The sequence below is a fragment of the Lepidochelys kempii genome, chromosome 23 (genome assembly GCF_965140285.1).
Source record: "Lepidochelys kempii isolate rLepKem1 chromosome 23, rLepKem1.hap1, whole genome shotgun sequence".
NCBI lineage: Eukaryota > Metazoa > Chordata > Testudines > Cheloniidae > Lepidochelys > Lepidochelys kempii.
In genome coordinates, this window is record NC_136402.1 from 1947292 (window position 1) to 2015258 (window position 67967).

Genomic DNA, 67967 nt, shown 5'->3' on the forward strand with positions numbered 1-67967 from the left:
CCCAACTGAAACTCCCTCCAGCCCCTCCTCCTCTGGGCTTTGTCCCTTTCCCGGGCCAGGAGGGCACCGGATTCCTTTGTTCTCCAACCCTTCAGCTCTCACCTTGCAGGGGACAGAGTGTAACCACCAGTGGCAGCCTCCAGGGGGCGCTAGCATTGGGGTGAGGCTGACGCAGCCAGGGCGCGAGGGGAAGGTTTGCCCTGTGCCCAAGCGCCGGGCTGGGGCCCCGTGAGATTAGTTCACACCAGGGCCAGCAGCCAGACCTGCCCCTGCAGCACAGGTTCCACCCTCCCCGCCTCCTCCGGACCCACAGCCCCCGCCAGCCCAGCTCTGGGCCCCCCCCGGCTCTGCCGATGCCCCTTGCTCCCGACCCGCAGCCCCCCGCCAGCCCAGCCCTGCCCCCCCCCGGCTCTGCCGGTGCCCCCCGCTCCCGACCCGCAGCCCCCGCCAGCCCAGCTCTGGGCCCCCCCGGCTCTGCCGGTGCCCCCCGCTCCCGACCCGCAGCCCCCGCCAGCCCAGCTCTGGGCCCCCCCCGGCTCTGCCGGTGCCCCCCGCTCCCGACCTGCAGCCCCCGCCAGCCCAGCCGTGCCCCCCCCCGGCTCTGCCGGTGCCCCCCGCTCCCGACCTGCAGCCCCCGCCAGCCCAGCCCTGCCCCCCCCCCCGGCTCTGCCGGTGCCCCCCCGCTCCCGACCTGCAGCCCTGGGTTCCTCCACACCCAGGTCCGCTGCACTCAGAAGACGGAATTGCACAGAGCGGGCTGGGTCGGGGAAGCGCCACTCGATTCGCACCCATGCCGAGCCACGGTCCTGCCAGACACTGTTTAATGGCCCATCGGGAACGACAGCCAGCTGCCCAGAGCAGTGCCCCCTGCCCCCAGGCGCGCCCAGGTCCATGGCCCAGCTCGCAGCTGGGGGGCCAGTTAAAGGCAGCGGGAGGAATTTGCCGGTCTGGCGGCAGAGAGCCGGGACCACGTTTCCGCTTGACCCGTTCTCTTGTCCTGGCCCCAGCACGGGCAGCCCCCCTCCAGCCCTGCCGGAGCCCCTGCCGCCCCAGGGCCCGCTCCGCCCGAGGCTGGGGCCCCTGCAGCCAGCGCTCAGCCCCCCATCAGCATTTGAGCTGGGGGTCGCCGAAGCTGCAGCCACAGCTGCATGGTCTGTGGCGGCTGCGCCGATGCACCAGGAGCAGCTGCCGGTGCGCGCAGGGGTCGGCCCGGTCTTTCTCGGCGATGTCGAAGGTCTGAATTCGGGGTGGGCCTCGGCCCGCACCCCCAGCGCCTGGAAGCAGAGCCCGGTGTAGACGTCGTCGATGGGGTAGAAGGCCACGTGCTGAGCCAGCAGGAAGAGGGCCGGGGCCAGGCGGCCCGAGAAGATGTAGCCGCCCCCGCCGGCGTAGGCCGGGTACGGCCCCGCGTAGAAGGACTCGGGGATGAAGTACTTGCTGGAGGCCTGGCGGAAGGGGGAGGCGTTGGCCATGACCTGCCCGGTGTACAGCGTCCGGCCGGTGTGTGTCCAGCGCCCCCAGGTAGGCCAGCACCCGCGGCGTGTTGATGAAAACGTCGTCGTCGCCCTTGAGCACGAAGCGGGCATCGGGGCAGTGCGCCAACGCCCAGCCCAGGAAGAGGAAGTCCTTGAGGGTCAGGTTGAAGAACGTGTCCTCGAAGTCCCACACCAGGACGTCGCCGTAGGCCTGGCTCTCGGCGGCGATGAGGCGCCGCAGGTCGGGCTGGTGCGGGCCGTGGGCCGCGCCCATCAGGAAGATGGTGCGCACCGGCTGCCCCCCGTGCGCCCCCTCCCGGCCCCAGGTCTCCCGCACGGCCTGGCGGGCGGCGAAGTTGCCCGGCACCGACTTGATGGCCAGCAGCAGGAAGGTCCCGTTGCCGGCGCACTTGTGGGGCTGGTTCACCAGCAGCGGGAAGCTGCGGCACCCGGCATGCAGCACGAAACGCCGGTGCTGGTCCGGGTACGAGGCGAAGTCCCTGATGGCGGCCGCCGCGGCCGGCCCGTCCCCGCAGCCCCACGTGCCGTTGGCCGGCCCCCCCTCCAGCGCCCGGAAGAGCCCGCGCAGCTGGCGGTTCCAGTAGGCGTCTGCCTCGGGGACGCTGCGGCGGAGCCGCTGGAGAGAGGCATTGAGACGGAGCAGCAGCCCCGCCGGGTCGTCCCCCAGCGGCTGGGTGAGCGGGAGGGGGCTGGGGTGCCAGGCGGGCTCAGGGGCGGGCAGGTGCTCGGGCTGCTCCAAGCTCCAGTCCATATAGGCCTTGAGGGCCAGCAGCGTCAGCAGGGCCAAGGTCACCGTCAGCAGCTTGGTCCCCTTCATGGTCCTCTGCCATCACGGAGCCTGCGACACAGAGGGGGGTGGTTAATGGATTGTTCTTTATAATAACGGACCATATTGTCAGACACAGAGGTGAACATAATTGGTTGAGGAAGAGTCAACATGGTTTTAGTAACGGGAAATCATGCCTCACCCATCTACTAGAATTCTTTGGGGGATCAACAAGCATGTGGACCAAGGGGATCCAGTGGAGATAATGTACTTAGATTTCCAGAAAGCCTTTGACAAGGTCCCTCACCAAAGGCTCTTAGGCAAAGTGAGCTGCCATGGGATAAGAGGGAAGGTGCTCTCATGGATCGGTAACTGGTTAAAAGAAAGAAAGGGTCAGTTTTCAGAACGGAGAGAGGTAAATAGCGGTGTCCCCCAGGGGTCCATACTGGGACCAGCCCTACGCAACTTATTCATAAACGAAAAAGGGGTAACAGTGAGGTGGCAAAATTTGCAGACGATACTAAATTACTTAAGCTAGTTAAGTCCCAGGCAGGCTGCGAAGAGCTCCAAAAGGAGCTCTCAAAACTGGGGGACTGGGCAACAACATGGCAGATGAAATTCAGCGTTGATAAGTGCAAAGTAATGCACATTGGAAAGCATAATCCCAACTGTACATATACAAGGATGGGGTCTGAATTAGCTGTTACCACTCCAGAGAGATCTTGGAGTCACTGTGGAGAGTTCTCTGAAAACATCCACTCAACAGGCAGCGGCAGCCAAAAAAGCCAACAGGATGCTGGGAATAGTCGAAGAAAGGGACAGATAATGGGACAGAAAATATCACATTGCCTCTGTATCAATCCATGGGACACCCACAGCTTGAATCCTGCGTGCGGATGTGGTCGTCCCATCTCAAAAAAGATCAATTGGAATTGGAAAAGGTTCAGAAAAGGGCAACAAGAATGACTGGGGGTCTGGAACAGCTGCAGACTAAGGAGCAATTAAGAAGACGGGGACTTGTCAGCCTGGAAAAGAGACGACTCCGGGGGGGGATATGCTCAAGGTCTATAAAATCATGATGGGTGGGGAGAAAGTAGATAAGGATGTTTTGTTTACTCGTCCTCATAACACAAGAACTAGGGGACACTCAGTGAAATTAATAGGCAGCAGGTTTAAAACAAACCAAAGGAAGTATTTCTTCACACAATGCACAGTCGACCTGTGGAACTCCTTGCCAGAGGAAGTTGTGAAGGCCAAGACTATGGGCAGGGATGGTGTCCGTAGCCTCTGTTTGCCAGAAGCTGGGAATGGACAACACGGGATGGATCACTGGATGATTCCCTGTTCTGTTCATTCCCTCTGGGGCACCTGGCCCTGGCCACTGTCGGAGGACAGGACACTGGGCTAGACGGACCTTTGGTCTGATCCAGCAGGGCCAGTCTTATGTTCTTATGGTATATTAAGGGCCTCAGTTTTCCCATCTGTACAATGGGACCAATGCTGCTGAGCAGTGCTGGAGACGAGCCGGGATTGCTCACCCCGGCGAGAGCCCAGGGAAGGGTTCCAGGCTGGGCTGAGGGCAAGACTCCCACCCCACTAAGGTTCCTGAGGGGGGCTTTCACCGAGCGTCACCCCAGCTCACCTGCACGGCTGGTGGCGGAGAGGCCAAGCGCTCTTAGCCACAGAGACGCACAAGAATGACAAATACACCCAGGCCGAGAGCGAACTGACGAACCCGGGGCTGAGCCCATGCAAAGCTGCCGGGGAAGCGGGACCCCAGGAATAGCCGACGTGGGCACCAGAGAGGAACAAGCCCCAGGGCCCGAATGACACACGATCAGGGGCCTAAGAGTGTAACCGGCCCAGACCCCCGGGAAGGTCAGAGCAGCTGCAGGGTGGCCCAGCCCTGTGGGGACGGGCACCTGGTGGCACCCGGGGCTGAGCCGGGCCACTTGCCGCTGACTCGACCACGGTTTAGTGCCAGAGCATCACCGGGAACATTGTCACCCATTGACTTCAGATTAATTGGTTATCAGCAAACTCGTTACCAGTGATTAGTTAGCCACAGGTTGTTATTACCACAGACCTAATGTGCTGGCCCCACGGGCAGATGCTGCCACCTGGCCACACCCGGCGCACTCAGCAACCCACGGGCAGCGCCCACGGGCGGCTTCCAGCATCCTCCAGATCCTGCTTAGAGGACAGGAGCAAGTCCCCGGGCAGCAGTTTGAGTGAGTGGCCATCAGCCCCCCACCCTTCCCATGGAGCCACGAGCTTCCCCGGCCGGAGCCCTGCTCACCTTCTCCTCCCTGGGCTTTTCCTGCCTTCTCAGCGGGCCGGGCAGCCAGCCCCCAGCCTGCCTGGGAGCCGACAGCAGGGCTTCTCGGGGGGAGCGCGCGCGGGCCTGCGGGGGGGTCTGTCTACACAACCGGTGCCACTGACTCTGGCTGGCGGGGGGGCCCAGAGCCTGGACTCCAGCTGCACGGCCCTGGCCCCAGCCGTGCCGTCCCTGTGTGACCAGAGCGCCGGCCGGCTGCCAGCCTGCAGGCCCCTGGCCCAGCACCTGCGTCTCCGCCGGGAGGGGAGGTTTGCGCCACATTGGCCACCCCTTTGCTTTCCCCACGGTGGGCACCTCGGGGCAATTAGCAGCTTCGTCAAGGCGGCCCCGGCCCCTCTCCTCCTGCACCCTCTACCCTGGCTCGTTTCCCCGGCTCTGGTGAGCGATTTGCCTCATGCGAGCGTTTCTTCCGGCTACTCCTGGGACCGACAGAACCACCCCAGAGCTTCCTGGATGATGCGTAACCCCTGGAGGGCTGGCGCATTGCAATGCGACGGTGGCTGGGCTAGGCTGAGATGTGGGGGAGGGCAGAGGGATTCCTCCTGCTATCAGCCCTACGGACCCCCCCCCTGGAGCGACTGGCAGCTCTGATTCCCACTGGAGTCTCCAGGGACCGGGGATGGGTGGGTGTGAACCAGGCTCTGGGCTTTGTTCTGATCCAGCAAACGACTGGACGGGGGCAGACCTTAGGGAAGGACACTGACCAGAGCCTTTGTGGAGGTGGGGGCGGGGGGTCTCTGTTTGGTTTTCTCTCTTGTGTTTTTACCTTACGGATAAAATACGCTTGCTTAGGAGGAACCGGGTGGTCACCAGTGGCTCTGGGGGAGCCGGGAATAATGGCACGGGAAGGGGCCGGGCAGCCCGGGACAGACAGAGACGGGTCTCCATCCCAGCCAGGACCGGCAGCCTGCGGGTGGGAGCCATCGCGGAGAGGAGATGCAGGTGCAATGGCCCTGAACCGGGACAATTCGTTGGCTCCACGGTACCTTGCACGACTCAACACAGGGTTTCCCCCACGCCTGGAGCAGCCATTCCCCTCGCTGGGCTAGCGACGGCCCGAGTCTGGTCTCTGCGAAGAGACGATCCGAGATCGGCAGCCGGCCGCAGCGGCCTGTCTGGGAGCTCCCGGTCAGCGTCACAGCCCCTGGGGGGCTGGGGGTCCCTTGGCCTCATCCCCAGCGAGCCAGGGCCACATCATTGCCCACGTCACAAATCCGGGTGGCTTTGGGATCAGCTTGTTCCCCGGCGGAGCACGGTCAAGCCAAGCCGGTGGGACCTGCCAGGGCAGAGAGAATCGGGTCGGGAGTGCAGGGGGCTACACGTTTTATAGGCATTGGCTCTGGGCTCTCTTTTCTGGCATATGCTGACCGGTGCTGAGCACACAGATGGTGCCAGGGAATGAGAGACCCAGCCTGGGTCAGAGCAACAGTGCGTCCCGCCCAGCGTCCTGTCTGCTGACAGCGGGCAGGGCCAGGTGCCCCCGAGGGGACGAACAGGACAGGGAATCACCAAGTGACCCATCCCCGCTCACCCACTCCCAGCGCCTGGCAGACAGAGGACACAACCCCACAGGGTCGCGGGCGCTGCGGAGGCAGGTTCTGGGCTTTGTCCCGGAGTTGGCCTGGTTACAGCTGACCCCCTAAGAACCCACCAACCCCTCGGATGCTCAACACGCCACTTTCTCCCTCCTCCTTTGTCTCACACTCGGAGCAGAAAAGGACCAAACCAAACGGGTTTCCGGTAAAATCTGAACTTGTGCAGCAGCCCAGCCCGGGGCAGACCCTGCCACCCTGCGGGGGGGTTAAGTGGTCTCCTCTCCGCCGAGTCTCCCGCCTCCCTAACCTCCGGGCTGCTTTTCAGGCCGTTGACCAACCCTCCTCTGCACGGGCCTGGGACCGTTCGCTGGAGGCTCCGAGAACTGGCCGCCCGGGGTTTGCTGCTCCCGTCAGAGGCCTCTGGTTTTTGCAGCCTGCGGCAGAGCGCGCAGCTGGCCCGCTGGCCCGGAGGGAGCCGGGTTCTCCCCCCGCCCTGGCCTTCCCCTCTGACCTCCGGCCCGCCGACAGGGACAGAGGCTGCAAGGTTTGCAAGCGCCCAAAGAGGAGCTGGCCGGCTCGCGGGGGTTACGAAGCAGCTAACCCGGGAGCTTTTGAAACTCTCACCTTAGAAAAATCTGACCTGTGCTGTGTGCACCCCAGTGCCCCATCTGTACCATGGGCCTGACGGCCCGTCCGACCTCCCGAGGGGCCGGGCGGGGAAACGGGTCAGCCCTTGTGAGGAGCTCAGGCCACGTCAGGACCACAGGTAGGGTGGGAACCGCCCGACACCCGGCTCGCCCTGCCCTGGGGTTCGGCCCCTTCTTTTCACCAGCGCCCCCCAATCCCCCCTTTTCCAAACGTAACCTTGGCTCAGGGGACTTGGCTGGACTTCTCCTCTCCCGTCCACGACTCCCGCCGCCAGGGACTCCTGTTTTACAGGCTTCCAGAACCTGAATTTAGTCCCCAGCCTTCCTTCTCTCAATCCTCCTGGCTCCGGAAACAAGCTCCTGGCTCCCTGCCCTGGGGCAGGCCTGGGACCAGCCCCTCTCCCCTGGGAAGCCCCAGGCCACACCCAGGGCAGGTGAGAGCTCTGCGGGGGGGCTGGGGCTAGGACATGCAGCAGCTGAGCTGCTGTCTGAAACTGGGGGGAGGAACCCGCCCGCCCCCCCAAATAGCACCCCTGGGCTGCGGGGCCGGAGTGAGGGGCACTGGGAGAGCAGCCCTGGGGGTGTCAGGGGTCCAGGTCTCAGCACCCCCCAGGAGCAGGGCTAACCCAAGCCGGCCTGCTCAGCTCCGGGGTGGGGGGAATTCAAAGGAAAGCTTTGGGGTGCAGCCGGTGGGGGGGGTAGCTCCCCCCCCTGTCTCTCAAAGCACAACCAGCCACCAGCCCACTCTCCCGAGCCCAGGACAGGACAGGACACATCCCCGGCACCATGCCAGTGCCAGACCTGGGGGCGGGGGGAGGGGTTTATTTCTGCCACCCCAAAGGCCGCCGGGAGCCCAGGGACAGGGGCCAAGGCCTGGCCTCAGTTTCCCTCTGGATTTATTGATGGCGTCTCTCTCCTTCCCAGCCAGGCAGCCCCGGCCCAGGATCCGGCCCGAAAAATCCATCCTGGCTTCCTAGGAAGATGTGTCTGAACTCCCGGCCGGTCTGACCTCGCCCCACCCTGCAATCGCCCACCGGGGCCGGGGGGCTCCGCCCCGAGGAGCTCCAAGCCAGCGTCCTGGGCCACCCCCCGCCCCTTGGCAGATTGCTTCACCCCCGCTCCCCACCCCGCTCTCACCTCCAGGCGATTCGGCTCCTCTTGCTGGTTCTGCGCGACGCTCACCCGCCTCTGAGTCACGTCCTAAACCCGGAGCGTAGAAACCACCCCCTGGCCCCCCTCCGCCGGTGGGAAGGAAAAGGCAAAGCAAAGCACCAGTCCTGAAATACCCGGGCGGCCCTGCCCACGCACAAGGCAGTGGGAAGGGTGGGGCCTTTCAGCCAAGCTCCTGGCACGCTTTCATCTGCCATCAAATATTCATAAAGCTGAATCGGCTCCGGGCTCTGCAGGAAACGCCCCGTCCCCAGCCGGCTCCGCAGAGCGTCCGAAAACCCAGCCCAGGGGGGGCTGGGACTCTGGTGACCAGATGTCCCGATTTTATAGGGACAGGCCCGATCTTTGGGGCTTTGTCTTATATAGACTCCTATTACCCTCCACCCCCGTCCTGATTTTTCACACTTGCTGTCTGGTCACCCTAGCTGGGAGTACGGGGGGCTGACCCCCACCCCCCGGCCTGGTTTCCATCACATCCAGGGTTTGCCGTTTGGTTCTACGGCTCTCAGCCCGCCCCGCCCGGGCAGGTCCGTGGCCATCACCTGCCACCCCTTTGTCTGGACATGTTTCCCCAGCGTTCGCACCGCGTGGGGGTGGGGAGAGATTCAGGTTTGGCCACCCAGGGAGCTGGGAGACTCTCCCCCAGGACGGGGCGGGGCAGCTCCCGGATCCTTCCCCTGGCGCTTGCGGGTTCTTCCCCAGCCTCCATCCGCCTGGTGGCAGGGCCCTCCCGTGTCGAAGCAACGGCCAAGTTCCTGATGGTTTCCTGCCTCCAGCCCCGCTCCCTTCTCGGGGTCAAAACCCAGGCTGGGGCCCTGCCACCCGTCCTACCAAAGGGGAGCAGCAGGACAGAGCCGGCCCTGGCGTTTGGCCCAGCTGGGAGCTTCTAGCACAGGAGGAGGATCATTGCCCTGTGGGGAAACTGAGGCAGGGAGCGAGGGGAGGACTTGCCCAGGACTCGAGCAGAGGATGACAGAGCCCGGGCACGTCCTTGCTGGGATGAAAGGCTGGGGGGGGGGGCGCAGAATGGGGGAAACCAGCCCCCGGGCTGTGCACATCCGGGGCTCGGAACAACAGCGGAGTTGATCCAGTCGGATGCCGCTGAGCCCCCACCGTAGGGTGACCAGCTGCCCTGATTTTATAGGGACAGTTTTTGGGTCTTTTTCTTATATAGGCTCCTATTACCCCCCACCCCCGTCCTGATTTGTCACATTCGCTGTCTGGGCACCCGCGGCCCACGCTACAAAGCGGCTCCTGCCCCCCGCCAGCGCTGCCCAGCACCCCACGGCCACGTGCAAGCGGCACCCCCCAAGGCAGCCGGTGGGACCGACCCACCCCCAAGGAGCAGGTCCGGGGGATCCTGGGAAGCCAGATCGTGGCGGAGGCCTGGCGACAGCCGCACAGCGGCCTTTGTTTCTCACGGGGCGGCGGTGGAGGGAAACAAGCAGACGCAGCAGCTGTGAGAAAGGGGAAGAGGGGGACGGTTACGTCACGTACAGGGACTTCTCGAGCCGGCCCAGCTGCCCACAGGGACCCCCCAGCCACCGGGGGGATCCAGGCGTTTACAACACTCAAGACGGTTTCCGGCTTGCACAGCTTGGGGTGCAAAAGCTGGTGTCTCAATCCCCCCCCGTGTCAGCCGGCGCGAGGTTCCCACCGCGGGGAGAATCATGGGGGCGGGCAAACAGCAGCCCAGCCGAGCCAGGCCCGTCGCTCGCACCCCGAGAGACCTTGTGCAGCCAGGCAGACGGCTTAACGCCAGGGCTGGGAGAGCCCGGCTCCTGCCGCAGCGAGCGGCGACACGGCAGCCGTGCCACCGAAGTGTGTTAAGTAGCCTTGAGGGGGGGTGGGGGAAAGGGCTGAGAAATCACAGAGGGCGCAGAGAAAGCGAGTAGGGACGTGTTACTTACCCCTTCGCCTAACACCCCCACCAGGGGTCACCCGGGGAAACGAACAGGTGGCAGGATGAAAGCAAACGGAAGGACTTCACCCGACGCACAGACAACCTGCGGAACTCCTTGCCAGGGGATGTTGTGAAGGAGAACTGGGTTCAAAACGGAATGAGTTCAGCCCCTGGAGGACAGGTCCATGAATGGCTATTAGCCAAGATGGTCAGGGACGCAACCCCATGCTCTGGGTGTCCCTAAACCTCTGACTGCCCCAAGCTGGGACTGGACGGCAGGGGATGGCTCACGCAATAATTGTCCTGTTCTGTTCATTCCCTCTGAAGCAGCCAGCGCCGGCCACGGTCAGAGACAGGACCCCGAGCCAGCAGGACCATGGGTCTGAGCCAGCCTTTCTCCATCCCTTGAGGGCTTCAAATCCAGAGCCTTGGGACCAACACGGCGGAGAAGAGAGACACGCCTCAGCCACACACACGTCCTGCTGGAGGGGCCCCTGGGGGAATGCAGCGACCCGCATGACACAGCGGGTCCAACTGGTTCTACGGTCCGGGGGGGGACAACCTGGCGGCCCATTTCCCCCCGTGGCAGTGAGGCGAGACCGGCTACCCCGGGGCCTCCCGGCCTGGTCACTGCGACACAGCCGACACCCCGCAGGAAAAACGCCCCTTCTTGCTAATGCAGAGAAGCCCAAGCTTCCCCGTCCTGCCCCCAGCAGCCAAACTGAGGCAGGATCAGTCCCAAAATCACCTGCCTCGCCCCGACCTCCTGCCAAGAAAACGAGAGCTCGCTGGCCGGGGGCAGGCTGGGCTTTCACCTCCTCCACCGACACCCGAAATGGAGCAACCAAAATCCCCCAATGCCCTGGGAATCGGGAGCCGGCAGGGAGCTATGAGGCCTCTGGCTGGGGCACCTGGGGGGCAGCGTTCGCTCCCGGCCTGGGTCACGGCCAGGCAGGCACGCGGAGCTGATAACGGGGTTTGAACCATGAACCTGCTGCTAAAAATAAACAGCCCGTCAGCATTTCCACTCTGCCGGAGCCAGCGAGGTCCATTTCTGGCTTTGCTGGTTAGGGCAGGGGGGCTGGGGTAGCAGAACTCCTGGGTTCTATTCCTGGCTTGGGGGAGGGGGAAATGGGGTCTAGTGGTTAGAGCAGGGGGGAAGGGGCGAGGGGCTAGGACTCCTGGGTTCCATCCCCAGCTCCGGGAGGGGAGTGGGGTTAGTGGTTAGAGCAGGGGGGGGCTGGGAGCCAGGACTCCTGGGTTCTGAACTCTACTCTGAACAAATCACTCCTTGCTGGGCCCAGGGCTGCCCCTCGCCGGGCTCACGAGGGGGTTGTGGGTCAGTCGGAGTGGTGAGGCTCAGAAGCGCTGGTTTCGGGCGCCCCCAGGCACCACCACACAACGAGACGCACGGTCTCATGGCCTCACGCGAGAGGCAGGACATGCCAGCCCCTTTCTCCCGGGGGCGAGCTGCTGGCCAGGCTCCTCCACTCAGACCCCAAACCACCAGATGCACAAACGCCCAAGGGCTTTCAACACACAAACCCAGCCTGCAACGGGCTCGGCTCCTGTGCCAGGCTCAGCCCGCGGGCGCCAGGCCCCTGACATAACCCCACGCACAGCAGACTTCTCGGGCAGCGGCTCCGCTGGGCAGCTGACGCCCGAGACAAAGGCTAGCAGGGAAGGGAAGCTTCCCCGCGGCTAATGGCCTCCCTGAGAGGCAGAGTCACGTGGCCAGATCATTCGTCACCCGCTGCAGCGGGCATGCAGCCCAGCCACCTGGCAGGGGCAGGCAGGATGGCTTCTACCCAGGTGCCGTCCTGCCGGCGGCATGAAACGCCCGTGCGACGGGCACCGGGGATCTGAGCTGGAGGGACATGGAGGGGAGGGGAGATCCTGGGTTGGACATGCTTTGGAGCAAACACGGAGCTCTTCTTTGGGTCCCTTCCAGGGCGCCAGGAGGCTCCGAAGCGCGTCTCTCCCCCCGGCGGAAGTGGGTCCGATAAAAGCTCTGACTTGTCCCACATCCTGGGACCCCCCCGGCCACCGCAAGTCCCGCTGGCGGCAGAGCGGCTGGAGGAGGAACGGGAGGCAGGCCGGGAGGGAGCGTTGAGCCAGGCCTGTGGGTGGGAGAGGAGACGACGCGGGCGTGACCGGCTCCGACTAGAAATACTGAGGCACGTCCAGCTCTCCGCCCTCCCACCTTGCCCGCACGCCCGCAAACCGACCTGAAACGGGAGGGGGAAAGGGGGTTGTGGCGGCTGTCGCTTCTTCCCAGGATGAAGATGGCCTGAAAAGGGCGGGGTTGGAGACAGGGACCCTTTCTTTCCTGCCGTTTCCCGCCTAGTGCGGCGTTGGGAACATGCCGCACAGTTGTGCTCCGAGAACTTTCTCGGCCCAAAGCAAAAAAATCTTCCCTTCTCCCAGGTCCCTTTGAGCCGTTCCAGGCTCCCGGTCGGGCCCGGCACCACCCAAACCAAACCAGCCTGCTGCGCTGGAAAGGCCCCTTGCCTCCCGGCCGCTTGCATCTCCGTCTCTTGGGAATCCCCAAGTTCTCCCTTCGCTCGGGCCTCTCCCGCAAACAAGGATGCGAGAGTGGCTCAGGGAGAGGCCTTTAATGCTCACAGCACGGTTCAGCCGGTTGCGAGCCCTGTCCTCCGTGAGACCAAAGCTGGGGGGCATGGATAGCCCAGGCACACCCGCAAAGGTACCGCGACGCTGGGGTCCTTCGCTGTCCATGATCGGAGGGTGCTGAAGGGAGCGCGGCTTCCCGCCCTCTTCCATCAGTGTCAGGAAAAGCTGGGGGCAGAGCAGCCAGGTGTCAGGCAGGGATTTCACCAGCTTTCCTGGCTCCGCTGGGGACACCGGGCTCCTCCCTTCCGTCCCTGCTCGTCTGGGCGCCAGAATACGGGGCAAGCCCCACCACCTCGCACTGCGGCAGCATCTCCTCCACCAAGATCCGGATCAGCCCCGGGGTGGGCACCGAGGGCAGGTGCGAGAGGTCGAGGCGTCGCAGGTGCCTGGGGAGGTGATGGGGAAAAGGGATAACGAAACACAGAGCAATTAGCTGCCTTGTGGCTAGGGTAACGCTGCCACGGACCCACGGCCCCCGGACCACTGGAAAGTGACTCATATAGAAAGGTTCCCCCCCCGGAGCTGGGACCAGAGGCAGATCCTTCCCCCACCCAGCCCCTGACGCCCCCTATCCCTTCAGCAAGCCCCGCTGGCCCTCTTCCAACCGGCCCATAAACCCACGGCCTCCCCTCAAAGGACGCTCAGCACAATAGAAGAGAGAGAGTCCAGGGCTGGATTTTTAAAGTCTTTCGGCTCCTCACTCCCACTGCAAATGCAACAGGAATCTGCTCCCCTGGGAGACAGGCACCAGTGCACCTTTAAAAGCCTGGCCCTGGTCCTTTGGCCGCAGGGAAAGGAGCTGGGTCTAGTGGTTAGAGCAGGGAGAAATGTGGCCCAGACACTTGGGTTCTACTCCCAGGTAGCACAGACTCAAGCAACTTGCTACTCCCTGCCCGTGCCTCAATTTCTCCGCTGGGGGGACGGGGAGACCGACGGGGGTTTGGAAAGTGCTTTGATCTCTTGGGGCGAAGGTCGGTGTCCGCACAAGCACCGCTCCCAGCAGGAGAGGCGCTGTGGAAGCGAACCCCGTGCACAGGGTGTCTTGGGTACAATCTGCGGGGAGCCGGGGCACGCGGCGTTTTCACCCCCATTGGTGAAGACCGAGCAGGTTTCCCCGAGCCCCATTAACGCGGCCTGGCCCTCGCTGGAACAGCACCTTGCGTTAGCGCCCACGTGGGCAGAACACACCGTTCTCCCCAGCCAGGGGCACCCGGGGAGCAGCCACCCACCTTCGCAGCACCCGCCCGAGAGGAGGCCCCTGCCGCCCTGCCAAGGAGGAAGGAAAGGATCTGCCCGCACCACGCCCTGCGGTGACTCATCCGCCCCAGCGGAGGCCGCGTCTCTCCTGCATGGGCCTGCGTGGCAGCGTTCCTGGTGATGCTCGTGGCCGAGAGCCGCCGGGGGCTTTTCCGGGAGTGCGTCTCAGGGCGGATCCCCTGGCTGGCGCAGCAGCGCTGCCTGAGGGGTGGAGCAGGACGAACCCTCACGCTCCTGGGCTCTTCCCGAGCACGCTCACCCGAGCAGCTCAAAGCCCTGTATGGCTGATTAGCTAGGCCACACAGCTGCCCCCGGAGGCAGATGTTAACATGCCCTCACTCACAGAGGGAGAAACTGAGGCACAGAGCGATAGTGAAAGTGAGGGATAGCGCCCAGGAGTTCTGACTCTCCCCTGCTCTAACCATTAGACCTGGAGCCCAGAACAGAACCCAGGAGTCCTGGCTCCTCTAACCACTAGATCCTACTCCCTTCCTAGAGCTGAGGGAGACCGAGCCCCTCCCCCCCCCGCTCTAACCAGTAGCCTCCACTCCCTTTCCAGAGTTGGGGAGAGAACCCAGGAGTCCTGACTCCCAGCCACCCTACCCTCCCTCCCCGCGCTTTAATCACTAGGCCCCACTTCCCTTCCAAAGCTGGGGAGAGAACCCAGGTGTCCTGAGTCTCAGCCTGCTGCACTACCCACTAGACCCCACTCCCCTCCTAGAGGTCAGAAAATAATCTAACCACTAGGCATCACTCTCCTTCAGGAGACGGAAATAGACCCCACCCGATTCCTAATGCCCTCTGCTCTAAACCCTAAACCTCCACTCCGTCCTAAAGCCAGCTTCCGAACCCAGGTGTCCCGATTCCCCACCCCGCGCTCTGACCACTGCGCCGCGCTTCCCAGCGTTTCCACTCACTCGAGTTGGTGGAGGCAAGCCAGCCCCCGCTCCGTGACCTGGGGGCACCCAGCCAGCGAGAGCTCCTCCAGGCTGTCCTTGAAGACATGCAGCCGGCTTAGGGTCCAGTCGTCAACATGGGGGCAGCGGCTCAGGTCCAGGGACCTCAGTGCTGTCAGCTTCACTGCAGGTGCGGAAAGGGAAAGGAGGGTGGAGCTGTGGGCCCCAAACCTGGTGGCAGCCAGCCAGCCCTCCCCGCTCCGTTGGCCCCAATCTCGTTACCTGCCCAGAGGGAGAGCTTCCGAGGTGACCCCCTGGAACTTGAATTTTGCCTCCTCCCATAGGAGGTGGCACTTACCAAGCTACCTCTTGCCCGGCACCCATCTTCAGGAGGGTGCCAGGCTGTTTCCACACCCACATGACATCTCCGGCAACGGCAGGTGCTCAGCCCCTCTGGAAACCCGGCCCTTTTATCTGTCGCCTGAACGTGTGCTATGGTGCCTAGCTGCAAATATCTCCGTCGGCCAGAGATGGGGCACTAGACAGGGAGGGCTCTGAGCTACTACAGGGAATTCTTCCCCAGGTGTCTGGCTGGTGGGTCTCACCCACATGCTCCAGGTCTAACTGATCACCAGATTTGGGGTCAGGAAGGAATCACCACCACCACCAGGTTGGCTTGGCAGAGACCCTGGCAGGTTTCCCTTCCTCAGCCAGAGATTACAGGTCTGTTGCAGGAGTGGGTGAAGGTCTGTGGCCTGCAATGTGCAGAAGGTTGGACTGGATGCTCCCTTCTGGCCTTGGTATCTATGCGCCTACTACGCACCCAGGCGAAGAAACGCTGGCCAAGGGTGGCAGAGGAGGTGGGGAATCGTAACTTGACGTGACACACGCGAGCAATACAGGCTCAAAGATCCGTCTGCCTGCTACTGGCAACCTGAAAAATAATCTCTGCCAGCTACAACGCGGCCAGAGATTCAACATCCACGAGGAGAGCCCCGACTCGTTCTCTCTCCTCCCCCAACTCCGGTCAGAGGCAGGGTCTCCTCACCTGGCGGATGAAATACAAGCTCCAGGGCAATAAATACCAAACCCTCGTTTTTAGGAGTGGCACAGAGAGGTGTGAGCCAGGGGACTGGGTTCTATCTAGTGTCGGAGGAACTCGGATTTGATTAGTACATGGCGGTGAATGCTGATTTCCAGCAATGGTGATCAACATGTAGAGCCAGACTAAGTACGAAAAATGCTGCTCGAGCGTTTGATTTAAGGCTAGTTACTTGGTCTGTTTTGACACGTGATGCTGCCAATTTGTGACTTCATGGTTATAAAGCTTTAACTTGAATCTCAGCATCTCCTGCCATTCAGTAACCATCGTCTGACCTCCCCAGAGTTTCCCACAACAGTGAATATTTACATCCATTTAAAAAAATTAAAAATGCTTAAAAATAACGATCAACCTTCTCCATCAAAATGACAAAATAAAACACAAGTTCCGCAGAGTCTGGTCACGTGAGATGCGTGGAACCGCGCAGCAACGGTGATGCAAAGACTATGAGACGAGCCAACGGCTGCAAGGACTGGCCTATTCCTGAGCTCAGCTGAGGGACGCTCAGAGACGGTGCCAGTGATGTACCTAAGTTCCCCATCACCTGCCATCAGGACAAAGCGGGGTGACAGGCCGCCCCTCTGCGCCATTCTGCTGCGGCTACACATGGCGCGGGGCGACTGGGAATCAGGCCGGGCGGCCGCGTGCAAGAATGAGAAGCGAGCCAAGGGGCGGAGAAAATCCAACCCCAGAAAAGACCCAAACCTCCCGCAACCAGAGACCACCCGAACCTGGCTCTGATAATCAAAGACTCGCAGCCAGGTCAGGAACCGACCCCCAGAAATTAGGGGCTGCGTCGGCCTAAGGAGAAGGGGCACTCTCCCCATCCTGCCTCCCCTTTGCCTAACGGTGGAGAAAACGAGGAAAATAACTGCAGACAAAGGGTCACACTGCTCCCCGGTTCAAGCCTTGGCAAGTCACCGCAGGGCTGACTTCGGCCCAGCATGCTGTGCTTTCCGTTACAAGGGGAACCAGCTCGTCTAACTCCAGACGGGGAAACAAAGAGCCTTTACTCTACACAACAAACTGCTGGTTACCAGGCAGCTTAGCACCATTGCAACCAGGAGAGGCCCTAGTTATGGCCCGCAGCCATTCTGCCCTGCGTCCAGAACAGCCACTCACCCTGCCCTCTGGATGCTTTTAACACCAAGTCCCCCGGCCAATGCTGGCCAAAACCACATTGGGTTTTGTCCCAATACCAGGTGGGCAAGGTGGCAAACCTCTCAAAAAGAGGGCAGTCTGGCTTAATACCCGACATGTTGCCGGGAGCCCAGATCTACGGCATGTTTTCTAGGTTTGCTGTGCTGTTTTTAGCCCCGCAGCGAGAGCCCGAGTCAGTCGGCCCAGGCTCTGAGATTCAGCACCACGGGTTCTCCTTTGCAGTGTGGACATACCCTGAGGGGCTCATGTAATCACAGGACTCCAGGTGCTGGGGCTTTAAGGACACCACCAAATCTGGCCAGACTCGCACTAAAATCCTGAGCTGGCAATAATGAGTCCTCAACAAGATCAGACCCAAAGTGACAGCTAAACACTGGACAACAGATCTCTGTGTAACCCGAGATCTGGTCTCAACAGATGGCAGCTGTGGGTCTTTGGACACATCTGATTATTTCAGACTGAGGCAGACATATGGATTAGGTTCATCAAATCATTGCCTGAGATAGCAGCTGCTTCCGACGGCCAGGAAATGGACACGCCATCCCTCCAGCCGTGCATTAGAAGCAGCCAGGATGGCATTACGAAGGATCTCACAGCAAGGTACACAACCCTCCAGCAGAGCCACCGGGAACTGCCCGCGAGGCCAAAGCACCTGCAATCGATACTAAAGCTAGCCCAAGCATGGGGCAACGGACCACCCAGCCGCTTGCCAAGGCTCCAGCCCTGCGTTTGGATCCACCAAGGCAGACGCCGGGACCAACGCGCACCCAGCCACGGGCTCAGGGCACCAGCAACTCACGGAAAAGACTGGTACGAGGCAAACACCAGGGGACCCAGATTATAAGACAAATGAGTCAGGACAGAGATTGCTGGCCCACAAAACAGGTCTTTGGGGAGCTATTACAATGAACAGCACACAAGCTGTAATATTGGATCATATTAAAGAAATTCTGTATTAAAATCACAAATGAGTTTGATTCCCCATAGTTTAAATTCCAGGGTATTACTAATTAAGCGGTCTCTTGGTTTTTGGTGCTGTTTCTCTCCCTCTAGGTGTGAAACTTGCAAGCTGCTAATTGCGTTATTACATTCTAAGACAGAGTCTGTTCTCAAAGCAATTCACAGAGAGAGAGACTCAAAGCAATACTCTGTAACAACAGAAACAGCACCCAGAAACTCCCCGCCCTTTTGTTGTATTCATTTTGTTGTATTAACAATTGTGATTAAAATAGAGATAGAGGATGTATGTGGATGGATGCTTAGTGTGGATAATAACTGAATGATCAGGGAGGTGCCAGCCTAAGAATCCAGTGTCCATTGGCTGAAGAAGGCGTCAAGTGGAAATAACCAGAGGACCCCCCCCCCCCCCCCGGAGGGCAGACTGGAATCCACCCAACAGCCTCAAGAATGGGAGAACCAAAGAACAAGATAACATCTTGGAGCCGTCAGGAATGTGCTATCTGCTGATTGATTCAGCAACAGCATGATGAAGCAATTCCCATAGACTGGCATAGGAAGAAATTCCTATAAAAATAGGTTTCAGAGGAACAGCCGTGTTAGTCTGTATTCGCAAAAAGAAAGACTCTAAAAAGTGAGAACTTTGGGGTCTGATTCTGCAAACCAACTTCCAGGAGCATCAGATGAGCATCTGACAAGGCCCTGCTCCCTCCTCATGTCCAGGCCACCTGGCCAGTGGCTTGGCATGAGCAACTCTAAGGCTGGTAACTATGATAACAACCTTGCAGAACCTGTGTGTGTGTGTTTGTCTGAATGAATGTGTGAATAAATATGAGATTGAATGGAATGTTATAGCTATAACTAACTGCTTACTAGGATTCTTTCTGTATTCACAATAAATGTGGTATTTTGCCTTTTCCTCTTTAATAAGATCCTGCTGGTTTTTATTTTATTGGTATAACATTTTGGTGGAGAATTGCGAAAGGGGGAATATTGGTAAAAAACCTCAGTTATCGTAAATATTGGTGTGCACACCGCCAGCTCTATTGAGCTAGGCATGTCTATTAAGTTAACCAGACCTGCTGGCCTCCGGGAAGGTAGCCGGGGACCTGCTGGCCTCCGGGAAGGTAGCCGGGGAAAAACGCATAGATTAAACTATGATTTCAGAATCTAGGCTGTGTCACTTGCTAAGTAATACCAGCAGTGACAAAGAGATTGAAATATCCATGTTAAGATGTTTAAAAGAAAACAGGGTAAGCCAGTACCAGAGGGAGGAATGGAGTCAGAAGGAACTCCAACCTCACCTTTTGTTAAAGAAATTACACCTTTTAAACAAATCCTTCAAAAATTTGGGCACAGTCCTTGGACTAAACAAGCCCTAGCTGATGTCTGCACTATTTCGGACCTAGAGGATAGATTGGCTCCGTGTATCCTCATATACAAACCTTCTCGTGCTGCCAACAGAGATGCAGCAGCAATTTGGCTGTTGTGGGAGGCCTGTAAGGTTTCTTCTCTCCGCTTGTCCTCATGTAAAGAGGAAAAGGCACAAACGGAAAAGGGAGCAGACAATTGGAAGGTGCTGGCTACAAATACTCAAAGCCAGCGGAAAATAGTGAAAGAGGCACTCCAGGAATGCAAAAAAAGAGTGAAAAAGTTCACTCTGCAGAGGCTGGAGGGAGGCAGGTGAAGGGGGAGAAGGTCCTATGTACGGCACCCCCAGGCATAATGACAAAGAGAAAAGAGAGTAAAAAAGTTAACTTTGCAGAGGCTGGAGGGAATTAAGCAGCTAAACTTTGTGAAAATGTTAAAAAGGAAAAGTGTTAGAGAAAGAGCATTCTTGTTTTCTTTGCAGCCATTCTGAAGGGAAAATGGGCCCTTTTCCAAAGGAATGTATGTAAATTAGCCAGGCAAAAATAAACTACCTGATTAAAATCATTTGACTGGACAATTTAGTCAAATTTGCTAAAAGAACATAAGGGGGTTGTATTGGAACTTAACTGCCTCAAATGTATAAAGGGAATGTAAGATGTAAAAAAAAAAAAAAAAAAACAGAGCAGTGTGGAAGGGATGTTAAGGAAAAGAAAACGTGTACATATCTATCTGTGTGTGTGTAAATATGTAAAGTTCTAAGGACCAATTGGTTTTGTTTTTGTTTTAAATAATGCCACTAAAAATTCATTTGACTCTTTAATTCAAAGTTGCAAAACTGACAGACCTTTTTGCTAGACACAGGTAATTAGTGTTGTTTGGCTTTGGGATTTGGCATTTAACCCTTAAAAGGTAACTCACTGCTTTACAAAATTTAAAATGTTATTAAGTTGTGGCTGCAGCAGGGCAGTCAAAATCAGAAAAAAAAAATTCTGTTTTCTTTTTGTTTGTTTGTTTGGTTGGTTGGTTTTCATTTGGTTTTGTAACAAAATAGCAGATGAGAGCTGTAGTAAATAAATAAATAAATAATAAGAAATAAAAAAAGACAGTGCCCCTCTGAAGCAACAGCAGGGGTAAGGTGCACAAAACAAAAAGAAGCAATATTAGAAACACTGAGCCTTAAAATGGCTCGGAGTAATCAGACTGTCACTTTGATAAAGTCAGGTTTCAGAGTAACAGCCGTGTTAGTCTGTCTTCACAAAAAGAAAAGGAGTACTTGTGGCACCTTAGAGACTAACCAATTTATTTGAGCATGAGCTTTCGTGAGCTACAGCTCACTTCATCGGATGCATGCCGTGGAAACTGCAGCAGGCTTTATATATACACAGAGAATATGAAACAATACCTCCTCCCACCCCACTGTCCTGCTGGTAATAGCTTATCTAAAGTGATCATCAGGTTGGGCCATTTCCAGCACAAATCCAGGTTTTCTCACCCTCCACCCCCCCACACAAATTCACTCTCCTGCTGGTGCTAGCCCATCCAAAGTGACAACTCTTTACACAATGTGCATGACAATCAAGTTGGGCCATTTCCTGCACAAATCCAGGTTTTCTCACATCCCCCCCACCCCCATACACACACAAACTCCTCAGGCCCTACGCTACCAGCACTCCCAGCTACCTTCGAGACACCACTGACTTCCTGAGGAAACTTCAATCCATCGGTGATCTTCCTGAAAACACCGTCCTGGCCACTATGGATGCAGAAGCCCTCTACACCAACATTCCACACAAAGATGGACTACAAGCCGTCAAGAACACTATCCCCGATAATGTCACGGCTAACCTGGTGGCTGAACTTTGTGACTTTGTCCTTACCCATAACTATTTTACATTTGGGGACAATGTATACATTCAGATCAGCGGCACTGCTATGGGTACCCGCATGGCCCCACAGTATGCCAACATTTTTATTTTTATGGCTGATTTAGAACAACGCTTCCTCAGCTCTCGTCCCCTAAAGCCCCTACTCTACTTGCGCTATATTGATGACATCTTCATCATCTGGACCCATGGAAAAGAAGCCCTTGAGGAATTCCACCATGATTTCAACAATTTCCATCCCACCACCAACCTCAGCCTGGTCCAGTCCACACAAGAGATCCACTTCCTGGACACTACAGTGCTAATAAACAATGGTCACATAAACACCACCCTATACCGGAAACCTACTGACCGCTATTCCTACCTGCATGCCTCCAGCTTTCACCCTGACCACACCACACGATCCATCGTCTACAGCCAAGCTCTGCGATACAACCGCATTTGCTCCAACCCCTCAGACAGAGACAAACACCTACAAGATCTCTGTCAAGCTTTCTTACAACTACAATACCCACCTGCAGAAGTAAAGAAACAGATTGATAGAGCCAGAAGAGTTCCCAGAAGTTACCTACTACAGGACAGGCCTAACAAAGAAAATAACAGAATGCCACTAGCCGTCACCTTCAGCCCCCAACTAAAACCCCTCCAACGCATTATTAAGGATCTACAACCTATCCTAAAGGATGACCCAACACTCTCACAAATCTTGGGAGACAGGCCAGTCCTTGCCTACAGACAGCCCCGCAACCTGAAGCAAATACTCACCAACAACCACATACCACACAACAGAACCACTAACCCAGGAACTTACCCTTGCAACAAAGCCCGTTGCCAATTGTGCCCACATATCTATTCAGGGGACACCATCACAGGGCCTAATAACATCAACCACACTATCAGAGGCTCGTTCACCTGCACATCCACCAATGTGATCTATGCCATCATGTGCCAGCAATGCCCCTCTGCCATGTACATTGGTCAAACTGGACAGTCTCTACATAAAAGAATAAATGGACACAAATCAGATGTCAAGAATTATAACATTCATAAACCAGTCGGAGAACACTTCAATCTCTCTGGTCACGCAATCACAGACATGAAGGTCGCTATCTTACAACAAAAAAACTTCAAATCCAGACTCCAGCGAGAAACTGCTGAATTGGAATTCATTTGCAAATTGGATACTATTAATTTAGGCTTAAATAGAGACTTGGAGTGGCTAAGTCATTATGCAAGGTAGCCTGTTTCCTCTTGTTTTTTCCTACCCCCCCCCCCAGATGTTCTGGTTTAACTTGGATTTTAACTTGAAGAGTGGTCAGTTTGGATGAGCTATTACCAGCAGGAGAGTGAGTTTGTGTGTGTATGGGGGTGGGGGGGATGTGAGAAAACCTGGATTTGTGCAGGAAATAGCCCAACTTGATGGTCATGCACATTGTGTAAAGAGTTGTCACTTTGGATGGGCTATCACCAGCAGGAGAGTGAATTTGTGTGGGGGGGGTGGAGGGTGAGAAAACCTGGATTTGTGCTGGAAATGGCCCACCTGATGATCACTTTAGATAAGCTATTACCAGCAGGACAGTGGGGTGGGAGTAGGTATTGTTTCATATTCTCTGTGTATATATAAAGCCTGCTGCAGTTTCCACGATATGCATCTGAGGAAGTGAGCTGTAGCTCACGAAAGCTTATGCTCTAATAAATTGGTTAGTCTCTAAGGTGCCACAAGTACTCCTTTTCACTTTGATAAAGGTACATGAAAACTCTGTAAGCAAAAAAAAAGAAAAAGAAATAGTGACACCTTATGTAAAAATGGATCTGGATCATGTTCTAGAAGTTAAACTACAGAAGGAATGTGCATTTGCCCCAGAACATGCACAGGGAACATTGTAGAAGGGGCAAAAGAAATGCAAACATACCACACTACTTAATTAAAATGCTATTAGGGCTCCAAAGGGAGCCACCATAGGTTGGGATTTCTTTTTCAGATTGCTGTGTGTTTTGGAAGGAGAAGTTAAAAGGGATCAAAACTCTGGTGAAAGTTGATTGTGTCCCTTTTAAGATCCAGTCTCTGAGATCACTCTGAAATCTGGTCACTTTGGATGGGCTATTACCAGCAGGAGAGTGAGTTTGTGTGTGTGGGGGCGGGGGGGCGGAGGGTGAGAAAACCTGGATTTGTGCTGGAAATGGCCCAACTTGATGATCACTTTAGATAAGCTATTACCAGCAGGACAGTGGGGTGGGAGGGGGTATTGTTTCATGGTCTCTGTGTGTGTATATAATGTCTTCTGCAGTTTCCACGGTATGCATCCGATGAAGTGAGCTGTAGCTCACGAAAGCTCATGCTCAAATAAATTGGTTAGTCTCTAAGGTGCCACAAGTCCTCCTTTTCTTTTTTGCAAAGACAGACTAACACGGCTGTTACTCTGAAACCAGTCTCTGAGCTGCTGAGGGCTTTAAATCCAAAAGCAGGAAGCGGCTGTGAAAATGCAAATGACCTAAATGATAAAGGAAGGAAAGAAGGAGCAGCACAAAGGAGCTGCAGATAAAGGACCTGGTCAGCAAATTGTCTAAATAAAGAGAAAAGGAGGACTTGTGGCACCTTAGAGACTAACCAATTTATTTGAGCATAAGCTTTCGTGAGCTACAGCTCACTTCATCAGATGAACTCAAATTGCCTCACAGTACATTCTCTTGAATAGGCTACATAGAAAGTGACACTGACTATTATAAATCTTAGTGTCAAAAGGGGGATTACGTTGGATCATATTAAAGAAGTTCTGTATTAAAATCACAAATGAGTTTGATTCCCCATAGTTTAAAGTCCAGGGTATTACTAATTAAGAGGTCTCTTGGTTTTTGGTGCTGTTTCTCTCCCTCTATGTGTGAAACTTGCAAGCTGCTAATTGCGTTAGTACATTCCAAGACAGAGTCTGTTCTCAAAGCAATTCACAGAGAGAGAGACTCAAAGCAATACTCTGTAACAACAGAAACAGCACCCAGAAACTCCCCGCCCTTTTGTTGTATTCATTTTGTTGTATTAACAACTGTGATTAAAATAGAGATAGAGGATGTATGTGGATGGATTCTTGGTGTGGATAATAACTGAATGATCAGGGAGGTGCCAGCCTAAGAATCCAGTGTCCATTGGCTGAAGAAGGCGTCAAGTGGAAATAAGCAGAGGACCCCCGGAGGGCAGACTGGAATCCACCCAACAGCCTCAAGAATGGAAGAACCAAAGAACAAGATACCATCTGGCAGCACGGAGCCGTCAGGAATGTGCCATCTGCTGATTGATTCAGCAACAGCATGATGAAGCAATTCCCATAGACTGGCATAGGAAGAAATTCCTATAAAAATGGACTCTAGAAAGTGAGAACTTTGGGGTCTGATTCTGCAAACCAACTTCCAGGAGCATCAGATGAGCATCTGACAAGGCCCTGCTCCCTCCTCATGTCCAGGCCACCTGGCCAACAGCTTGGCATGAGCAACTCTAAGGCTAGTAACTATGATAACAACCTTGCAGAACCTCTGTGTGTGTTTGTATGAATGAATGTGTGAATAAATATGAGATTGAATGGAATGTTATAGCTATAACTAACTGCTTACTAGGATTCTTTCTGTATTCACAATAAATGTGGTATTTTGCCTTTCCCTCTTTAATAAGATCCTGCTGGTTTTTATTTTATTGGTATAACAGTAAGAGCAGGAGATTTCCAAGCCAGACGCAGGAGTGGCTTTACATAAATTAGAGACAAGAAAAGGGTTTTTCTCCCCATCTCTGCTCTCCAGGATTTTAGCCAGCGACTCCGGCTGGAAGGTCACAGCCACTTCCCGTGGGAGACGATTTCTCAGCCTAATAAACCCTCAGCAGGAGATTTTACCCAGATCCTCGGCCTCCACCTTCCTAGGCTTCATCTTGTCCATTAAGAACACGATCTCTCCATTGTGAGCCTGGAGAGGAGCCTGCTACATTACTGCCTCTGACTGGCTCCCAGCCAGGGCAGGATATCACATATTAAAAGGCACAGGAAGCAGGAAGGTAAAGGCCAAAGTGTATTTCAACAGCTCAAAAATTGCCGTGCTGAAATGGACGAATAGATTGTACGAGAGCGCGTGATCAGCTGGTCTGACTGTCTGTGTGCCACAAGCCAGAGAATGGCAGAGCTGTTAGACAAACACACCCCCTTGATTTCAAAATGACCAGGGCTACAGAATCCACACCCTCCCCCCCTTGGGAAACTGCTTTATTAAATTACCCTCCCTGTGAAAAATCCATCCCTGGCCTCTTCGCTGACCCCTCTCCCATCGATCTACCTCCTTCCTGACTGGTGGGCACCAGAACTGGACGCCAGGTCCCAGCCGCGGTCGCGCCAGGGCCAGACACAGAGGGGAAATACCCTCTCTGCTCCGACGGGAGATTCCCCAGTTTATGCAGCCCAGGATTGCGTTAGCCCTTGTGGCCTCGGCGTCACGCTGGGCATCACGTCAGCAGGTAAGTAGATTGGTACATCCCCGAATCACCCAGCGTCAGCACAGCCCCCTGGGATTAGTTAGTATGAAACGGGCCTGTCTTGCTTTGTATTTGTACCATCGCTTCCCTGACACACGGCAGCCATCTGAGCAGCGCTGTGTGCCCCTTACAGCACCAGCCGTAAAGACAAGAAGGGACAATCTCTGCCTCCACCTATCAATTCACGTCTCCCGAAGCACTCTACAAATTAGACCGTATGCTCTATGGGGCAGAGACCATCTTTGTATTTGTACAGCACCTAGCACCATGGGGCCCTGGGCCATGGCAAGGGTGCCCAGGCACTACTGTCAAATTAATAATGATAGCGCCCTGGGTTTCTCGTAGGAGAAAAGCATGGCCACTGCTGTTACAATAAATGTCTTATCTTTTCTCAAATGTACTAATCTAGTTCTTCCAATGATATCCTGCAGCAGTGAGTTCCACAGGTTAAGCGTATGTGGCCTGAGAAGCGTTCACTCCTTGGAGGACTCCTGGGGATGTTCAAGAGCTCAGGAATGAGGGAAATCAGCAAAATTTATCACCCCTAGCTTCATCCTTCGATCTCAAAGCTCCTTACAGAGGAGGTTGGGATCACGATTCCCATTTTACAGATGGGGAAATGGAGGCACAGAGGTGGGGCCTGCACAGCAGCAGAGCTGGGAACTCTCCTGAGTCCCAGTCCGGGGCTCTATCCACTAGGCTGCACTGCCTCCTCCATAAGAAAAGCCACTCGTTAGCCCAAATGTTTCTGTGCTTCATAGTGCCCCCAGCTGCGCCAAAGATCCCGCAGACAAATGTCCTCCGCAGAAATCCATCCATTTCTCACCTAGGTTATCCAGCCCGTTGTAGTTCAACACGGAGCCAGAGAGGTCGATGGCCACCACAGGCACGTCTCGGAGCTGTAGGAAATCGGAGCTGTACTTCCCTCGCCAGTCCACAGAGAACCAGGTCTCCTGGCCTTGAAACCTGGAAGGAGAAACGCCAGCGTTAGGAGAACTGAGCCGGGGTGAGTCAGGGCGAGTCACCCACGGAGACCCCACACGGGGAACTGGGACGTTGCCGAGGGGATTCCCCGGCCAGACCCACGTTCCCAGGGCTTGGCCAAGAGCGTCAATACCTCACTCTTCCCCTGTTGGACAGGACAAAGTAGGCTGCCGCGACATTGTCTCCGTAGATCTCCTTGGTGTAACCATAGTACCTGGCAAAAGGAGGGGGGAGGATCATAACATTTTTCAACATGAAAACGGTGCATGTCAAGGACTATTAATTATTATTATTTAACCTCAGACCTGGAGCAGGCCCCTGGTGTGCTCAGAGCTGTACACACACAGACCCTGCTCCAAAGAGGTTACGATCTACTAGAAATTTTGCCCAGAAATATACACCCGGAGTCTGTTTGTTTCCATCCGTGCGGGGCTAGAGCGTGTAAATTGGATAAGAGGAGCATGGACACTTTTTTGCTCTGTTTTTGTGCAGCGCCTGGCACAGTGGGGCCCTGATCCGCGACTGGGCTCCCAGTGTTACCGTAACAACAAACAATACGGTTTGGACTCAAATAACCATCCTGAAATTAAAAACCACTGGAGAACAAAGTCCCAACACCCAGGGCAGCTTCTCTCCCACACGCTATGCCAGGACCAGAGCAACCTTGAGACTTAATGACTCTTGTGAGCTGCTAGGAACCGGACGGAGACCCAGAAAACCCACTGACCACGCCATCAGCTGGTAACAGCTTCTAGTCCTTGGGCGCAGGCGAAGCCAGATTTTAAAGGCTCTGCAGCTCCGATGCAAGTCCCCTGCGTCATGGGTCTTGAACCCAGGTCCACAAGGTTCACGGAAGCAGCCAGACTCCAACCCTCCCCCTGCCTGGCGTCCCGACCCAGCTCAGCGCCTGGCGCCTGACTTGTAGTTCCCAACCTCCAGTTTGTCTCCTGCCTCTGACCCTGGTTCCTGACTCGTGACTGCAGATGCTGGCTCCGACTACTAGGTCTGATTGCCCACAACCCGGTCGTGACAGCTGTGCCTTTGAGGTTGGAGCTCTCCTGAGGAGAGGTGCCACAGAAGGGCTAAGTGCTCTTCTTTACAGTAGAGCCGGGCAGGAACGGTTTTCAGGTCCGGTGAGAAGTTCAAGATCTGGAAAAATTTTCTCATACAGAATCGCGACAAAAGGGCAAAATCGCCTGTACTTTCGCGAGCAGGCAAACTGAACAGGAAAATGCACTTTGACTCGGTGGAAACGTTCTCTTACTTCGGAGACATTTGCTTCAATTTTGACCCTTTTAACTTTTCTTTTAGTAGCAATTAAGTTACGTTTCTAGACCAAAACGTTGCTTACAAAAGAAAAAAAATGAAACTTGCCATTTCAAAAGGGTTTTCCAGCGTTTTTGTCCTGCTGGGAAATTCATCAAAACTGATCCTTTCCCGTCCACAGCTTCGGTTTTGAAAAATCAGCATTTTTCACCCCCCAAAAATTTAAAAATTCCCACCTAGCTCCGCTTTAGATTTCCCATGAGCGGTTGGTTGTGCAGGTCTCCCTGCAGGTACCCGGCAGTTCCATAACCACCACATTTACAGTCATCAGCTGCTCAGAAGGGAAAGTCTCAGAGGTTTCTCTTTTCCAGGAAGTCAAGTTCCAGCCATCCCTCTCCAGCCCCCCCGCCCCCCCTTTCTCAGCTGGGGAACACCGGAGACGCGGGCTGTACGTACACGTTCTTCCTCCGCAGGTTTCTGTAGCGAAGCTTCGCGCTCCAGCCGACGAGGTATTCGATGTCATAGAACCGGTTACAGAGGTACCGAAGGATGCCACCCTTTGGAGGGTCTGGGCAGGTGGCACTGCTGTACGGACGACGGGCACCCAGAAGGTGGGGGAAAGCCCTGCATTCCTGGAGCTGCAAGACACACGGTTAACCAGGTGAACTCCCAGAGAGTCCATCAGATTTCTAAGGCCCGGGGGTTGGGGACTGTCAATGCAAACGCCGTAAGACGGAGAGAACCCTCTGCTAATGGAAGCAACCCAATTCCTCCCCAACCCCCGCCTCCGAGAGGGCTCTGCTGGTTAGAGGTTAAATGTAGCCTCTCTGCTCCCAAGGGGAGCCAAGGGGTCAGAGCCTCACGCGCGCTGACAGGTGGAGGCCACACAGGAGCCTCTCCCAGGGTGATTTCGCTCTAGCCACACAAGAGACTCCGACTGCTGGCTACATCCGGTATGATCACTGGCAGGACACTGGATTTCACACCTCGGATTGCTGCTCACAGTATCACACCAGCAGAAGCAGCTGGATTCCCCAGTCCAGGGGAGCCGCTTTATACCTGCTTCTCATTTACAATGCTTTTTACCTGGGGAGTGGGAGCCAGGACTCCTGGGTTCTAACCCCTGCTCTGGGAGAGGAGTTTGTCTAGAGGTTAGAGCCAGGGGGGACTAGGATTGAGGACTCCTGGGTTGCTTTCCCAGTTCTCCCACTTTGCCCTCTCTGTGCCTCAGTTTCCCTTGTGTATAAAGAGTCTGAGGGTCAAGAAAGCTCAGTCCTATCCCCAGGCGGATTGCCAACTGCTGCCAAATCTGGAGCAAATCCCTTCCCCAGGCTGTCTCTACAAGGAAGCTGTATCCACCTCACAGCTTCACTCATTAGCTGCAGAACCAGAAGCTACATTTACAGGTTTTCTTAAGCTTGAAGCATCTGTCTACAGGAGAGAAGCAATTACAGCTGTGCTAGCTATAGCAAAAGCACCTTAAACTCTCCCGCTGGAGATTCTTCGGGCGGCCACAGATCTGAGCAGCTGGCCTGAGTTGAGGAAGCAAGTGACCACGAAGAGATCTTTGTTCCGGCCCTTGCCGAGAAACACCTAACCACACCCCAGCAGAGCGACTCTCCTGTGCTGGAACCACAAATGGAAGGTCTCATGGGGTTGGTTTTGCAACGTGATTAGCGAGGAGGGGAAAAAAGGAAAGCCAAGAGCTTAAATACACCCAGGCAGCTGGGAAATTGGGTCTGACGGGCGGGGTGACCATATTTCCCTGTGCTGAACACGGGACACGTGGTAAAATCACTCGTATTCAAGCGAGGTCAGTGGCAATCAGAACTACGCAGGACAAACGTTCAAACTACCACCAAGTTGACTGAACCCCTGTTAAAAGGAAATACTGCGTAGCTGGAGTCTTTATTTACCTTAAGGCTTTAGGGTTCACATGGGGAGGGGTGTCACACACACATCACCTGGCCCCTGTCTTTGCAGAACCCATCTCTTCTCCCCCTCCCCGCACTGGAAGCAGCTTGTCCCTTCCTGCCCGCAGTGTCAGAAAGGCAGCTGACACCTCCAGACAACTGCCGGCCACTGACATAACCCAGCCGCCTCCTGCCCCCTGGCGACAGCGTGGGCAGGAAGGGGTTAAGCCCTAAGGCTGCATTGTGCACCTGGGGCCAGGGAACCCGACTGCAGGGGGGCCAGAGAGGTGGCTCAGCAGGGGAGGGGGCCGAGGGAACAGAGCAGCCCTGCGCTCCCTGGGACAGGGCCCACAGCGGGAGGGGGTGGGTGAAGAAGGGGCTAAGCCCCTGCCTTGGGAGAAGCTGTGGAGCCTGCATGGGGGGGCATGAACAGGCTGGAAATTGCTTCCCCCCTCCAACTCCAGAGCTCAGCTGAGGGGCAGGGAGGCTTCCCTGTGCCAGCACTGTGCATGGCTCTGGTACATGCCGGGCTCGGCTCCTCCTGGCCAGCGCCCCAGGCCGGAGGGTCTTGGCTTTCCCGGGGCACCGGCCCAGCCAGAGGCAGTGGGGAAGGAAGGAGCCTGACAGCCAGGCTGTTGGTGAGCTGAGCGCTCGGACCAGGGGCTGGTTCTCCCCACAGCGCTGGGTGAGTGAGATGGACGAGCAGCGGGGCTGGGCGGGGGGCGAAGGAGGGAGAGGACAGCAAGAGGGGGAGGGTCGATGGGTGGGCAGCAGAGATGACACACCAGCCACTGCAGTTCATAGCGCGTAGCGTGCCGGCCGGAAACGGGCCAGGGGGCCCTGCAGGCCAAGAGCCGGCACGCAGCGGGGGCTGCGGTGACAGACCAGAAGCGGGAGCGGCTGGCCCCACACGCTCCACCTTTGCCCCGCCACCAGCCTTGCACACCCACCCCCACACCCCATGTTTCTTAAGCCAATCTCCCAACCTTTGGGGGGTTTGCCTTGTGATTTTTTTTAAATGCTTGAGGTTAGCACTGCTGAGAATCCCACGTGGTTCTCAAATACAGAACTCCTTTCCTTTATTCTTTGCCTTTTTCACCTGGCGGGTTAAGGTTTTATAAGTAACTGCAAAAATTAAGCAGGCTGCAAAGACTTTGGCCAAGAATCCACTTCTTCACCTGAGGAAGTTAATGTCACAAGAACAGGGGCTTGGTCCTGAAGTCATGAGGAGGTTTGTCAAGGCTGACGCGTCCTTCACAGCACAATCAAGGCTTGTTTGCTACCATCAGTGCAAGGAGACACAGCTCACCCATGCATTAAGTCTTCACATACAACTAATTTAACACCGAGACCATCAAATCAGTGCTTTAGGTCACTACCGACCAGGGCTGAATTCAACTCTTTGACCCAGCGATGAAAAACACCAGGTCCCGATCCGGGACACTCCTGAGCTTGTCCCAAAGAGATCTAGTGACATCTACTGGCTGGCGCTCTCAGCTCCCTCTTCCCCCGGAGGGATTTCACATTTCAAATCCAATTCGTTAAAACCCTTCTCCCTGAGCCTACCCTTCTCAGCAAAGGACGCCAGAACGTTTCTCAGCCTCCGTGGACGCACGTCACTCACCAACAAAATGCAGCCCCCTCTGGACTGGAAAACAGCCGCTGTTTCAAAGGGAAACTGTCATGGTGATATTTGGCCCCAAAAATATTTGGGGGGGGGCGGGGGGAAGAGCTCCTGAAAAGCCATTTTTATAAGCGATTCCAAAGGAGGCAATTTTAAACAAAGGTTGGGCTTGCCGGGGGCCCTCCAGGTACAGTCCACACAACAGGGCAACATGACCAGCCAACAACAATGGCTCTTGCAGGGACACGGACTAGCAACCGACATGACACTGATGCCAGGCGGGCGTGGAGAAGGTCGCTGGCTGCCAACGCTGGGATCTGCTTCCCAAGGCCCGGCTCCGACAGTGAGGCCTGTGGACCCGGAAGCTGCCACCTGGACATCGGGTCTGGTATTTGAGGTCGCAGGGACCACGGGCCCGTCCCAGATCCAGCTTCTGGGGCCTTCTCTACGCTATGCTACCATGGGTCCTTTTCACGACCTCGTGCTGCTCACCGGACCCCAGCGCTGGGGTCACCCTCTGGCTCTGGGGATGGTTTTGAGCAGCCTCGCGCCCGAGCGGCCCCCTACCGCAGCCAGTCGCCCACCGATGAGCGAGGCAGGGTTGGGCCCCCGGCAGCACGCGCCCCCGGGCAACGCGGAAACAGCCCCAGGACGTTTCCAGGGCCCAGCAGAGCCAGAGGGTCCCGGACGACGAGCCGGCCCGGCTGGCACAGGGTTTGCGGCGCACTCGGACCAGGGACCCGCTCAGACGGAGCGGTTCGCTCCGAGGAGCCGGCCCAAGGGCTGGGGACCCCAGGGGGGCCCACCATGGGGGGAGGCCAGGACCCGGGCGCTGGGGACCCCGGCAGGGGGGGTTATGGGGGTGGGGGAGGCCGGGACCAGAGCGCTAGGGACCCCGGAGGCAGGGGGTTATGGGGGGGGGGGCCGGGACCAGGGGACCCCGGAGGCAGGGGGTTATGGGGGGGGGCCGGGACCCGGGCGCTGGGGACCCCGGCGGGGGGGGGTTATGGGGGCGGAGGGGACCGGGACCAGGGCGCTGGGGACCCCAGGGGGGGTTATGGGGCGGAGGAGGCCGGGACCAGGGTGCTAGGGACCCCGGGGGGGGGTTATGGGGGCGGAGGGGGCCGGGAGCAGGGTGCTAGGGACCCCGGGGGGGGGGTTATGGGGGGGGCCGGGACCAGGGCGCTGGGGACCCCGGAGCGGGGGGGGTTATGGGGGCGGGGGAGGCCGGGACCAGGGTGCTAGGGACCCCAGAGCGGGGGGGGTTATGGGGGGGGCCGGGACCAGGGCGCTGGGGACCCCGGAGCGGGGGGGGTTATGGGGGCGGGGGAGGCCGGGACCAGGGTGCTAGGGACCCCAGAGCGGGGGGGGTTATGGGGGGGGCCGGGACCAGGGCGCTGGGGACCCCGGCGGCGGGGGGGGGGTTATGGGGGCGGGGGAGGCCGGGACCAGGGTGCTAGGGACCCCGGAGCGGGGGGGGTTATGGGGGCGGGGGAGGCCGGGACCAGGGTGCTAGGGACCCCGGAGCGGAGGGGGTTATGGGGGGGGGCCGGGACCCGGACGCTGGGGACCCCGGCGGCGGGGGGGGGTTATGGGGGGGGCCGGGACCAGGGCGCTAGGGACCCCGGGGGGGGGTTATGGGGGCGGAGGGGGCTGGGACCCGGGCGCTGGGGACCCCGGAGGGGGGGGGGATTATAGGGGCGGGGGGGCGGGACCCGGGCGCTGGGAGGGGGCGTTACAGGGGCCCCGGGGGGGGCGTTAGGGGAGCGGGCGGGAACCTGCCCCCCCCCCGGGACGCTCTGGCGCGGGCGGGGCCGAGGCGCGCGGACATGTGCCCCCCCCGCCCGACCTACCGCCCTAGGCGCCGCCATCTTGGATCGGCCACGTGACTCCCGGCCCCGCCCGCGGAGCGCCCGGACCCTTCCCGCTCCGCCCCGCCCTCCCGTTTAGCCCCGCCCCCTCAGTGACCTGGGGGTCCGGGACTCCTGGGTTCCAGCCCTGGCCGGGGGGAGGGGAGGATCCTGAGCGCTATTTGCAGCGCTGACTCCTTGTGCGCCCCTGAGCCCCTCGCTTCCCCACTCCGTGCCTCAGTTTCCCCCCACCCCTGCCTGGGGGACGCGCTCCGGGCTCTTGCCCCGCGGCACCCAGCCGAGTCACGGGCCGGCCGGTGGGGAACAGACCCGCTGCCCTGCTCTCAAACAGGGAGAGCCCCCCCCGCAGCTGAGCCCTCCCCCTCACAGGGGGGCAGGGAGGGTGCATAGGGCGCCGTGGGCGACGCTCAGCACCGCACCAGGCAACCCTGCCTCTGTTTCCCCCCCGGGGCCCAGCATGGGCCCCCGCGGCCGGACTCCAGCTCCCCAGCCGGTGCCGTGCGCGGGCAGGGGCCTGCGTGGCGCTCCTCTGAGCCGGGGGGGGGCGGCCCAGCCGTCCCCTGCCTGAACCCCAGCAAAGCCGGGCTCAGCAGCCCCCCCCTGCGCTCTCTGAGACGCGCACGGTGCAGGTTGAGTGCCCCCTTCGTACAGGCCGGGGGTCCCAGGAGCGGGCAATGGGGTTTCCTGCCCAGGGCGTGCGGCCTTCCCCCTGGGAATTTCCGCTCGGGTGATTGAGGGAGTCGCTGGAAGGGGCAAGCCGGGCGGCCGCGTGCCAAAGGGCGTGGGGACGGGCTGCTTCGGCTGCGAACTTTGAGCCCCCCAGCTCCGCTGCCCGCTTGGGAGCCTGGCGCGTTTATGAGCCGTTGCCAGTCAGCGCCCAGAGCCGCTCCCTGCACTGCAGGCCCAGGCTGGGCTCAGCAGCTCCGTGGGACAGGAGGGGAAGGGAATCGGCGCTTCAGCTTTCCGGCTGGCTCGGGGGAGCGGGAGCACCGCTCGGTAGCGCCCTCCCGCTCGCTCGGTAAGGGGGGGGTCCCTTCAACTGCCCCGTCGGTGCTGGGGAACGGTGCTCGGTCGCCGGCTTGTCCTTCCGTCCCCTCCTCCCTCTCCCGGGGGGAGTTCTCCGGCCCTTCCCACCATCGGTGTCGCAAGAGCCTTCTCCTTTGCGATCCCCTACCAAACGCAACAGGCGCCTGGTTTCTCCCTCTCGCCCTGGCCACGCTCCCCCCATTCTCAGGATCTCCCTCCCTCTCTTATCTCCAGCTCCCGGCAGCATCCCCAGGGCTCATGTGAGAGACGTGCTGCGAGGAAAGACGTGTGTCCACCAACCTCAATTCTCCTCGGCCAGAAGGAGGGGGTGGTCAGGCAGGATTAAAGGAGAAAAACTGGGGGGCGGAGGGGGGGGGAACGTCTGGGAGGGGGGAGCAACCCTCTGCGCGAAAGGCCAGGGGTGCCAGCCATCGTCCACATCTGCAATAGGACCCTTTGGCGTATGACCCTGTTTCAGGGAGACACCACCAGAGGTTTCCCGGACACCCCAGGCCAGCCCCAGGCACCCCGATGGCCGAATGCCACTGGATGGAGGAAGAGGGGTCCCTTTTCAAGGGGCTGCCCCAGCTGCCCAAAGTGCTCCGCGCCCCCCCCACGCATGGCCCTCCGGCAGCAGGGGAGCACCAGGAGGCCCTAGGAGTGCAGGGGACAAGCAGCCAAAGGGACAGCGCTCCGGGCTCCAGCCTCCAGGCCAGGATCTCTTGGGTGCGGAAGGAGCTGGTGAGTTCGGCCTGGTTTTTCAGAAGGGGTTCGGTGCTGGCGGGCGGGCCCTGGTGTCGGGGCTCCGCAGGGGTAACTGGCTGCAGTAGGAGAAGATAACGGCCTTTCACTGCTAGCGACTGGCTCGACAGGAGCAGCTGCGATTCCTGGTCGCGGAGGGGAGCAACCTCTCCTGATTACAGACCCTTCCTTTCCCTTCAACGCCAGCAGCCCGTTTAGGACAGGAAGTGACGGAGAGTCCCGTCGGAGAGCAGTCAGTTCCAGGCTGGCCTGGGCCAGGGTTCATGGGTAACTCTCACCGCCCCTTGAAAGCCACCAGTCGTAACTCACTCCCTCTCCTCCCATCCCTGTCCCAGCTCAGCCTGCAGCTGACCGACCTGGCGCTTCTCCGGCAACTGGACCCCATCGCCCAGGAGATCCAGGACCTGCGGGAGCTGCAGCTGCAGCTGGAAGAGCTCTTTGCCGAAGGGGAGCTGCTGGGACCAGCCCCCTCCTCCCACTGGTATCTCTACCCCTTGACACTGAGCGGTGGGGTGGAGGGGAAGGCCTTATAAACCATGCACGTGAAAGAGCTGATTGGCTAGATGAACCATCGATCGCCTAGACGCAGGGGAGGGACTTCCCTTCTCCGCAAAGGGTTCTGGGTAGGGAAGCCCTTTATATAATCCCGGCTGGGCCCGCCGAGGGAGTGGGCATTGCCGGGATGGAGAGGACCTGTAGGGTGGAAGATCCTGGGCCTGTTATGAGCTATCTGGGCCACTTTGGATGGGGAAATGGACGGCTGTGAGGAGACGGCAAAGGAGCCTGTCGTGTTCTCTGGCTGGGGGTTTTGTTCCCTCCCCGCCATGTTAAAATAAAAGGAGTTGGTCCTCTGCTTTTCTTCTTGCCCCAGCTTCTCTGAACTGGGCCCCGCCGATCTGTTCGGAGAGTTTGGCGCCCGCGTTCTGCCCCACGGCAACTGAGAGGACGAGAGAGAATCGCAGGGCGTTTCTGCCGTCGTCTTCCTCACGAGCCAGGCGCAGCGAAGAGAAATCAGCGTGGGTCACGAGGCGTTGCCCTGCCGTGTAAAGGGGGCAGAGGAGAGAGAGATTTTTTTCTAGTGGGGAGGGGCATGCGCTCTCTCCCTACGTGGGAGGACACAGCCCTTTCCTCCTGGGGGGAAACCTGATTCTGGAGTGAGCTCTGGCCACCTGTTTCAGAAGGAGAACCCCTGGCCCCCAGCTCCGCCGTTGCACCACAGAGAGGTAGGTGCAGAGAGGGGCGTTGGGGGGTGGCACTGGGAGAGGATGTCTCCAGGAGAAACTGGGTGTGGTTCTCAGTCACGCCTGGGCCCCTCTGCACCCCTCTTGCAGCGTAGTGGGGCAGAAACACCCCGAGAATCCCCACAGGCCTGGGGCTCCCCCAGCTGGGGTGGAGTTGGGGTGACGATCCTGAACCCACCCTGCTCCCAGACCTGGCAGAGAGGGTGGACCTGCGGTGTGGCCGGGGCGCACTGGGCTGTAGCTCTTCTCTGGCCCACAGGGGGCAGAGTTCAAGTTAGAGCAGCCCCAAGGCTGCTGTAACTGACGCAGGGTCCAGAATATTGGGAGCACCTGCCCTGCGGGGTATCCCTAAGGGCTCTGCACAACCTGGTCCTGATCCTGGTGGTTGGAGCCTCGTCAGACAACACGATTTACACAATCAGACCCAGCAACAGGCTGATCCTGCTTCGTTCGCCTTGGTCTCTGGCGCAAAGGAGTCGACGGCTTCGTAGAAACATCTAAAAAACCCATCTTTCATTGGATAAAACAATTAAAGGATCCAAACCAACGCAGCAGGGGGACAAAGCTGTCCCCAGAAAATTCCCAGGGGTTTGGCTGGGCCAAGTGCAGCAGATTTCTCAGCACCCGCACTTCATCCCCTGGATCATGATTTGTTGTGTGTCGTGGCAGCAGCTGGGAGCCCCCATCATGAAGCCGTTATGCTAGGAGCTGTACGAATGCCAAGCAGAAAGCTGGCTCCTGCCCTGACGAGCTGGCAATCAAAGTAAATCCCTCCCAGAAGGAAGATTTTGCCGCATCCCTCTGCGGGTGAAGTCCACGCAGCGTCGGCGGGCGAATGGCTTCAGGCCCGGAGACTCAGGGGGCCGAAGGCTCCTTCCTTGCTGATCTCAACCAGTCGCCAACCTGGTAGTCGATCCGCTGCAGAAGTGGGGAGGGGGACACAGGGAGAGAGCTGGAGGGACCCCGCCAGGATATGGAGCTCCCACCCCACTGGGCCCCCCATGCTGCCCAGGGGCTTCAGGTGACATTCAGCCCAAAGCCTGGCCAGCACGTAAGCCCTTGCCCTGCACAGCGGGGGGCATTTCACCCAAAGGGCCTGATCCTCAGTCATGCTCAGGTGTGGGACCAGCCCCCTGAGAAACCCACCACCCCCAACGCAAGGACTGCCCCAGCTGGCATAACGGCCCTGTACCCACCCTGCTCCCAGCACCTGGCATAGGGGACAGATCGGGGGCATGGCCGGAGCACACTGGCTATGGTTGTTCCCTGCCTCCAGGGCCCATAGGAGGCAGATCGGGGGCATGGCCGGAGCCCACTGGCTATGGCTATTCCCTGCCCCCCGGGTCCTTCACAGGGTGGAGCGTGAGTTTGAGCAGCCCTGGGGCCGGGGTGGAGTCACTAGGAACTTAACAAGAGGTTCCCGGGTTCGAGTCTGGGTCGGTTCTGATTCTGTTCCCACTGGGCCAGGCTTCCCACCGGGCTCTTACCTCGCGGGCCAAGACGAGGGGCAGGGGGTCCGAGGGCTTGGAGGGGTTCATGTTGGCACAGTGGGAGGTCCCATTGATGAGGATGGCCCGCTCCGAGCGCGACTGGTTCTTCAGGACGCTCAGGGCATGCCAGGGGTCGATGTTGCCTGGGGACAGAGCGCTTAGCTCCGGCGTGGCACGGGGAGGCAATGCCAGGCCCAGCCCGCGGGTCCAATCTCACCGACCACCCCCTCCCCAGCTGCCTGCCCCACATCCATACCATTCACAAAGAGGATCCTGCTGGCCTTGGGGTGGTCGGCCCCGTAGTACTCGTTGGTGAAGGTCACTGCCTCCCCCACGCGCTCGGGCCCGATGCCGAACACCTGGGAGCAGAGGTCGAGCTGGGCCGACAGCGTCAGGAGACGGGAGAAGGGGCAGGTGGCGTCTTCGCAGGTCTGGTCTGGAGCAGGGCGGGACGGGGGGAGACGTCAGCACCGCGGTTCTTTGGGGTGCCCCCCCACCGAGACGGACGAAGAAACGGGGCGATCAGGGGGAGAGGGTGCCCCAGGGCTGGGGGGGGGGGGGAGATGGGGCAAATGGGAAGGGGATTCTCTGCCAGACCTCTGTGTCTTGACCTCCACAGCATGACACCCCCATTTCCAGTCACCCCGTCTTGGGGCAGGGACTGAGGGGGGCTTTAAGCCCCATTTGTTCTCCCCATATTCTGCCCTGGCCCCCTAGGGTGGGGGTAGAGGATGCATGGACAGTGCAGGGGTCTGGAGGTGGGGGTTTGCATGGGGGGCAGCGGCAGGGGCCGACCCCTCCCTCGCCCCCCCGCCACGCAGCCAGCTCACAGTATCCGAACTCGGTGCAGGTCTGGAAATACCACTGCCGTTCGCCCACGCCGCTGAGCGTCAGGTTGGCGCTGCGCAGCTCGGCCAGGGCGCGTTGGCGCGAGTTGTCCACGCAGGGCAGCGCCATGCGCTCCAGGAACCCCTGCCACGGGAGGAGACACACGGGAGGGTCAGCCAGGGCCACCCTCGGCCCCGGGAGGGGCCCGTCTGGCTCCGGCTCCAGCGGCTGGGGCACGTGGGACGGGGCCCCCCCTTTGTTGTTACCACAGATCGACAGAAGGGGCGCCCGCAGCACACTGGCGAGGGGGCAGGACCCCTCTGCTTGTAGCTGACAGGGGAGAAACTGAGCTGCCCCCTTCCTTTAGCCCCTCGGCATGGCTGTCCCATTCCCTCCACCATGGTGCATCATGGGAGATGTAGTTCCAATCCTTCATTCCCTATGGGTGAGGCTTCCCAGCTGGACTTCATCACCCATGATGCACTGCAGCCACCACCTCTCCGCCCCAAGGCCGCAGTGCATCATGGGAGATGTAGTCCAAGCAGGAAGCCCAGCCCACAGAGGAGAACAGGAGCTGGAGGCCACCTGAACTACGGCCCGTTCCCTGGCTCCTGTGTGCAGCGAGCGCGCTGGGTCTCAGCTGGGCTGGAGCCAGACCCCGCTGCGACCTTACGTTATTGACAGCGATGAGTCTCTGGTAGGGGGGACCCCAGGCCCATGGCGTTCATGATGCCGCAGAGCTTGGCCACGCTGCCACCCTGGAATCCCTCGTTGTTGTACTGCACGGCGCCCATGAAGATGTCGGCCAGGTTGCTGGCGAGCTCCCCGCAGTCGTCAGGCTCCGTCAGGGGCCCGCAGGAGCGGAAATCCTTCGCCAGCTCGGCCAGCCGCCCGGCCTGCAGCCTCTGGTCCACGGCGGAGAAGGCCTGGGCCACGGCCTCGCGACACTGCGGGGGGAAAGGAGAGGCACTCGCAGACCCAGGCGTTCTCGGCTGTGGGGATTTTGCCTGGTGGGTTAGGTGTGGGGGCTGGGAGCCAGGACGCCTGGGTTCTATCCCCAGGTCTGGGAGGGGAGTGGGGTCTAGTGGTTAGAGCAGGGGGCTGGGAGCCCGGACTCCTGGGTTCTCTCCCTGGCTCTGGAAGGGGAGTGGGGGTTGGGAGTGGGGGGGGGGGGAGCTAGGAGTCAGGACTCCTGGGTTCTCTCCCTGGCTGTGGGAGGGTACAGGGCCTAATTCTCCTCTCATTGACACTGGTGCCAGTCAGGAGCAGCTCCTCGCATGCCAACGGAAGGACACTGGTGTGAGTGGGCACAGAACGGGGCCAAGGGGAGCCAGCTGTCAGAGCTGGGGGGCGGAGAGCCCTAGACATCAGAGGTGGGCCCCGCATGCCCAGATCTCTCTGAAGCCCGGCTCGAAGCATCCCATGCAATGCCGTGGTGGGGAGGGGACGGGACACACAAATCTCTGGGATTTCCCCCCGCGGGACCCCGGAACCCGCCCCAAGCCATTCACCCACCTGAGCAGAGCCCCCCACCACCGGGTCCGACAGACTCGCCGCCACCACCTGGAGGAAAGACAGAAGCGCCGCGTAGGGTTAATGCAGCTGCCTGCTGCATGCTGGGAAGGCCCCGAAAGGGTTAACTAGGAGTTACCAGGTCCCTCCCCTTGCCCCCCCGTGCCGGGGCCCTTCTGCGGCCCCCCAGCTCCCTCTGGAAGAGACTTCCCTAGAGCGACGGGAGCCCGGGGGTGCCCCCTGCGGCCAGGGGCTAGTCCTGCAGCCCCCAGTCCCTTCCATGACGGCGCAGCTCAGGGCAGGATTCAGGGGGCAGCACAAGCTGGGGACCCCCAGAGACACCGCTCCCTGCTTCTGCTCCCCCATGCCCTTCCCTGCCCAGATCCAAAGTCGGGACCCCACAGCCGGGTACAGCTGTCTGGGGCGGGAGGGGCCAAAGGGAGAGCTGCTCCGAGGACATCCCCCTCCCCCAGGTGAAAAGGGGGGTCTGGGAGCCCCCCCCCATGGGCGCAGGCCGCTCACCTGGTTGTAGCCGGTGAAGTCCAGCTGGGCCCGCACCGGGGCGGAAGACGCAACAGCGGCAAAGACCAGGTGGGGGAACTAGGGGAGGAGAGAGAGAGAAACCGGCCCCACCATCTCACCATCTGCCTGGCGGGAAATCCATCCCCGCCCCCTCCCACGACCCCACAGGAGCAGGGGGGCACGGGTGGGGGCTGGGCTCCCCGGGGTGAGGGGGTTCTGGGGTGGACCCCAGGACTGGCTCAGTCGCCCCCACTGAGTCCTCCCCGCTCAAACCAACTAGACCCCACATCCCTGCCACAGCTGGGAATAGAACCCAGGAGTCCGGATTCCCAGCCCCCACCCCTTTTCCTCCCCCCAGGTCTACCCCACTAGATCCCTTCCCGTCCCCTCCCCGAGCTGGGAATAGAACCCAGGAGTCCTGGCTCCCAGCCCCCTGCTCTGGCCGCTAGACCGCAGGCTAGCCCCGTCTGGCTCTGTGTCCCCCTTGAGTGGCTGGATCGTGTGTCGACTCTCATGGGCCAGCCCCCAGCTATACGCCTGCGAAGTGGCACTGGTCAGATCGCGAGGTCATGGGTTCGATGCTGGTGAGGGTGGGGGGCTCCCAGCAGAGCCCCACACACCGACAGCCCCCCCGGCGTCCCCCAGGCCGGTACCTTGACCCTGAACCAGGCGGCGAGGTTGCCAGGGTAGGAGCCTCCGAAGCAGATCCAGGTGTTGTTCCGTGTCAGGTTATACTTCTGAGTGACGAAGAGGTGGAAGGCGGCCAGGTCAGCCAGGCTGCGACGGGACCGAGGGGGAGGTACCGAGAGAAAACCCACACTGGTGAGCTGAGCGCAGAGCTGGAACGCCGGGGTACCCCCACCCCCTGTGACTCGCTGTCAGACCCCAGGGAGGGAGTCAGTGTAATCATCCCCATTTCACAGAGGGGAAACTGAGGCACTGAGTGGGGACGTGACTTGCCTGAGGTCACAGAGCAAGCCATTGGCAGAGCCAGGATAGAACCCAGGCGTCCTGGCTCCCAGCCCCCAACCCCCTCACTCTAACCCACTAGGCCCCACTCCCCTCCCAGAGCTGGGGATAGAATCCAGGCATCCTGGCTTCCCCCCACCCCCCACGCTTGGGCACCCTCCGACACTGAGCGCAGCGTGTCCTGGCCCCGCCCCGCCCGGGGACTCACGCCTGCTGGCTGGACAGGAACCGGAGGCTGGCTTCCCACAGGCCGTCGGGGTTGATGCTGGCGCCGTAGAAGCGGTGCTCCAGGGCCACGGCCAGCGCCCCGTATTTCCGAGCCATCTCCATGTGGTGCCCTGGCCCCAACACCGGGGTTAGGGGTCGGGAGCCTGGCAGATGATGAGCCGCCCCCCCCCCCCCCGGTCACCCCATTGTGGGCACCTCTCCTAGGTCGTTCCCCACCCTCCTGGGGCAGCCAGTCCCTGCCCTGGGGCCGGATGGGAGCCAGAGCCCACTAGAGGGGACAGGCCCCTGCCCCATTCCCTGCCCCCCTGAGCCAGCCAGTCCCTGCTCTGGGGCCGGATGGGAGCCAGAGCCCCCTAGACGGGACAGGCCCCTGCCCCATTCCCCGACCCCCTGAGCCAGCCAGTCCCTGCCCTGGGGCCAGATGGGAGCCAGAGCCCTAGACAGGACAGGCCCCTGCCCCATTCCCCGACCCCCTGAGCCAGCCAGTCCCTGCCCTGGGGCTGGATGGGAGCCAGAGCCCCCTAGATGGGACAGGCCCCTGCCCCATTCCCTGCCCCCCTGAGCCAGCCAGTCCCCGCCCTGGCCCCGCTTACCCGACAGCACCGCGAACTGCGACAGGGAGCTCTCGCCCCCAATGTAGAGGAAGACGGGCCCGGCTGGGCGGTGCCAGAACTCCTCATTGATCCAGAACCTCTGTGGGGGGAGAAGAGGGGCCGGTGGGTGCGACGCGGCGGGGGCCCGGGGCAGCTCGGGGGCTCTGGGAGCCCCAGCGGGCAGGGGGCCCGGCAGCCGCCCAGGGCAGGTGCCTGGGTTTCACGTGGGCGTACGTGCCCCTGTGCCCCTCCGGCCGGCGGCCCCGCCCCGGCAAGGCTGGGGGGATCCGTGCGGGTCACCGCGCCAGGCCGGTGACAGCGGCCGGCCTGTCTCACCTGGTTAAAGACCCGCCCCTCCTGTCGATCGAAGTGGTCGAGGGGCTGGCGCAGGGCGCCCTCGCTGGGGGCACGCCAGGGCGCCGGGGCCAGCAGCCGCCTCCGGGAGAAGGTGTCCTGCATGGCCTGCACCTCGCGCGCCCACAGCACCCGCTGCCTCAGCAGCCAGAAGTTGCGCCCTGGGGAGGCAAAGGGAGGCAGGGGTGGGGGGGCCAGTTCTGACCCGGCCCCCGCACCCCGAGTGGACCCAGCACCGCTCCCCGGCTGGCAGGGAGTCGGGGCGAGACGAGTTCGCTGGGCCTCAGGCCCCGGGGGTCAAAGGAGCAAACTCGACCAGCCCTGAATGGGTCCGGGGCACTGAGCTGCCCCCTAGAACGGGGTCTATGCAGGGCAGGGGGGAGGCGCACTGCAGGGGGGGGTCCAGATGTGTGTTTTGGGGGAGGGGGGATCTTTGCCCAGCCCCTTTCCTTGGGCACAGGCGAAGGGATCTAGTCTCCAGGGGTCTCCGTCCGTCTGTCTGTCAGGCTAAAATTGCATTTGAAGAAGTAAAAAGAACAGGAGGACTTATGGCACCTTCGAGACTAACAAATGTATCCGAGCATAAGGTGCCATAAGTCCTCCTGTTCCTTTTGCGGATACAGACGAACCCGGCTGCTCCTCTGAAACCTGTCATTTGAAGAAGTGAAACCATTTCGCTCAGCAGAAGTGGGGGAGGGCAGGTCACGCCCGGGGCTGCTTCCTGGGGGTCACATGCAGCCCGGGGAGAAGCCTGCCCCCACCACTGCTTCCAAGAAGCCAGGCTCAGCAGAATGTGGGAGGTGAAAGCGTCCCACAGCACGCTGGCTACAGACCCCCCTCTCCTTCAGAGCTGGAAACCGGACCCAGGAGTCCTGGCTCCCAGCCTCCCCCGGCTCTAAACACAAGGCCCCACGCCCCTCCCAGAGCCGGGGATAGAACCCAGGAGTCCTGGCTCCCAGCCTCCCCCGGCTCTAAACACAAGGCCCCACGCCCCTCCCAGAGCCGGGGATAGAACCCAGGAGTCCTGGCTCCCAGCCTCCCCCGGCTCTAAACACAAGGCCCCACGCCTCTCCCAGAGCCGGGGATAGAACCCAGGAGTCCTGGCTCCCAGCCTCTCCCGGCTCTAAACACAAGGCCCCCCCCCCCCACCCCCGCTCCCTAGCAGGAACACGTGTGCAGGTTGTGATCCCAGCAGGGAGGGACAGGCCCAAACGGGAATCCAGGGTTTCCAAAATCTTGCCTCCAGGCTGCTAAACAATCAAGATCTGACCTGCCCCTCCCCGCACCACTTCACCTCAATTGGGTGTGAACGCCAGAGCCAAACTAATGGGACCATTAAACAGCTGATCTCATCAGGGTCTGCTTGGCCTCATTGTGAGTCCCCCCCAAACTGTGCCCCCCTCCCCCTTCGCAGAGACGCATTTCTCCCCGAAGGATCCCAAGGCACTTTACAGATCATGCATGCACTCACTTCACTTAGCTCAGCACCAAAATGCAGCCACCTCTGGGGTGAGGCCCAGCGGCTGTTAACATGGGGATCACGCTTGCTCAGCAGGGAGATCAGCCCCCTCGGAGATGGAACATGGCCCCCCGTTTAAACAGGGACCCCTCACTCGGCACAGACATGCAGCTGCTCCTGGGGGGCCGGGATGCAGCAGCTGCTTAGACAGGGATCCCCCAGTGCTGGGATGCAGCCACCTCTGGGGTGGGGCGAGGGGGTTGTTTATACAGGGACCCCTTGCCTGGTGCGGAGGTGCACCTCTGGGCTGGGGTACAGGGGGGCTGTTAAACAGGAACCCCACAGGATGAGTTTAGGGAGGCAGAACATTACCCTAAGCAGGCCACTGACGTGACATCCCCCCTGCGTGCCGAAGCACCCCTGACCCGGCTTTCCCATCCCACCCGGCAGACCATAAACACTACCACTGGGGGCCGGGGCCAGCTCTCCCTGCAGTGTCTGTACAGCACCTAGCACCATGGTGCCTGACAGCTCACAGGGGGCTACGTCCATCCAGATCATTAACCGCCTTACCTGCCTCGGCTTGGATCAGCAGTGATAGGAGCAAACCCAGGGCCCAGGGAACCGGCCGCCCCATCTTCGGCCCAGCTCTCAGACGGCTTCCTGGTTGCCTGAAAACTTCCTGCAGGAGGCCGGGGGCCCGCACACAGAGCTGGCCTAGAGACTGGCTTGCTAATTCCTTCCCCAACTAGCCCGACAGCATCTTAACTCCCTCCTTCCCCTGGCCCCTCACATGATCCACTGCCCTTGCCCCCGGCCTGGCCCTCTTTGGACCAATTGCAGCTGCAGCCATTCAGGGGGTGGGGCCGGGGAAGGGGGTGTGAACTTTCACTTTGCTGTCTGAGATGATCGAAAAGCAGCACCCGCCCCCCTCTGGTGTAAGGGCTGGCCCTTCTGTATCTGAGAGCCCCAAGATACCCGTCCAACCTCTGGGCAGGGGCTGCCCCAATCCAGCCCCCTGCCCGAGGCATGAGACCCCTCCCCTTCACGAAACAGGGCAGAGAACCCAGGAGTCCTGTCTCCCGTTCCCCCAGCCCCGATGTAACCACCAGACCCTACTCCCTGCCCTGAGCTGGGCATAAAAGCCAGGAGTTTCTTCAGATTTAGCCCAGGCCCAGGATTTCAATGGATTTTACTGACATGGGAAGTTTGTGGAATCTGCTTTTTCCCCGTCGTACAGGACATTCAGGACAAAGCACCCAGAGGCTAAATTGCGTCACGCACCCGCTTCTAACGGAGCTTGGCTCATACACTTAGTCATGGGTTGGGTACGAATTCCCAGAAAGCGCACGCTCTTGGGGCCGATGGGCTGCGTTTCTCATCCAAAGAGGCTGAATGGAAGTTGTAACCTCCAGGCAGAAATCAACCCTTAGCCCCTGGAGCAGTGACTGGGGATTTCAGAGTAAGCCACACAATTAGATACATCATTAAGCATCTTGAAATATTCACACCACTCAGTCACTTGCTCTGAGTCATTAATAGCTCCCCTTCGTGATCAGCACACACAGCCTGTGCATGAGATTTTAATGAGTTTTACCCACACAGGAAGCTCGAGCAACGCGTATTAGTCCGCCCCGTAGATCCTTCCGCCCAAGGCAAGACGGGCAGGGAGGCTACATTTTGTAAGGGGCCCCATTTCAAATGACTCTGTCGTAACCTGCAAACTGCTGACCCGATTTCTTTGTGAATTCTCCAAATAATCCAGCCGGCAGCCAAAGAGGAACTGCTGGATGCTCCGCCGGGGGGTGGGTCGGGGGTTCACTGAGCTTTCCACACACACCACAGAGGGCAAATCCCTCCTGGAAGTGCCAATGGCTGGAAATTAAAGCTGGATAATATTTCACTTAGGACCAAGGCTCAGGGTTTCACCGGGGCGGGGTGATTACCATCGGAACAATTTACCATGGCATTTTCCATCTGGCCATGTCTTCAGACGCTTTCGTCTGACCGACACAAGGTCTGGGACCCGGCTCAGAGGTGATGGTGAAATTCTCTGGTCTGGATAGGAGGTCAAACAAGAGGATCTCAGGGACCCTTCTGCCCTTAAATATATTAAAATGCAAAAACCAAACTGGAGGCTGGCACCTCCTTGATATTTTCACTGCTCAGTCAACCCTAGCACCAAGTTTTACACAAACCCAGGGAGACCCGGAGCCGCTGGGACGGGCGCGGGGTCTCCGTAACCTCAAATACCTGCCTGAATGTCCAGATTTCACAGGAGCGGTTCGGCAGCTTTTGGGTCCACAGGCCTCATTGACAGAGCCAGGCCTCGGGAAGCAGCACGGGCAGCCAGCCCCGGAGACCTTCTCCATGCCCGCCCGGGGTGTCCCTGGTGCCAGGTTTATCCAGCTGTTTGCTGGGTTGCGTCAATTTCACGTCGGTTTCTAGTCAGTGTCACTGCAAGAGCCATTGTTATGGTGGGGACTGGACTGGGGAGGGCCCCCTGCAAACCCAACCTTTGCTTAAAATTGCCTCCTTTGGAATTGCTTATAAGTGTGGCTTTTTAGGAACACCCCCTCCCCCGACGTTTTGGGGTCAAATGTCACCTTGACAGTTTCCCTTTGAAACAGCAGCTGTTTTCCAGCCCAGAGGGGGCTGCATTTCGTTGGTGGGTGACGTGTCCACGGAGGCTGAGAAACTTTCCACTGAATGCATCCGATGCAGTGAGCTGTAGCTCACGAAAGCTCATGCTCAAATAAATTGGTTAGTCTCTAAAGTGCCACAAGTACTCCTTTTCTTTTTGCAAATACAGACTAACACGCCTGTTACTCTGAAACCTGAGAAACTTCCTGGCGTCCTTTAAACACGCGCTGGGTTTGATTTTAAAGGCACTCCAGGGGGAAGCGGAGCTGGGAGCGCCGGCCAGTAGATGTCACCAGATCTCTTCGGGACAGCCACCCAACTATGGGGCGAGAGGGAGTGAGTGTGTGTCCAGAACCGGACCTGGTGCTTTTCCTCGCTGGGTCAAAGGGCTGATCCCGCCCAGATCGGCAAAAAAAACCCAAAACCCAGCTCCGAGCCGACGGCCTCTCTGTGAAACGAGTTTGCTTGGCCTCAGGCCACGGCCAGGCAACAGTGGCAATTCTCCGTCCATGCACTTAAGCCGTCTCTCTCAGAGCAGGGAGGAGGGAAGAATTCTTCTGTTGCCCTGGTTGTGTCCACAGCAGGGATTAGGTCGATTTAATTTTTAAGTGTCTCCAAATTCCCCCCCCACCGGTACTCCTAGGAGACCCTACAATAACAAACCTACATACAACCCCCTGCACCGGCTTGGTCTAGCGGCTGGTCTCAGGCCTGCACTGGGTTATGGGGACTGGGACTGGAGCTCGGCCGGTCGGGATCCCTTTGCCGGGGGGACGAACACGGTGCATTTACACTCTCGTTGCACACTTTTGGGCTTCGCTTTGCAGCAAAGCATTGTGGGTGACATACACCTTCGCCTCTGCTCAGCAAGGATCCGAGGGCTGCTCCTGCACAAAGCATGCTGGGTAACAGGATGTGCGTCGGGATTTTTGCTTTACCGCCTCTTCGCTTCAGGCAGGCAGCTGGGCGGCTGCTCAGAAGCAGCTCAGCCTCAGATGGGCCAAGGGCCGCAAGGCGACGCTTCCAGAGGGAGAGCCCGGATTGTGCCTGTCTGTCCCTCCGTCTCTTCCGAAACAGAGCCGGGGCCGAACCGCACGCACAAGGGAGGCCTGTCTCTTTAAGAGATTTAAAGGGGCAGCGCACAGACGACCCAGGTGGACTCGCCAAATGCCCAGGGGCCCGTTCATCCAAACTCGGACGCCGGCCCCGGATCAGAGCTGCCCCAAGTGGGGCCAGCTCCAGGGGTCCCCAGCTCGGCCTCGAGGTCCCAGCTGAGAGTGACCCCCAGCCACCTGCCAGCCCAGCCCTGGTCCCCGCCCCCCCAGTTCTGCCAATGCCCCTCACTCCCGACCCGCAGCCCCCTGCTACCCCGCATAGCGCAGGCTCGGCAGGGGGGACCCCTTTGTTTCCAGGCCTGGCAACCCATGGCTCACTCACCCGCCTTATCCCCTTCATTAGAAATTTTAAACCAAGCTTAACCTTCTTTCCCTCATCCCCCCCCCCCCCGCCCATTAACCAAGCGCCGTTCCTTGGTTCACCTTTGCAAGGTCTCCAGCTCGGGTGTCGTCTCCTCCCATCTGTGCCCGGGGATCAGGGCAGATTAGAGTCCAATCTGTCCGTCTAGTTCACTGCTTTAAAACCTGCTGACAGGTTCAGAGATTAAATTTACCAAACTCCCCCCCCCGTGTGCTCCTTCCCTCCCCACCCCCGGCTTCCGCCCGCCCGGGGTCGCGGGATGAACCTGCGTGGGACCTGGTGGGGGAGGGGACGTGACTTCTTTTGGGTCACCCTGGGGTCCCTGTTGCTTTAAGGAACCCATGCCACTGCAGGGAGTGCGGGGCCCTGGCAGGGAGGGGACCGGGGGGGGGGGCTGTGTATGTGTCTGTCTGTCCATCCCCGGGGTGTGTGTGTGTATCCTCATTCCAAGGCAGCTCCAACACACATCACCGTTTGGCTGTGCCTCAGTTTCCCTTTCTTAGCACAGTTCAGGCTGTGCCTCGGTTTCCCTGCTCCCAGCAGAGTTCTGGCTCCCGGTGTCCCCTAGCTCCACCAGGCATCTCTGCTCCCAGCAGGATTTACTTTTTGGCTACAGACTCCCTCAGCACTGACTCAGTTTCCCCAGTCAGGGCAGACAGCGCGCTCGCCCCCTTGGCCACTGAGTTTGGCCTTAGTGGGTTTGCACGTGAGCCCTCTGGGTTCAACCCTGTGACTTCAAGGGACGTAACTTCACACCCACACACACACACCCGCCCCTGGGTACCTGACCCTCGCTCCCCACCCCCAGCAACCGCTCCCCCACTTCAACGCAGCTCAGCTTGTCCAGCCCCCAGCCTCACTGAGGGGAGCTATCGGTGCCGACGGTGCTGGGCATTTCTGGGCCATGGAACTGGGCTGAGACCTGTCAAACTCGCTTCACGCAGGGGAATGAAAGACGGGAGTTAATAGCAGTCACAGGGGGGTGCCCGCCTGACGTCTGCCAGGCCTGGCTGCGTGGGGCCCAGCCTGCCCCTGGAGTGTCCGTACGGCCCAGGGGCAATTCACACAACTCACAATTCACGGATTCATGGACCAGCTACCCCAGCGTAACCCAGCCCCATCCATGGGAACAGCTGCCAAGCGGGCTCCCGCTCTGAGCTCCGGTGACATGCGTTGGCTTGGCCCCCACGATCCCACCTAGACCCCAGAAATCCACCGGCTGTTATTCGCGGGCAGCAGGGGCGTATCCAGGGCCCCGACCCGGGATCAGGCCCAGCTTGTTCGAGGTGCTGTACGAATAACCCAAGCGCTGCCCCTGCTCCAAACCGCTGCGAGTCTAGAAACCCCCTGCCCGTCAGCCCCGATCTCGGCCGGGGTCTGGGCAGTGCCCGGTGCGACGGGGCCGAAGTCTCGGTCAGGGTCTGGGCAGCACCTGGCACAACGAGGCCCCGATCTCGGCTGGGGTCTGGGCAGCGCCCGGTGCGATGGGGCCCCAATCTGGGCTGGGGTCTGGGCAGCGTCCGGCACAATGGATCTGAATCTGCTTCCTGCTGGAGCCCATCATCCGTTAATTCCCTCCAAGCCCCGCTTGGGACTAGTGTGACATGCCCCGGATGCAGGTTTCCGAGGGATACCCCCCATGTGCAGGTCTCCTGGAGGTTGGGGGTGCAGCTGTCCCGGGGCTCACACCCCTCCGTGCAGCTCTCGGGGGTAGGGGGGGCTGAGCGGCTCCGGAGGAGGCAGGCCAGGGCAGCTGTGGTACGTCCGCGGGGGATTTGCCAGGTGTGACCCACATTGCCCCAGCGCCCCCAGGCCTGGCGTGGGTCACGTGGGCGCTGGCATCACCGGCTTAGAGCCGAGTGGATTTGCGATGTCGGTTGAGGGCGGATTTAGGGGTTAAAGGGAAATGGATTTTTTCAAAACACAACATTCATTACAGGGGCTGAATTAAAGATGCTCTGGGAGTGGAGCAGGGAGCTCGGGACGGGGGGGGGGGAAGTGAGGGGGCGACGCCACCCACCCACTCGCCCGGCCCCCTTCACACCCAGACAACTGCAATGCAGGGCCCCGGGCTGGCAGCTACTGGGGCCGGGGCTCCTGGCTTGGGGGAGGCCGTGTGCAATTTCTGCTCCTGCTACACCAGCACAGAAGTGGGGCTGGGAGCCAGGACTCCTGGGTTCTCTCCGCAGCTCTGGGAGGGGAGTGAGGTCTAGTGGGTAGAGCAGGGGCTGGGGGTCCGGACTCCTGAATGCTGGGAATGGCCAGCAGGGGATGGATCACTCGATAACTGCCCTGTTCTGTTCATTCCCTCTGAGGCACCTGGCCCTGGCTGCTGTGGGCAGACAGGACACTGGGCCGGACGGACCTTTGCTCTGACCCGGGCTGGCTGCTCTTCTGTTCTCCTGTTCTGGGTTAGAGCACAGGAGCCAGGGGCCCCTCGCCCAGCAATGAGACGCGGGCCCTCTGGGGTGCGGCGCGGGGGCTGTACATACAGGGACCCCTCGCCCAGCCCTGAGATGCAGCCATCTCTGGGGTGGGGCACCGCAGCTGATTAAGGACCCACAGCATTTGTGAGAGGGAGAGTTGGTGTTTTGCCCCACTCCCGAGGGGATAATTCACATCAATGCAGACAGCTGGATTTGTAAGGTCTTGTCCATGTTGACCCCCCCAGAAGCCAAAGGACCGAATCCCTCCACCACCATCCCGCCCTCAGGCAAGGAGCTCAGGCTCCTGTAACGTTAGCCGGCAATGCGCCTTTCTCCGTTGGGACCTACAGAGCCGCTGCCAAACATGGAATAATTTTTTTGCCAGCAGAGCCTGGAGGCCCAGACTGAGATCAGGGCCCCGTCGCGCCGGGCGCTGCCCAGACCCCAACCGAGATCAGGGCCCACTTCTGCCGGGTGCTGCCCAGACCCCGACAGAGATCAGGGCCCCGTCGCGCTGGGCGCTGCCCAGACCCCAACCAAGGTCAGGGCTCCGTCCCGCCGGGCGCTGCCCAGACCCCGACCGAGATCAGGGCCCCGTCCCACCGGGCGCTGCCCAGACCCCAACCAAGGTCAGGGCCCCGTCCCACCGGGCGCTGCCCAGACCCCAACCAAGGTCAGGGCCCCGTCCCGCCGGGCGCTGCCCAGACCCCAACCGAGATCAGGGCCCCGTCGCGCTGGGCGCTGCCCAGACCCCAACCGAGATCAGGGCTCCGTCCCGCCGGGCACTGCCCAGACCCCAACCGAGATCAGGGCCCCGTCCCACCGGGCGCTGCCCAGACCCCAACCAAGGTCAGGGCCCCGTCCCGCCGGGCACTGCCCAGACCCCGACCAAGATCAGGGCCCCGTCCCACCGGGCGCTGCCCAGACCCCAACCGAGATCAGGGCCCCATCGCGCCGGGCGCTGCCCAGACCCCGACCAAGGTCAGAGCCCTCTTCTGCCAGGTGCTGCCCAGACCCCAACCGAGATCAGGGCCCCGTCGCGCCGGGCGCTGCATGGACACTGAAGAAGACTGACCCTGCTCCAAATAGCTCACAGTTCTAATAGATGAAGAGAGGATCATTCTCCCCATATTATGGATGAGGAAACTGAGGCCCAGAGCTGGGCAATGACTTGCCCAAGGAGCCTGTTACAGAGCTGGGTATTTAACCCAGATCTCCTGAGACCCAGGGCAGCCGTAACCACAATCCTCTGGGAGCAGGACTCCTGGGTTCTATCCCAGGGATGGGGGTCTGGTGGTTAGAGCAGGGGGGCTGGTAGCCCGGACTCCTGGGTTCTGTCCCTGGCCTGGGAGGGGACTGGGGTCTGGTGCTTAGAGCAGGGGGGCTGGTAGCCCCCGGACTCCTGGGTTCTGTTCCTGGTTCCACCACTGACTCCCTGCAGACTCCAGTCGGGCTGGCCCAGCCGCTGCCTGCCGGGATCGGGTCACCTTTCCCGCCTTGGCCCCCGTGGGCCGGTCTCTCTTTAATTAAAGCCGGTTCCCCAGAGTGCCCTGCGCCCGGCCACCGGTGGCAGCTGTCAGCCAACATCGTGGAACCAATTTGTCATCTCTCCCGGGCTCCCTAATCCCCTCTAATTCAGTTACCCAGCCAGGGGGGGGGCAGCGGCCCTAAGCCGATTGGGACATTTGCTAAATGAGATCAGTAAAAATAACAAATTGTGTGTGTGTGCAGCAGGCCCGCGGGGCGCAGGGCCCTGCAGTGGGGAGCCGGAAGAGGGGGGCCGAGGCGGGAAAGGTGACGCGATCCCAGCGGGGAGCGGCTGGGCCAGCCCGACCGGAGTCTCCAGGAGCAAGTTAGGCCCCATCCTCAGTGGGTGTGAGATCGGGAGGCTCAGACAGCGCTGGGTGGATCCCCCAAGTGTACAGTGTTAGACCGGGGGTCAGGACCCTGCTGTCCTCCCACAGCTGGGAGAGAACCCAGGAGTCCTGGCACCCAGCCCACCCTGCTCTAACCACTAGAGCCCCAGCCCCTTCTCAGAGCCAGGAATAGGACCGAGGTAGCCTGGCTCCCAGCCCCTCCCACCCAGAGCTGGGGGGACTTAGGCAAGTCACTTCCCCCTCTCTGTGCCTCAGTTTCTCCTCCTGCCCTCCCCACACTCAGGCCCCCCGCCATGGCAGGCGCAGCGGGGGGAGACGCTCCCGGCCCTGCTGAGCTACCAGATGGATGAAGGACAATTGGCCCCGTTTCACAGAGGCCTGGCGAGAAGCTGACTCCCGCCCGGAGCCTTAGCCGCTAGGCCACGCTGCCTGGCACGGCCCCTCCATCCCTGCCTCACGCCCTGGCCCTGGAGAGCCGCTGCAGCCCCCCATCAGGCCAGCTAGCCCCTGCTCCTCCCACCCTGCCACCCTGCTGGGCCTGGCTTCTTCTGCCACCCCTGAGCCCGGGCAGTGAGCAGGAGGGACAGGATGGACCCTCAGCGACCCCCCCCCCCCGACCCCAGTCAGCCCCGTTACAGGCCTGAACCCAGCCCGATGGCCTGGCCAGCCAGCTAGCGGGGATTGGGGGCCGGGATTCTTGGGTTCTCTCCCCAGTTCTGGGAGGGGAATGGGGTCTAGTGGTTAGAGGCGCGTTGAGTCGGGAGGGGAGGCTGGGAGCCAGGACTCCTGGGTTCTGTGGGAGGCCCTGGGCCATCTGGGGTGGATGCAGCCTGGGCCCTGCCCTGCAATGGGGGAACCCCCCAACACAGAACCCCACTGGGGGGGCGTGGCTGGGACACGGGGCTCAGAGTTATGGCCTGACAAGGGAGAGGCCGCGAGATCAACGGGAAGGAGGGAAAAGCCCACAACAGAGGCCAGGGATTTTCTGAGGAACTTCAGCCCCCCAAATTCCAGTGGGTCCCCTGGAAACCCCAGCCTGAGCTCGGGGCTCGGCCCTGCTCTCATGAGAGTTTGGCCATTGGCTCAGGATCAGCTCCCACTTCCTCCCTCCACACGCCCACAGCCACTGGGCCTGCCTCAGTTTCCACAGTGCATTGAAGGCAATTGGGGAGGGGCAAGGGGGTCAAGCTCCTGGAGGGGCGATGGGGAGGGCGACGCTGAGGGTGACGTTGTGGCCCCATTGAGATTGGGGGCAGGGCGCCCTGAGCAAAGGCCAGTGATTTCGTGACACGAGTGACTCCAGGTTCACTCGCAGCTGGGCCCTGGGGGCCGGGCCAAGTGGTTCCTGTGGCTAAGGGCGGGATTACCTCATGAGCAGACGCGGCTGCCTGTTGCAGAGACCTCTGGTGCCTGCCCCCCAAATCAGCAGGAACGGGGGGCTCCAGGCAGAGCTGAGGAGATGGGCGTTGGTGCAGAGCGCTCACCAAGGGCGGGTACCCCCCGTCCCCGCCAGCCCCCCTCACCGGGTTCACACCGCGGCCCATCTGCTCCCCTGCCTCAGGGCGTCCCCACGGGCCCCTGGAGCAACCAGGAGATGTTCCCTGAGCTAATTGACCGAAGACCCTCAGCCCTGACCAGGAGCCACCACTGTCAGCCCAGCCCAGGCTCCCCACTTCCCAGCCCTGCCGGTGCCCCTCACTCCCGACCCACAGCCCCCTGCCAGCCCAGCCCAGCCCAGCCCTGGGGGCCCCCTCAGCTCTGCCGGTGCCCCTCACTCCCGACCCGCAGCCCCCTGCCGGCCCAGCCCTGGGCTCCCCCCCGCCCCCAGCTCTGTCGGTGCCCCTCACTCCCGACCCGCAGCCCCTGCTAGCCCAGCCCTGGGGGGCCCCCTCAGCTCTGCCGGTGCCCCTCACTCCCAACCCGCAGCCCCTGCTAGCCCAGCCCTGGGCCCCCCCAGCTCTGTCGGTGCCCCTCACTCCCAACCCGCAGCCCCTGCTAGCCCAGCCCTGGGCCCCCCCAGCTCTGTCGGTGCCCCTCACTCCCAACCCGCAGCCCCTGCTAGCCCAGCCCTGGGCCCCCCAAGCCCTGCCGGTGCCCCTCACTCCCAACCCACAGCCCCTGCTACCCCAGCCCTGCCGGTGCCCCTCACTCCCGACCTGCAGCCCCCTGCCAGCCCAGCCCAGCCCAGCCCTGGGGGACCCCCCAGCCCTGCCAGTGCCCCTCACTCCCGACCCACAGCCCCCTGCCAGCCCAGCCCTGGGGCCCCCTCAGCTCTGCCGGTGCCCCTCACTCCCGACCCGCAACCCCTGCTAGCCCAGCCCTGGGGGGCCCCCTCAGCTCTGCCGGTGTCCCGACCCGCAGCCCCCTGCCGGCCCAGCCCTGGGCTCCCCCCGCCCCTAGCTCTGTCGGTGCCCCTCGCTCCCGACCACAGGCCCCTGCCAGCCCAGCCCTGGGCTCCCCAGCAGCTCTGCCGGTGCCTCTCAATCCTGCCCTACCCCCTTACCTCTATTAGAGCCCTCACCTGAGTGAAGCGACCCAGCTGCGTGAGCATTTTGCAGGCTCGGGGCTAAAATTAGCAACGGCAAGAACCAAAAAAGCCAGCCCAGAACTCCGGGTTCTTTGCACTTTTTTTATTTTTTAAATCTTTAAACCACCAAAAACTGGGGGCTGGTACAGGAACCAGCCTCTCGCTAAATCAAGAATAAATATCAAGTCCTCAAAAATAGTTCGCATTGAAATTGTTTCTCCTACAGACACTGGAGTTTGACACCTAACAAAACTAGTCTAAAACCCCCCTCTACGTCAAGTTACAAAATAGCTTTTTTGTTTTTAAGCCAGTACTTTAGTGCACACAAAAAACAATCAAACTCTTTGCAGATATTTATGGTCTCGGCTTGCTTTGCTTTGCTTTTCTTTTTAATGTTTTTTGCCCCCGTTTCTTTAAAAACAAAACGACTGGAGCAAACCTATGGCTAGAAAAAAGCAAAAAATAAAACATTTCCACAGGTAGAGGCGTGAAAATAAAACCAGCTAGTCGTAGGCGGTGGAGACGTGACCTCCTAATGCCGAGGGATGTGGCAACGTTAGCAGCTAGGCCATTCGTTGCTCCTTTGCAAAGGGAAGAGCGGCAGAAATGAGGTATTCAGCCAAAAAATAAATTAAAACAGCCTTTGTCTGTGAAGGTGGAAACGGGGCTCGTCGTGGCGGCTCGCGGGAAAACAAAGAACTACAGAATCGCCCGAAACGAAACTCACAACCTGTCGGGGTTTATTTACATGCCAAAATTCTAAATGCGGCCGTGCAGTTCCACAGCGCCCCGGCTCTTGTCTAGTCCGATTCCCCGCTGCAAAGTGCGACCAGAGCCGGAGCGTTTTGCATGGGTGAAAATGATTGCATGGAGACGTTCGGGCCCCACAGTGAGCTGTAAGGTGGCTGGTTTCAATGCAAACCCCTGGCAAGGAGAATCAATCTGGGGCAGCAGACGTGCAAGGCGAGGTGGCTTCTGATGTTAGAACCGTCCCCAGAGCAAACGGCCACTCCAGTTCAGATCTCTAGGAGCCGACACCAGCTGGATCTCAGTGGGGCTGCCTCAGACAGAGATGGAGCTGAACCCGAATCCGCTACATCTTTGGGGGAGTTTCTATGCAGCCAGCTTTGGAAAAGGGGAGCAGTCAAAGGGGTCTGGTTAGAAAAGAAAAAGCTGGGTTCTCCATAGTCGTGCACCCACTAGTGTGGAACAGGTGTGGACGAGAATCCTTCCGATCCGGTTTCATGCCTCTTCCGCACTAGTGTAAATGTGTGTGCAAGGCAATGGGGAAACTGGGCCTCAAAGCATCACCAATTCTCTCTTCTCCCCAACACACTTTTAAACACAGCCAAAGGTGGGGGGCAGGGGGAAGCTCCATGTGAATGCAACGGCGTCAGGACCTCAGGTGGTCCACCCTGCAATTCCATTCTGAGCTGCCGGGCTCTGACCCCTGCCCCACAACTGGGCTGGAAACCAGGATGATTCAGGGAAAGCGGCTGAACATTCGACAGCTGGGATCTGTGCCGAGTTTCCTCACCTCCTGGCTAGTCACCATCTCAGCTCTCCTCCCTGCACAAGCCAGAGGACCCGATCCTGTCCCCATCCCGGGGAGTTTTGCCACCGGGGTCCGAGAGCAGCAGGAGCCGAACCCAGTTTGACTGCACCCCTTTCTGGCCCCAAGCCGACAAGCCCATGGGGCCTGTGCGAATGGCTTTCAGGATCGGGGCCCCCATTGGGTGGGAAGTTGTGCTTTGTGCCTGGATGTTGCCTCAGACCCCCCAAGGTATTTCAGCACCTAACTCCCATGTAAGAGCGATTTTTCCAGCCCTGCAAAGAGCCCAAAGGCCTCGTCGCTTGCGACGGGCGGCACCGAGGCCGCAGCATTCGAAATCAGCACGTTCTGGGGGATTTTGGGGGGTCGAACAGATGAACAATAAACAGAAAAAATGCCCCCCGGGTCGGAGCCCGGAACAGCCAGGGCAGTTTGCTGAGCGTTTGGCCCAGGCCATACACCAGTCAGTCTCCTGGGAGAGCGCGAGGCAGGGGAGCCCTCAAAGCATAAGCATTTGTCGTCACTTTCAAGTTAACCCCCTCCCCAAATAATGGGTTTTGCACCCAAAATATCCAGGGGGGAGGGGAAATGGAGGTTAGAATAAAACACCACCCTGCAAACAGCCAGGCAGGCCTTGACCCTGGCTCGCGCCGCTGGCCTCTCAGCATAGATCTCTCCCCTCCAACTCGCTAAGTGCGACCGGGTCCCTTGCCCCGCTTCATGACCCGGGTTGCTTGCTTGAGACAGGGGTGTGGCCTGGCCACGGACCCATTCCGGGGTGGGTCAGCCCAGCAGCTCTGCGGCACGGGTTGGGGTGCTGGAGGGGGACCCCAGGGAGAGTTTGTGTCCAGACGCCTCTACCGAGAGCCCCCGGTACGGCCACGCCACTCCGATCCTGGCTCCACATAGCAGAGGGAGCCTGAAGACTCAGGATTTACATGGGGGGGAGTGGGTCTAGACAAATGCTCTCTAAATGCTCAATTCCCACCCCCCCACATATATTTTTACTGGTAATCTGCATTGTTCCTTTGACCCAGCAACGTCTCAGCTTCCAGCATTAAAGGCTCCCATCCCGAACCCGCTGCTGAAACGCAGCCACCTCTGGGCCAGAGCTCAGCTGCGGGCGCCCCAGCTGGGCAGACCCTCTCTCTGGCAGGATGTGGCCGGCGAGGTCTCCACCCAGAGGAAACGGGACCTCAGTTCCGGACGACTGGACTGTGGGCAGCTGAACCTGGAGCCGGTTCAATCCCGACGCTCCCTAAGCCGTCCTCGCTGGGCTGTGACCTCGGCACACGCCCTTCGCCCTGGCCCTCAGCTTTGCCAAGCACAGAGCTGTCCATCCACAGATCCCATGGCCCCATGCAAATGGAGGGCACGACAGAAGGGGAAACCGAGGCACGGGGTGGAACATCTGACACCTAATCATTGGCTGAGCTGGAAATAAAGCTGAGGAGAACTGACTCCCGGTCCCCACTTCTCTAAACCTCGCTCCCCTCCCAACACCGGAAAAAGAACCCAGGAGTCCTGGCAGCACATGCCTGGACCTAACTCCTCCACCTCACACCCTATTTCTTTCCACCCTTCACTTCCTTTGCTCAGACCCCCCCACCCGCCCCCTTTGAAGGATCAGGCCAGGGCTAGGGAGAAACCTGCCAGGGGCGGGGGGCTACTTCCCACCCAGAACCAGCCGTGCCACTTCCCAGCTCCACCCCTACAGATCCGGGTGCCACGTGGTGGGGGTGGCACAGACTGTGGGGGCTGCCACGCCAGCCAGCCCCCGCCCCGAGGAAATCAGCAGGGCGGGATCCCGGCTGAGATTCCTCGACAGATTTCGTGTCCGGGGCTCAGGCGGAAAAAAAACCCGAGGCACCGCCCGGCGCGAGGGGCCCATGTGGCCACGCCGGGTGGGGTCCTCAGTCCCCGAACAACCAAGCAGGGCAAGTTTCCAAGGAAGGGCAAACCCCCCGTGATGCCGGGCAAGGGGGAGTCCCCCCTCAGTCAGATCCCCGATGCTGGTTGCAATCTCAGTCTGGCGACGGACGTGGGTCGGAGGCCAGGCGGCTCGAGAAGGTGGCAGCGGGGAGGGGAGAGATGGGCCTTCGGGGTGGGGGGGGAAGCATGGACAGGGGGTGTCTCCCTGGCTGCCTCCTGCCACTTCACAAGACCTGGAACTTCCAGGAGCTCTGATCTTTGTAATCCAAGCAGTCCGCGGCGTTGAAATTGAGTTTCCAAGAGGCCGTCTGATCCTTGTAGTCTAAGCAATCCACCGAGCCAAAGCTGAGCCCGGCCGTGCCGTAGCCCTGGCTGGACAGGGAGGCCGGAGACTGGCTGAGGTGGCTGCCCATGGCCGGGGCGGCGATGGGGCTCAGGGCAGCGCCGGGGGCGGAGAGCTGCGGGTGCATGGGCGAGAGGTAGGAGCCGCAGTCCAGGCCGGGGAAGTAGGCGGAGGAGCCGGCGTAGCTCTGGGGGTAGCCGGTGGCCTGGGTGTAGGTCATGGGGTAGGCAGCGGAGCGCTGCATGCATGGGGTGGCCGAGGAGGCCAGGGGGTCGGGGATGGGGGAGATGGAGGCCGGGCTCCAGATGGAGACGGTGGCGCTGGCCGTGGAACTGGGGGTGCCCGAAGCGCCGGCGGGTGGGGGGCTGTACTGGCCGTTGGTGCTGGTTTCCGAGCTGGTCTCCCGGGCCGGCGAGCTCTTCTTCTTGGCCGGGCGCGCCTTGGCCTGGCCACTGCTCTGCTGCTGTTGCTGGCGGCATTTGGCCCGTCGGTTCTTGAACCAAACCTGCCGGGAGGGGGGGGGCGGGGGTGAGCCACAGCGCCCAGGGGGGTCCGTTTCCCCTGGCCGTGGCCCGGCTGCAACAGCCGCTGGCGTCCATCTCCACCCCCTCCCGCTGGATCGGGGGGGTCGCAAAGCGCCCATCTCGCCCTCCCCTCCTAGGGCTGGTCTCTAGCCATTGAGCCCCCCGGATGACTGTACTCGGGGGGGGGGGATTATCCTGCCCCTTCTCTCGGAGGATCTCAAAGCCCCAGAACTAGGGCAGAACAGAGCCAGCTGTTGTTAGTATTATCCCCAGAGCAGATAGGGAAACTGAGGCTGCAGGGGGAGCCTCTAGAATAATCCCATAATATCGGGACCTCTGAGAGTGTCGAGCACGGGGGATTTCCTGGCAGGAGCAGCGTAGAACTCAGCTGCTCCTCATCCAAAAGAGACACACACACACCCACTGTGTGAGCGCACAGCTCACTGCCTTACACCCAGCCTCGAATTTGTCCTCCCCCCAACCTGGTGATGTCTCTCTCCTGTTCTTAGCCCTTCGCTGTCAAGTTCGGGGGGTGAACTTGCCCCATGAACATCTCCCGAGAAACCCGGACCGTTTCCTGCAGGACGCAGACGGAGGGCGGCCAATTATCGGGAGATCTCGCATGGCAAATTTAAAAAGAGTCCAAATTTTACTGATTTCTAACTTTTAAAAATGGCATGATTTCTAAGCCAACTCTCGGGATTTGTTAACACTCAGGGTTGGCGATGTGGTAGGACGTGCTGGGCAGCTGTTGAGCCGGCTCTGAGCTCCGGGCAGCTAGGCTCTGTCTACATGGGAAAGCGAAACCAACCGAGCCTAAACCGGTTTATTTAACCCAACGCCAAAGGCAGGGCGCACGCTCCGGTACAACCGAGTCTGCCGGGGGCGCTATTTGACCGATATAGTTGTACCAGTCCGACCCCTCGTGTGGAGGCAGTTTCACTGGGATGAAAGCCTCTTAAGCTGGGGGTCACCCACTTTGTAGCTTCTGTCAGTCAAGCGTATTGCACCCCACAGGGGCTGTTGGCAGGGAGTGGGCGGGGGGCACAACAGGGGGCGCTCTTCCAGGCAGTCAGTGCTGGCACCAATGCCCCAGCGCAGCACTAGGGGGCGCTGTGCTGCAGGGAGTGGGGTGGGGGGTCAGGAGGGGGCACTCTCCCCTCCCAGGCTGGTCTGGCCCCAATGCCATCTTCCAGCAGAGGGAAACGCTGCAGCCCGGCCTCCCGAGGCCACGTTGCAAAGAGTCCAGGTGTTTACTCAGGCGCCCAGCTGGGATAACCACATTCATCCTCCCAAAGCCCCTGGCAGCTTCCCTGGACTTTAGCTCCTACCCAGCCCTGCAAGGTTCACAGCACAGCCCCCTGGCTCCTCTCCAGAGGTGGCCGCCTTTCTGGGCTGGGCAAACACCCGCTCTTGATATCACATGCATTGGGTTACATTTGTGGGGTCCCACAGGGGATGTAAAATCCTGTTCCACCTCCATTGCAAGGTAGGATTTCCCCAGAGGCTGCTGGGAGCTGCACACAGAACTCAAACCTGCTCCCAAACCCCAGCACGCTGCTAAAGGAGAATCCCCATCGGCTGTCAGCAGTATAGGGCTTATGACACCAAGGTGAGCAGTTCCAATTCCACTCAGCAGAGGGCAGCGGCCAGCCATGTGTGCTCACACATACACCCTTTCCAGCAGGAGGCAGCAGTACATACACACACGCATGCGTACACACACACAACCGTCTGGCCAGGGGTCAGTCCGGGCTCCCATCCTCACCTGCACCCGGGACTCCGGCAGGTTGATCTTGAGCGCTACCTCCTCCCGCATGAAGATGTCGGGGTAGCGGGTCTTAGCGAAGAGCGCCTCCAGAATGTCCAGCTGGGCCCGCGTGAAGGTCGTCCGCTCGCGCCGCTGCTTCCGTGGGGTGGCTGTGGGGGGAGAGGAGACAGTTACGCCTGCTGCTCTCAGGGTGGGACGGACAAGCCGGGGGGGTTGTCCCCGGAGTGGGGGGCTGCGGGAGCAGCAATCAGGGCTGTCCCCCAGGCATCTGCTTCTCCCTGCCCTTCGGTGACCCCCTTCCAGGGCACGGTGGGGGGCAAGCGGCTTGTTCCACTGCATTACCGTAATACACCTCATAAATAACGTACAGCATCTAGCGCCAGGGGGCCTGGCCCACAACTGGGGCGCCAAGGCGCTACCGTAATACACCAGCCAAATAATCATAATCATTCAGCCCTGGGTGTCTGGGCCACTCCACAGCTCCGAGCAATTTGTTACCAGAGAAAGAGATCTTGGCTAAGGCAAAGGCATTTGTAGCTCAGAAGGCAGGAGAGTCTAGTGGTCAGACCACCAGGCTCAGGATCAGTGACCTTGGAGGAACTGGGCCGTCGTCGCTGTGTGCCTCGGTTTCCCACCCGCCCAGTGGAGAGGAGGGCTCCGCCCATAGCATGGCAGGAGGAGGGCGGGCTGTTATTTTGGTGCGTTTGTTGCAGCGTTATGTGGGGTGGGTGGGTCTCGAAAATCCCCCCCCAGAAAACCCAGTGTGTGATTTACGGAACAGGCCCTCTAGGGCTTGGCCGGGTTGGATTACAGACTGCGAGGGGTTCGGATGCTCCGAGGGGGGTGAGAGGAGCCGGGCAGAGCTGCCCGTGTCTGTCAGTGTGAAGGCCCCAGCAGCCTTTCCCGCAGCTCTGGCCTGCAGGTCAGCCCTTTCCGGTGCAGTCGTTGGCCTGGCTGCATGGAGAGCGGGGCCAGAGGGTGCAAGCAGGGGGCTGTGGAGATGCCAGAGGGACCCTGGCAGCCGGGGAGGTGATTTAAATTGGCCATTCGGCTTTCGTTTGCACAAGTTGCCATGTGGCCGTTTGCACCAGGGCAAAGTGAGGGCAAAATGCCACCACGACAGGGTCACCCTCATTGCACTGGGGCACGTGGGTGTGTAAGGAGCAATGCACAGGGGAATGAGACCCTTTAGTGCAGCTACACCTGATTCACACCCGTTGCAGTGGAGAGTCAGAGCCCGTGGAGAGTGAGACCACGGGGTTTTAATGACTAGTGACTTTAGACCCCTCCTCATTTTGAGTCTCCACCTGCCCTTCGGGGCGGACGGGGGTGAGGGTGAAAATCAGATCTCTTTGAGGAGCCTCAGGTATGGGCCGTCCAATCCCAAGTCACTCTTGAAACTCATGACTGTGTGGCCACGCATTGCACGTGACACACACCCAGACTGCTCGGGGTGCGTGTGCACTGGGGACGCGTGGTCGAGATTAGAGGAACCCTGCACTAGGTCACACGTTTGCTCAGCATTTCTCCTGCGTCTGTGCTTAGAGCTGGGGGATCCTACAGTGGGGTCCGGCTTAAAGCCAGGAACCCAGAAATCCCCCGCAATGTTGGGCTGAGCTTGGATCTCAACTTTCTCGTCAGCTCCATCTCTGAGAAACGCAGTCAGCTTCTCAGTTTGCGGCTTGTGCCGTCCTCTGCACCTGGGCACCGCTGAGTGTAATGAGCTAGAATGAGAGCCGTTTGCACCCACATCGCACGAGTGTAAAGGTCTGCGGACAAGGGGCCTGGGAATGGCGAAGCTGGCTTGTCTCTCGCCAGCGGTTTAGCCTCTAAGGGGTTCTCAGGCCAAATTATAATAGCGTTGGGAAACCAAATAACTATGCACATAGACACGTCCAAATCATTACAATTTATTTATTGCTAGCTAGTGAGTCTGCTGTGACAAGAGGTACTTGTATGTTTGTTAATATCACTTGTCACAGCAGACTTACTCAGCCCTACCAGGCCTGGGGACAAAGTAAGCCCTGGGGGAGGGCCAGGGGAGATGGGGGTGCAGTGCAGGGGAGGAGGCAGCGAGGGCTGGAGCCTGAAGCCTGGGGCCAGAGCCCAAAGTCCCGTAGCTGGAGGATGGGGCCCGAGAATGGGGCCCGAGAATGGAGCCCGAAGCCATATGGCCGGACCTCAGGGCCTGCTGACAGCCAGCCAGTGCCAGAGCCCGAAGCCCCGCAGCCAGAGCCTGTCGCCCCCAAGCTGAGCCCCACTGCCCCTGGGAAGGTGGGGAACTCACTGGCTGCCTGATTTTCCAGCCTTGTGCCCCACGTGACTCCAGGGGGCCCCAGCGACCAACACCAAGGTGGTGCATCCAGGAGCAACAGAGAGGGGTGGGGGTGCTACTTTGCAGGCCAGCGTTCTGAGTTTCAATGAGGGGGACATGACTGCAGGGAGAGCAGAAACCCACTGATTGCAAATTCCCACAAGCAACCCTCGGGCTCTTAGGTGACCTCTGTCAAAGTATCTCTGAATGATATTCTATGACTCAAACCCCAGTCTCTTCTAGGTGACTATTTCACTCTGACAACTGGTTTATTCCGCTCACTTTAATAGTCATAATGATAAGGTAAAATAAATGAATCACAGAGAGTGGGTGAAATAAGCCTAACTCATTTGCTTTGCTCACTCTATAATAATTGGTTTATTTCACTCACTCTCTAGAATAGAACAGGAGGACTTGGGGCACCTTAGAGACTAACCAATTTATTAGAGCATAAGCTTTCGTGAGCTACAACTCACTTCATCGGATGCATTCAGTGGAAAATACAGTGAGGAGATTTATATACACAGAGAACATGAAACAATGGGTGTTACCGTACACACTGTAAGGAGAGTGATCACTTAAGGTGAGCTATTACCAGCAGGAGAGTGGGGGCGGCGGGGGGGGGACCTTTTGTAGTGATAATCAAGCTCATGCTCAAATAAATTGGTTAGTCTCTAAGGTGCCACAAGTCCTCCTTTTCTTTTTGCAAATACAGACTAACACGGCTGCCACTCTGAAACCTGTCTCTAGAATAGCTGGCTGATCTCAGTCGCTGTAGAATAACCGGGCTGGCTGACTCGTTCAGCGTCATGGTAACTGGTTTATTTAGCTGTATTTACAATAATAACCAACTGATTTTGCTTTCTTCCTCTAGAATTATTACACCACCTGTTTGCTTTTTCCAGTGCCTAGAGAATAACTAGTCTACTTCACACGCTCAGGATAAAGCTCAGGACAATGCTAACATCTCACTGAGGATCATGGATTTCTTTGATGTGTGAAGTAATTGTAACTGGCGTATTTCACTCACTCAATTGAACAGAAACTGGTGTCTTCAGCTCTGTACGATAAGAACCAAGGTCACTTGCTGGCTATGTAATGGTAACTAACTTATTTCAGGTTTCAGAGTAACAGCCATGTTAGTCTGTATTTGCAAAAAGAAAAGGAGGACTTGTGGGACCTTAGAGACTAACCAATGTATTTGAGCCTAAGCTTTCATGGGCTAAAACCCACTTCATCGGATGCATGGAGTGGAAAATACTGTAGGAAGATATAGATATCTATATACTGCATGCATGCAATGAAGTGGGTTTTGGCTCATGAAAGCTCATGATCAAATAAATTTGTTAGTCTCTAAGGTGCCACAAGTCCTCCTCGTTCTTTTAACTTATTTCACTCTCTCTACAATAATTAGTTTCTTTCCCCCAGCAACCACAACAGGGTGACCGGATGTCCCGATATTTGGGACTTTGTCTTGTATAGGATTCTATGACTCCCCACCGATTTTTCACACTGCTCTCTGCTCACCCTAACCCACAACCCACTCCACAGAAATTGATAGCTCTGAAATTGACGGTAGGTTCTTCTGTGGCCTCCATGACCCTAGTCTCCGAGCGCCCATGGAGGAATCGCGGAAAGGCACTTACTTGGGTATCCCACGGCGGAGTGGAGCAGGTCCATGCCCGGTCCTGCTAGGGTTAACCCATTGACTGCATAATGAGGCTGCTTCATATAGGACATCATGCTCAGGAACTGGCGATCCCGAAGGGGCTCCTTCTCGTCTCACCCACCCCGGAGGACTGGGACGCTAGGTTATTCCAATCCGCTCAGCTGCCCAGGCTCGCTGCAGAGTGGAGAGAGGAAAAGACACACCCAGAAATTGTGGGCACCCTCCTCTAAAAGTGGCCAGGGGGAGCTGAGGTAAGGGCTCCTCCAATGGTGAGAAGACAGCACCGGGACTTCACACCTTCAGGGGACCAGGGTTGAAGGAGACTGGTTAACCCTTTAATCCACACTTCCCTTCCAATTAACTCAACCAAGCCCAGCAAACCTCCCTGCCCTCCCCCACGCTGTTGCGTTGTTCCTCTGCATGGATAGCAGACACACACCCAGCTCAGGGCATGGGGCAGGAGAAGGGGCTGGCTACAGGCTAGAGCAGGGGTCGGCAACCTTTCGGAAGCGGTGGGCCGAGTCTTCATTTATTCACTCTAATTTAAGGTTTTGCATGCCAGTCACACATTTTAACGTTTTTAGAAGGTCTCTTTCGATAAGTCTTTAATATAGATCTAAACTACTGTTGTATGTAAAGTAAATAAGGTTTTTAAAAATGTTTAAGAAGCTTCGTTTAAAATTAAATTAAAATGCAGAGCCCCCCGGACCGGTGGCCGGGACCCGGGCAGTGTGAGTGACGCCTTTGGCACGTGTGCCATAGGTTGCCTACCCCGGGCTAGAGATACAAAGCAGCGTCCCCGGAAAGGCGCGGGAAGAGGCCTCCCTGCCCCATTGCAACATCAGTCCATACCGCACCAGTTAAGTCGACCCCTATAAGAAAGAAGCTCTCCGGTCAGTTTCCATTACAGTAGGGTGGAAACTTCTGTACAGTCCAGTTCCTGGGAGGTGTAAAGCACAGATCTGCTGACGAAGTGTGGGGGGAAGCATGGGGGCAGATTGGGGTTTTGGCTATTTGTACCAGGCCGGATCCTCAGCTGGTGTGAGATTCGCTCGTTAACACCAGCTGAGGGTCTAGAATGGGGATGCAGCTGTTCCGATTTATGCCAGCTGTGTGTCTGGGCCCAGGGTCATCAGGGCCTCCAGGGCACAGGCTAGTGAAGAAATGTACAAAGTCAGAAGACCAGGGTTTTGCTAACGGAATAATTTAATGTGGTCAGCTGACCGGACCAAGACCCTGTGGGATGGGACCAGTTCTCTAGGGGACAGGGCCCTGGATGGAGATGCTGAAATCCTGGTTCTAGTCCCAGCTCTGCCAGTGAACTGATGTGTAAGTCACTGCCCCAGTTAGTGCCTCAGTTTCCCCTCCCACTCCTTGTCTATTGCAATTGTCAGCTTTTTGGGGCAGGGATTGTCTATCACTCTTTGTGCAGTAACTGGCATGACGGGGCGCTGATTTCGCTTGGGGTCTGGGCAGCGCCCGACACGACGGGGCCCTGATCTTGGTCGCGGTCTGGGCAGCGCCTGGCACGACAGGGCCCTGATCTTGGTCTGGGCCTTTTAGGGGCCAGCATAATACAAATAAATCAGTTCCATGCCAGAGAACCCTCGGGCAATCAATCTAAGAAGAGCTCTCCCTGAAAGGCAGCTGTTGCCAGGCTATAGACAAGGCCCCACTATCGCTGGCCTTCCCTTAGAAAATATAGTCAATATATCCCATCCTGGCCCACCCCACGTTAATTTCCCCCCAAGAGGTAACAACTTTGGGAGACCTCGTGGGGCTGAGCATTTTAGAGTCATCTGCTCGGAGCAGATCTGATCACGGCAATGCTGTGTAGGCGGCTTTGGTCTAATTCCTTACCCATCACTGTCACGGAGACAGCGTGAGGGTGCGAGCACTTAGTGCAAACGGCTCACGATTGTTTGAGCACTGACCAGCGGCTGAAAACGAGGAGGCTGTTTTGCTAGTGTAGACGAGAACTTGCTTTCTTGTTTCCTTTTGCCTTAACTAGCTGCTGTCGTCTGAGCCATTCCATACCCAGACGGATTCAGGAAAGGAGAGGAAAACCGTGCCACCCCTGCCACCTCCTCTGTCTGTGCCATTAAACTCCCTCCAGGGGAACACGAGAATTCGTGCCAGGCCAAGCCACATTGTATTGCGCTCATTCCGGTTAATAACAGGGCTGGTGACGAGCACGGCCCAGAAAACGCTCATAAATCACGAACGAATTCAACACCTTTTCTTGGCCGGGTCTAGAACTAGAGCCCAGATAAATGGGTTTCAACAGGCAAAACCAAATGAAATAAAACAAAATTAGCCGTGGCGAGGCTGCCTTCACCAGGCGGGGAGGTTCCTCTTGAGTTTGCCTGCTGGGAAGTTTCCATAGGAGGGGAGCCATTTAATAGGATCCACCCCCCTTCTCCTTCCAGCTTCCTACATTTTGTGGATTCGGCTCAGTCAGGGTCCAGAGCTCAGCTGGACTTGAAAAGTCAAAACACATCCCAGATTTTCCCTTCTTTCTGGTTTGGATCGGGGGGGGGGGGGGGAGGAGGGGTGTCTATAAAAGGCCCACAGGGGAAGATCTCTGAGAGCAGAGGACTCTTTCATCTAGCAGATAAGGACAAAATCCCTGGCTTCATTCGTACAGA

At 59.1% G+C, this 67967-nt stretch overlaps 5 protein-coding genes across 8 annotated transcripts; 1 reads left to right on the forward strand and 4 right to left on the reverse strand.

The window, feature by feature from the left end:
* Positions 1-1015: 1015 nt before the first annotated feature.
* On the reverse strand, positions 1016-12362 carry B3GNT8 (UDP-GlcNAc:betaGal beta-1,3-N-acetylglucosaminyltransferase 8). Its single transcript, XM_073322217.2, is given in 4 exon segments — positions 1016-1238; positions 1241-1503; positions 1505-2334; positions 7920-12362. Coding segments are annotated over 3 exon segments (1206 nt in total). The 5' UTR covers positions 2314-2334; positions 7920-12362; the 3' UTR covers positions 1016-1104.
* Positions 12363-12455: 93 nt separating this feature from the next.
* DMAC2 (distal membrane arm assembly component 2) lies at positions 12456-33333 on the reverse strand. 4 transcript variants are annotated; one of them, XM_073322220.2, is made up of 7 exons: positions 30965-31383; positions 29352-29499; positions 28330-28511; positions 26741-26821; positions 26450-26589; positions 14664-14826; positions 12456-12875 (listed from the first exon to the last, which is right to left on the reverse strand). In XM_073322220.2, exons 1-7 carry the CDS (start codon positions 31009-31011, stop codon positions 12677-12679), a joined length of 960 nt encoding a protein of 319 aa, XP_073178321.1. In that variant the 5' UTR covers positions 31012-31383; the 3' UTR covers positions 12456-12676. The 4 variants fall into 4 exon arrangements, with proteins under 4 accessions (XP_073178321.1, XP_073178323.1, XP_073178322.1 ...); XM_073322222.1 differs by lacking the exons at positions 29352-29499; positions 30965-31383 and adding an exon at positions 33264-33333; XM_073322221.2 differs by lacking the exon at positions 26741-26821 and having other exon boundaries at positions 30965-31385.
* Positions 33334-33803: 470 nt separating this feature from the next.
* On the forward strand, positions 33804-35928 carry LOC140902296 (uncharacterized). Its single transcript, XM_073322224.2, has 3 exons — positions 33804-34299; positions 34786-35048; positions 35405-35928. The coding sequence occupies exons 1-3, from the start codon at positions 34137-34139 to the stop codon at positions 35600-35602; spliced, it is 624 nt and encodes a 207-aa protein (XP_073178325.2). The 5' UTR covers positions 33804-34136; the 3' UTR covers positions 35603-35928.
* An 874-nt stretch (positions 35929-36802) lies between these two features.
* On the reverse strand, positions 36803-45291 carry PRSS16 (serine protease 16). The gene is given in 13 exon segments (XM_073322216.2): positions 36803-37228; positions 37798-37943; positions 38057-38236; positions 38631-38772; positions 39302-39331; positions 39333-39575; positions 40144-40191; positions 40663-40740; positions 41316-41439; positions 41840-41969; positions 42453-42552; positions 42789-42967; positions 44839-45291. Coding segments are annotated over 13 exon segments (1527 nt in total). The 5' UTR covers positions 44903-45291; the 3' UTR covers positions 36803-37165.
* Positions 45292-55341: 10050 nt separating this feature from the next.
* On the reverse strand, positions 55342-65468 carry CRX (cone-rod homeobox). Its single transcript, XM_073321419.2, has 3 exons — positions 65297-65468; positions 61334-61485; positions 55342-59546 (listed from the first exon to the last, which is right to left on the reverse strand). The coding sequence occupies exons 1-3, from the start codon at positions 65391-65393 to the stop codon at positions 58923-58925; spliced, it is 873 nt and encodes a 290-aa protein (XP_073177520.1). The 5' UTR covers positions 65394-65468; the 3' UTR covers positions 55342-58922.
* Positions 65469-67967: the final 2499 nt, after the last annotated feature.

Bases quoted from the DNA above. Each gene is read 5' to 3' on its own strand.
- DMAC2 (XM_073322220.2), bottom strand. From the start codon at position 31,011: ATGACTTCAGGACCAAGCCCCTGTTCTTGTGACATTAACTTCCTCAG. The intron at 29,500-30,964 runs GTGAAGAAGTGG...TTGTGGTTCCAG, and splicing joins TGTGACATTAACTTCCTCAG to CACAGGAGAGTCGCTCTGCT. The intron at 26,822-28,329 runs GTACGTACAGCC...TCCTTTTGCCAG, and splicing joins AACCTGCGGAGGAAGAACGT to GTACTATGGTTACACCAAGG.
- LOC140902296 (XM_073322224.2), top strand. From the start codon at position 34,137: ATGAGCCGTTGCCAGTCAGCGCCCAGAGCCGCTCCCTGCACTGCAGGC. The intron at 34,300-34,785 runs GTAAGGGGGGGG...ACCCTGTTTCAG, and splicing joins AGCGCCCTCCCGCTCGCTCG to GGAGACACCACCAGAGGTTT. The intron at 35,049-35,404 runs GTGAGTTCGGCC...TCCCTGTCCCAG, and splicing joins CTTGGGTGCGGAAGGAGCTG to CTCAGCCTGCAGCTGACCGA.
- CRX (XM_073321419.2), bottom strand. From the start codon at position 65,393: ATGATGTCCTATATGAAGCAGCCTCATTATGCAGTCAATGGGTTAACC. The intron at 61,486-65,296 runs GTAAGTGCCTTT...CTCCCCCCACAG, and splicing joins CTCCGCCGTGGGATACCCAA to CCACCCCACGGAAGCAGCGG. The intron at 59,547-61,333 runs GTGAGGATGGGA...CCCTCCCGGCAG, and splicing joins TGCCGGAGTCCCGGGTGCAG to GTTTGGTTCAAGAACCGACG.